At 34.2% G+C, this 60,349-nt stretch overlaps 4 protein-coding genes across 4 annotated transcripts; 1 reads left to right on the top strand and 3 right to left on the bottom strand.

Moving 5' to 3' along the window:
- Positions 1-25,756: 25,756 nt before the first annotated feature.
- Positions 25,757-28,839, top strand: LOC115709880 (putative pentatricopeptide repeat-containing protein At1g68930). Its single transcript, XM_030638123.2, has one exon. It carries the CDS (start codon positions 26,070-26,072, stop codon positions 28,131-28,133), a length of 2,064 nt encoding a protein of 687 aa, XP_030493983.2. The 5' UTR covers positions 25,757-26,069; the 3' UTR covers positions 28,134-28,839.
- LOC115709367 (cell division protein FtsZ homolog 2-2, chloroplastic) lies at positions 28,205-32,223 on the bottom strand. Its single transcript, XM_030637454.2, has 8 exons — positions 31,883-32,223; positions 30,758-31,510; positions 30,338-30,637; positions 29,763-29,853; positions 29,253-29,377; positions 29,081-29,173; positions 28,925-28,990; positions 28,205-28,835 (listed from the first exon to the last, which is right to left on the bottom strand). Exons 2-8 carry the CDS (start codon positions 31,403-31,405, stop codon positions 28,716-28,718), a joined length of 1,443 nt encoding a protein of 480 aa, XP_030493314.2. The 5' UTR covers positions 31,406-31,510; positions 31,883-32,223; the 3' UTR covers positions 28,205-28,715.
- Positions 32,224-32,990: 767 nt separating this feature from the next.
- LOC115710997 (transmembrane 9 superfamily member 5-like) lies at positions 32,991-36,107 on the bottom strand. Its single transcript, XM_030639344.2, has 6 exons — positions 35,588-36,107; positions 35,149-35,192; positions 34,268-35,024; positions 34,019-34,175; positions 33,433-33,923; positions 32,991-33,348 (listed from the first exon to the last, which is right to left on the bottom strand). Exons 1-6 carry the CDS (start codon positions 35,806-35,808, stop codon positions 33,135-33,137), a joined length of 1,884 nt encoding a protein of 627 aa, XP_030495204.2. The 5' UTR covers positions 35,809-36,107; the 3' UTR covers positions 32,991-33,134.
- Positions 36,108-43,129: 7,022 nt separating this feature from the next.
- On the bottom strand, positions 43,130-43,738 carry LOC133035894 (NDR1/HIN1-like protein 10). The gene has a single exon (XM_061112334.1). The coding sequence runs from the start codon at positions 43,736-43,738 to the stop codon at positions 43,130-43,132; it is 609 nt and encodes a 202-aa protein (XP_060968317.1).
- Positions 43,739-60,349: the final 16,611 nt, after the last annotated feature.

Below are 60,349 nucleotides of genomic sequence, written 5' to 3'. Positions count from 1 at the left end.
ATTATTAAATAATATTGTCATTTAATTTAATTATTAACTAGACATATAAAGTCCATTAATAAATAAATAAACCTAGAATCTCTTTTCTTTACAATTTCACCCCAACTTAGTGAAAATTCATAAAATTAGACATAGTCTAACTTTAGAATTATAATTGATCAATCACGAATCAATTAATGAGTCTTACAAGCAGAATGTTCTCAACTAGAATGGGGACTATGGATCTATATGCTGAGCTTCCAATAAGTGAACCAAATTTACCAAGTAAATTTCTACTTATTAATTCTTCGTTGAATCCACTCTTAGAACTTAGAATTGCACTCTCAGACTTATATAGAGCATATTATATGTTCCACGATATCAATATGCCATCTCATTTAACCATTGTTATAATCTTCTTGTGATTTAAAGATCCTCTATATAGATGATCTACATCAAGATGAGATTTCTTTACCGTTCTAACCCCTCAATGTATTTTGCCCTTAAAACACTTAGCTACCTGGAAATGGTGTTTAGTGATCTAATAATTAGTCAGTTAAACAAGAGCTCATCCATTTACTTCTATTTGCTAAGCTCGAAGGGAATCATCACTTGACTTCTATACACCAGTAGAAGCTATAGATTCCATATTTATGTTCAGCACTCCCACTCAATCATACTATCATGCTCCCAAAATATACGTATCACCCTCACTCAAAAGTAGGCTTAACTAATAAATCAAAGAACACGAATAGTACTTCTGAGTTGAGCCTAAGCATATCAGGATTTAGATTCTTTTAATCTTAAGATCAACTACTGATATTGACTTGGAAAGATATATATAACGGTAAGTTTGTAATATCTTAACTTAGTTGCAATATCGGTCCAGTCCAATGTATACTCCATACATTCGAAACTAGTATACTTTACTAATGTCCTAGAAAGAACATAACACTTACTCCAAGTGTAAGTACACATCATCGCTGATTATCACATTAGTGTAAATCCAAAACACTGATGAAACAGGGACTTAGTCTTTTGATTCATATGATCACAATCACATTCCACTGTGTTGGCGATACTGTAATTGTGAATAAACATATGATCTGGATTTAACTGATTTCGTGTATAAAAGTAATAAACATATTAAACCATTAGCATGTAAAATTCATGCAAACATTAATCACTTCAAATTTCTTATATTGACAACTAATCAAATTGTAAAGAGTTTTATTTAGGGCATAAAACCCAACAGTTACAAATGGTATCAGAGCCTAGACCCAGCCGGAAGTGTGGTCGACGAGGACGTCAGACCCCGTAAGGGGGAGTGATTGTGACAGTTAGTAGTCCCGTGATCCGTAAGGAGAAACACTGGGTAAGTTGTGCAATCCCACATCGCCTGAGGAAGGTCAAGTGTGATGATTCGGAGACTGTGTAGGTATGGGACTACACAATTGAAGAGAGCTTAAATGGATTGATTGGTACTACCTATATCAACAAGGTGCATCTTGTTTTTCGGTAGCTCATCTCTAAAGAACTCCACAGTTAAGCGTGTTTGACCTGGGGAAATTTCAGGATGGGTGACCTTCTGGGTAGTTTTCTCAGGAAGCGTGCGAGTGAGGACAAAGCACGCTGGAAACACTCGTGTTGGTTTGTAGGGTCAGTCATCAGTCTAGGTCACATTGTGAGAACAATGTGTTTTAGATAAAGAACTGATAAGATTCTATGAAGAATTAATGAAGGAAGAGAGGTTTAGAGTCTTGGAAGCCTTGATAACATATGAGACTTAAAGGGAGAGAGGTTTCACACTTGTGGGAGGCTTCATGGAGCATGAGAGAAGACTTGGAGAGACCTTTTAATGCTTGTGGAATGACTTAGCCCCCTAGAGTGATCTAATACCCTTTATATAGAGTAAGGCTTACAAAGATCCTAAACCAAATAGGTAAAGATATCCCTTCAAAATAGGGATTTTAACATCTTTTTATCTATTATTTAAATCACAAAAAATGATAACTAAATTCTTAGAATATAGGATTAATATCTTGAGGGAATATCTCTTTCTTCATGGGTTGTTGAACCTGTTGTGGACTTTATTCAGCCTATTCGGAGTTGTTTGCACAAATTGGCCAACCAAGAATGTTTCTGCCAGCCTAGGTATGTGCCTGCTAGCCTAGGTATATTCCTGCCAGCCTTGGTATGTGCCTGTCAGTCTTGGTATGTGCATGCCAGCCTTTTCCACATAGCTTTGTTGTTCAACTCTCCTTGTAAGGGCCAGGCTTCCGTGGTTGAACATGCCTCTTTGGTCTGACAAGCATTTTTGGTCAGCCAACTTGTTCTCAAGACATAGCCGCCCTACAAGCTTCCCTTGGCTGGCTAGACATGGTTGGCCAAAGTCTTGATGACCTGCTTAACTCTTTTTGCTTATTCTTGCTTGACAGTTTTGCTTGATCGCTTTGAAACCCTTGACAGTTGACATGCCGTACGTGTAAGGTGGCTTTGTCCTATTATTGACAAGTTGTATTCCACATGTCTTCAATTTCGACTATGTGGACATACCACGTTAAGTGGATAAAATTTAGAATAATTTGGTATTTTTATTTACTAATATTTGATTAGTTACAACTTACTTACAAAGGCTTAGCCTAGATATGAAGGGCTTGTTTGGAACGTCGTATTAGGTTGTATTGTATTGTATTATATTGAAGTAGATTATATATCATATCTTTTATATAATACTATGTTAAACTTTAATTTATACTAAAACATTATATAGTTAAGTGTCCATCAAAATTAATATCACATATAGTTTTATATAAAAATATTGTATAAAATATAATTCAATATATTACTATATAATACAGTACGGTATAATACGGCGTACCAAACGAACCCTAAGGGATTTATTAGATGCATGTTTTGAAAACAAAGGATATCTGTGCAAAAATAAATAAAATGCAGTTCACTAGACACTTTTTGAATTAACTAAATTTTAATAATAGAGCTTCAATTGATTTTTGGAGGACTGAGAGGTTGATATTGATTCTGGGTCATAATAGGATGACTTTGACTTGCCTTCCGGCCAATGAACTTGTAGAATTTTATATGCTGTGTATAAATATATATAATTTCATATATCTTTCTTAAGAAAGCCACTTTAAAGTGAGAGAAAAATATTATCAATATATTAATATAAAGGAAAGCACAAAGAGTGTCTATGTGTCCTCTTATAATTTTTTCTTTCCATTTTTTCTATTTTTTAACACATTTTCCTATTTTGTTTGAAAACTAAATCATATGTGCAAACTAAAAGTCCCACATTGTTTAAAGATTGTTTAGGTTTAATATCTGTAGGTTATTAATAATATTCTTACTACGTTACTTTCTTTTGTCTAAATTTTTTTTATGGGTGATTGATGAACTTAATGTTGCCCAATAAGTTGCAATTTTTTTTAAAGTGAATGCAAAATACATTTTTGTATTTTTCAATCTTTTTCAAGTTTAAAATGATTATAAAAAATTAATTTAATTATTTTTTATATTAAAAATTATTTTCTTATAATTCTTTATTTTAATTTTATTTCAATAATTAAAACTATATTGATTTATTAATATATAATGTTGCCCAATAAGTTGCATTTTTTTTTTAAGTGAATGCAAAATACATTTTTGTATTTTTCAATCTTTTTCAAGTTTAAAATGATTATAAAAAAATTAATATAATTATTTTTTATATTAAAAATTATTTTCTTATAATTCTTTATTTTTATTTCAATAATTAAAACTATATTGATTTATTAATATATAATATTTATTAGAATAATAAGACACTTTAAATATATATTTTTTATATATACCTCCATATGAGACTATTATAAATGTTAAATTTTTAAGTTATACATATTTTTCATCAAATATGTGAGTGATAGATATTATTTATTTACACATATTTTTACATTTTTCAATTTTTGTAAAATATTTAAAATAAAAAAAGTTAGTTTTTAACAAATAAATCAATATCTATATCTATATATATCATCAATATATTAATATAAAGGAAAGCACAAAGAGTGTCTATGTGTCCTCTTATAATTTTTTCTTTCCATTTTTCCTATTTTTTAACACATTTTCCTATTTTGTTTGAAAACTAAATCATATGTGCAAACTAAAAGTCCCACATTGTTTAAATATTGTTTAGGTTTAATATCTGTAGGTTATAAATAATATTCTTACTACGTTACTTTCCTTTGTCTAAATTTTTTTTTTATGGGTGATTGATGAACTTAATGTAGCCCAATAAGTTGCAATTTTTTTTAAAGTGAATGCAAAATACATTTTTGTATTTTTCAATCTTTTTCAAGTTTAAAATGATTATAAAAAATTAATTTAATTATTTTTTATATTAAAAATTATTTTCTTATAATTCTTTATTTTAATTTTATTTCAATAATTAAAACTATATTGATTTATTAATATATAATGTTGCCCAATAAGTTGCATTTTTTTTTAAGTAAATGCAAAATACATTTTTGTATTTTTTAATCTTTTTCAAGTTTAAAATGATTATAAAAAAATTAATCTAACTATTTTTTATATTAAAAATTATTTTCTTATAATTCTTTATTTTTATTTCAATAATTAAAACTATATTGATTTATTAATATATAATATTTATTAGAATAATAAGACACTTTAAATATATATTTTTTATATATACCTCCATATGAGACTATTATAAATGTTAAATTTTTAAGTTATACATATTTTTCATCAAATATGTGAGTGATAGATATTATTTATTTACACATATTTTTATATTTTTCAATTTTTGCAAAATATTTAAAATAAAAAAAATTAGTTTTTAACAAATAAATCAATATCTATATCTATATATATCATCAATATCAATATATTAATATAAAGGAAAGCACAAAGAGTGTCTATGTGTCCTCTTATAATTTTTTCTTTCCATTTTTCCTATTTTTTAACACATTTTCCTATTTTGTTTGAAAACTAAATCATATGTGCAAATTAAAAGTTTAATATCTGTAGGTTATAAATAATATTCTTACTACGTTACTTTCCTTTGTCTAAATTTTTTTTTTATGGGTGATTGATGAACTTAATGTTGCCCAATAAGTTGCAATTTTTTTAAAGTGAATGCAAAATACATTTTTGTATTTTTCAATCTTTTTCAAGTTTAAAATGATTATAAAAAATTAATTTAATTATTTTTTATATTAAAAATTATTTTCTTATAATTCTTTATTTTAATTTTATTTCAATAATTAAAACTATATTGATTTATTAATATATAATATTTATTAGAATAATAAGACACTTTAAATATATATTTTTTATATATACCTCCATATGAGACTATTGTAAATGTTAAACTTTTAAGTTATATATATTTTTCATCAAATATATGTGAGTGATAGATATTATTTATTTACACATATTTTTATATTTTTCAATTTTTGCAAAATATTTAAAATAAAAAAAAAATTAGTTTTTAACAAATAAATCAATATCTATATCTATATATATAAATATAAAAGAAAGCACTAAAGAAAATGAGGTAACATTTGTCACAAAATAAATCGATAATATTTGTCACAAATTTTTTACTTTTCTATATATTTTAAAATAGTAAACTATATTTTTAGTTTCAACACTATATTAGTTTGTTTATAATATACACGTTAAAATGTTATATTTTAAATTATATCACTTAATATAAATACAATATTTATATATAAAAATTATAAAAGTTAGGCAACACCGCGCGAAGCGCGGCTTACTTCCCTAGTTAAATATATATTATATTCTATAATTAATGTGATGGAGTCTTGTTTGGTTTTTATTGAATAGATGAATATTGAATAGTAGATATTTATAATAATATAGTTATACCTAAGTACCCCACTTCCTCTCTTATTTTGAAAATCTTTAGTTGTCATCTTCTTTCTTTCTTTCTCCTTCACATAATTATATATATATATTTTTATGTATATGCATGTGTGAAGCAAATTATTTATATTTCCTTGGTTCAAGTCTGGCTCATATTAATATCTCTGTGGCTCTCATCTTCACTCTCTCTCAGTCACACATATATACATAAAAGATATATTCACATAGTTATGAACTTTAGTAGGCCGCCTAAGGTTTTTTTTTTTTTTTTTTTTTTTTTTTGCCTTTATTTAAAAAAAATGCAGTAAAAATAATGTGTATTTTTAAAAGAGAAAATAATTTTTTTGGAGTCAGGCTACGCGGACCCTAGGCGAGCCGAAGGCCTAACCCGCCTTAATTTAGGGCAAACTGTAAACATTAATTTTCTTTTAAGAATAATAATAATAATAATAATAATAATAATAATAATAATAATAATATTTCTTTTTCAAAATGTATACTATAAATAATAAACAAAATCAGGTTAATATTAAGTTATAAGTAATTTATTAATTATTTTTAGTAAAATTTTAAATTAATTACAATATTCTAATAATAATATCCAATGACTAAAAATAAATATAACTATTATGACTACATATTTGATGTAATCATTAAAACTTCTTCCATATGTATTTATTTTTCGGTTCTTTCATTTTGTTATTAGGAGAGAAAATAAATAATTGAAATAATGATGATATATATATATATAAGTGCACATATATGTATATAGTTATATGATGTTACATATTGTGCAAGTTGGCAACCAAACAAATATATAGATTTATAAGAAAAGAGAAAATGATTTTATTTGGTTTATTTAGCTTAAACTTTTGATTGAGAGAAATATATGAATATGAAGTTGATCCCACTCCTATCAAATAAATCACATGGACATGTTTTTGACTGAAGGCCACCCCTACACCAGCAAATGGAGTGGGGTCCTCTTTTAGATGTCACCTCAATCCACACCATAATACACTTCTAAATCACTACATATCTACTTTTTTTCATAACTAATTAGCAAATTAATTATGACAAACATGTAAATCTTGTCTTCTTAATGTGAGTTTAGTGCTAATTAAATTGATTATATATATTATAAGACTATATAATTGGTGATTTTATAACAAAAAAAAAATGTTGGGAATTTCTTATAGGGTGTTGAATTAAAGTTTCCAACAAGGTTTCGAGAATAGTATTTAAAGGCTTTTTTTTCAAAGAATTATCAAAAGGAAGTTAGGACAGAGCAAGTGGAAGAGAATTGAACTATTCTAAACAATTATAAGAAGAAAGTTTTGTACAATAACTATTAAAAGAAATTATCATAGGGTAAATGAAAAACAGAATTTTGAATGTATTTCCTAAAAACATTTGCAAGAATGATAGAGAATGTTTTAAGGAGTTGTATAAAGATAGGACGATGATAGGTATGTAGTATGGAATGTATAGAAAGTTGTTATATCTAGGACTTTTCTTTTAATATTGGTGATGTCATATGTAATAGATTAAAGTAAGGCTAATTAGGATTTTTGCTATTCGAACTTTGATATGTACCAAATTATGTTCTTTGAACTTTTAAGGTCGTTAAAAATATTTCTTGAACTATTGAAATTGTTGGATTTAAGGACTTTTGTCTAATTTTAATAATAAAAAAGTCTTAACATTGATAAAAGTTTAAGGGGCATGATTTGATACATGTCAAAATTTGAGGGACATGATTTGGTTGATATCAAAGTCTGAGGAGCATGGTTTAGTACATAAACAATTACTGAAATAGTAAAATTGAATTAAATTAGACAAAAGTTTTTAAATCTAACAATCTCAATAGTTCAGGGGGAATTTTTAATGACCAGAAAAATTGAACGGGCATGATTTGGTACATGTTAAAGTTTAAGGGGAAAAAATCCTAATTAGCCTTAAAGTAATACAAATTTTCTTGAGTTACTTAAAAAAACCTATACAAAGAAGAGTTTTGGTGGCTAAACTCTCTTAACTATTATTTTACTTGTATTTAATTCTTTAAGTTTGAATTTTGACTAGTAAAACCCTTTAAATTACTGAACTCTTAGCAAATTTAAGGTGCTATCTAATTAACTGCCTACATAGATTGTTTATTTGGACACTCTTATACACGCGATACGTTTATATTGGTATATAGCTAATATTATTATTCCAAAATTCATTTTAAAAGTACAAAAATTAAAAATAAAATATTTACAAAAAAATCCATAAATTTTGAAATAATTTTTATAATATTTGGATAATAATATTAGGTGTACTAATATAAACATTTTCATGTGTACACGAGTGTACTCATAAGCATTTTATGTTAACAGTTAACTATATGATAATAGATGATACTTTAAATTTGTTAATGATTTAGTAGTTTAGTGAGGTTTACCACCAAAATTTAAACTTTGAGGGTTAAGTGCAAATAGAATGATAGTTGAGAGGGTTTAGCCGCATAAAACTCAAAAAAATTAATTAACTGAACATTTTGGGAGTTTTGTTTGTAGCCCCACAAATTTCCACAATTGTGTACACCCTCAATATTAAAAAAATAAACTTAAATTAATTTTAAAAATCACTTTAGTATTCAGTTTTAAATATTTTTTTACATTATTTTGTGTTAGTTTTAATAAATATTTATTTTTTTCATAAATTTTTTATTAAATCACGTATAAATTCTTTTATTATTTTTATGATAATATTTTATATAAATTTTTTGTCTTAATATTTAAAATATATTTATTTTATTTTGTATGTTGATACACTATTTTTACTTCAAGCGTACATTGTTGTTATAACAAAGTTTTAATACTAAAAAGGTTGTCGAATCCACAAGGATTGATTATTAAATTTTACTAAATATTATACTTTAATTAGATAACACAAAGTAAATTATATTTAAGAAACAAATAATAAGATAAATAGAAAAATAAATAAACAAACATCGATTTTTAATCAAAAAGTAAAAACCTAGAACATTGATTTTCCTATTTCAAATTATGAATCTAAATTTACTGATTATCCCAATTTATCTTATAATTTATAGTTTCAAGAATCCTAATGTAACCTATTAACCTCTCTCGAGTGATGATAAATTTAACTCAAATTAACTAACACGATATCTCTATTCAATGTTAATCAAATAAGCACTCATAAAGCAATGTGATTCTCTTTAAATGAAACTCATGGAATTAGTGGAATATCTCAATCTCACACTTTTCCTATGTCATGCAATTCTAAGTCCGATTTTAGATTACCTCTCTCAAGTGTAAAACCTAAAATCTCTATACTAATTAATAGTGATCAAGCATTAAGAAGATGATAATTAGTACAAAATTGCATAAACAAATAACAAGAATAAATATGAAAATAATCTAAAAACTTAAATTCATAATCTAAAATAGTTCCATTAACACTCTAGAATGAGTGCTTAGTACATAATCACAAACATAATAACCACAATAATCATGTTCATTAGGGGTGTTCATTGGATCACATCAAATGGATTTAGATCCATCCGATCCAATCCAATTATTTATTGGATATTGAATTTTGCCATCCGATCCAATCCAATTGAATTGAGTCATCCGATCTGATTCGATCCAATGGATGTATTGGATTGGATCGGTTCCATCCATTGGATGCTTTAACTGGTTTTTTATTGGATTGGATTGGATCCATCCAATAGATCCAATGGATGAATCCAATCTATTTTAGCCACTATTTAGGCTGATTTCATTCAAAAGAAAAAAAAATATATGAAAAAACATAATTTAAAGCCTAATAATCTAATAATAAACAGTAGTTTAATCCAAATTCAACCTAATTTTCATAATCCCATAATAAAAATATAACAAAAATCTAACTTAATTATAAGCAAAAGTCTTAATAAACAAGTCCAATACATGAAATGCAAATATTATATAAAATATTAAATCAAGTGTAGGTGCACAGTAAAACCTATTAATAATTAATATATATTTTTAAAACAAAATAATTAAATATATAAAATTATAAATATTAAATATGATTGGATGGACATTGGATGATATTGGATTGGATCGGTTCGGTTATCCATTGGATCAGATGTCTCATCCAACATCCGATTCGATCCAATTGGATTTTTAAAATTTGCATCCGATCCGATCCAATTATGATTGGATATCCGATTTTATTGGATCGGTTGAGATTGGATTGGTCGGTTGGGATTGGATTGGATGACTTTCTGCACACCCCTAATATTGTTCATAATTAAAGAACTAAACAAAGAATAAAGAAGAAGAAGAAGAAAAGAACTCTAATGATAATAGTTGATGATGATTGCTTGAAGTCTCTTCTCTCTTGCTATTCAATGTGTTTTCTAATTTCAAAATTGCTTGTTTCTATCTCTCTAGTCGTCTCTTAATATGATTTACATGCTTCTTTATATAGGCCAACAAAGAGAGATCAATCATCTTAGAATTATGATTTTTTTTTAAAAAAAAATAAATGATAAGTGTTGCGCTATAGCGCATATACCCCGTGCTATAGCGTGTAAGAGAAAAAATTCTGAACCCGTACTGAAATTATCTTTTTTTTTTTCGTAAAAAATCACTTCTTTTTTTTTTTTTTCAGCTGGGCGCTATAGCGTAGACCCCCTGCGCTATAGCACACAATGCAAAAAATTTCTGCTTCGACCTTGCTCAGTAAATCATGTATAACTTTTGTGTCCGAACTCCAAATGAGATGATTTAACATGTTTTGGAAAGCTGGGAACGAGCTCTATCATTATGGATTTTATAAACTTTTCGAGAAAATGATGAAATCATTGTCAAAAATGAACTCAAAGATCTCAGTCCATCACAAAATATATTTTCAGCACAAACCTACACACTTAAAGAAAACACATCAAATCTATACAAAAATAAATACTAATCCATCTAATAATTGACTAAGAATAAGTGTACAAATGTGCACTCATCGCATCCCCAAACTTAAACTATTGCTTGTCCTCAAGCAATGAAAAAAATAAAACTAAAACTAAAAAATAAAAAGAAACAAAAACTAACAAGTCAATTATTGGATGACAAATCAAGAAACTTAGACCAAAGTAATTTATCTCAAAATATAAACTCTCTTTCCATTATTCAATATGTACTTCAAACAAAAGACTAGAATTTCAACCCATTTAAACTTGACTTCCATTATTGTATGTTTATTAAGAATGTGTATATGTCAATTCTACTAACTCTATATACATGTAATCTATGTGCATAAAGATTTCCCTAATTACCACAAAATATTTAAGATAACCATAGACTTGTATAACCAATTTATCTCCACTAATGTAAACCAAAGTCATGTAAATCAAAAGGACTTTATAGGCAAGTAATGTTAGACTTAAGTAAATGGTAGATAAGAATGTCATTTAGGCTAGTTTCACACCATTAACTTACCAATCTAACCAAAAATACAAAACCTTCATCATAAAGTTCTTTTTTCTCCCGGTAATATTTTTTTTTTCATTCGATACCCCTTTGTTCACATAATTAGAATTATAATCCTATCAAATTTATCTCTTGCTATTTTTTTTTTTTATATTATGGATTTTTTTTTACAAGAGAATTTTTCAACATAATATACTTGGATCATAACTCTCTATGCACATGCACCCTTTCCAACATAATTCTAAGAAAAAATTATCTCATCCCACTTACATCATATTTTTGATTCAATACACAACAACCTATGTTTATGGTGCAAAATAGGGTAAGAATAATTTATTGAAGTTAATGGCTCGTAATCAAGGATAAATTTGCATTTTATTTTTAACAAAGAATGAAAATCGAAAAAAATTATGCTCAAAATAGGACAACAAAGGATAATGTATTAAGGTTAGTTTTTTGGCTCAAACGATTCAAAGAAAATTACCTTAATCACCTCTACACAACAAAGATTTAGGATTTCGCCTCAATAAATTAATCACACAAGTTCTAGTTATCTCAATATCAACCAAATCAAAATCAAGTCTACATAAGCACATAAAATCACAATATATAGAACAAGTAGAACAACACATAACTCATATCACAATATCAAAATCAAGCATAACAAGTTAAGCACACAATCCAAAGTCTTTCACACATACTAAATAATGTCAAAGAGTTTAGCATAAGTTCATAAAACTTAGATCTACCCATAAAAACCAAAATAAATAAAAAAAATGAAAAATTAAAAATATGAAAATTGCATTCTCCTCCACAAACTTAAAATAAACAGTGTCCCCACTTACAATAAAATTAAATGAGAGAAAACAAACCAGAGCAGCTAGGACTACGGGTCCATAGTTGTATCACCGCCATCAGTAGCAAGTGGAACGTCATCATGACCCCTAAGTGGTTGATATGATTGTCGGAGCTCATCAGTGCATGCCTTCAGTTTACGCTTGTGAACCTTTAGAATTTCACCTTTCTCAATTTTAATACTCACAAGGCCACAAGGAAGTAACTCTTTAACTTTAAAAGGATTTTTCCATCTTGAAATAACGTTACTTGTCAAAGATTTGAATTTTGAATGAATCACCAACACTTGTTGCCCTATTGAAAACTCCTCCTTTAGTTTCTTTTTATCTCGAGGCTTTTTTGTCTTTTCTTTATGATTAGTCTCTCGATTATCTTCATTGAAGTTACAAGACTCAACCATATTGCATTTATTCTAATTATTGGCTTGATTAGAAGACTTATAAATATCAAACTTGATTTCTTCATCATTAGCACTCAAGGTTAAGTGGCATCTTCGAACATCTATAAGTGCATCACCAGTTGCTAAGAAAGGACGCCCAAGGATCAATGGCATATTCTTGTCTTCTTCCATGTCTAGTACTACAAAATTAGCTAGAAATACTAACTTACCCACTTTAATTAGAACATCTTCTATTATTCCCCTTGGATAAGTGAATGATCGATCCGCCAATTGTAACAAAATTGTTGTGGGCCAATACCCAACTTTTAGAATACCGAAAGTGACATTAAATTTATACTGGCCCCAAGATCACATAAAGACTTCTCAAATTTTAAACCGCAAATCTCACAAGGAATTGAAAAGCTACCTGGATCTTTAAGCTTTTGAGGCAGCTTCTTCTGAATTATTGCACTACATTCCTCAGTTAAGCTCACAGTTTAATAATCCGTAAATTTCTTTTTCTTTGTCATCACCTCCTTCATAAACTTAACATAATTCGGCATCTGCTCTAGTGCATCAATGAAAGAAATGTTGATGTTGATTTTTCTGAAAATTTCCAAGAACTTAGCAAACTCCTCATCAAGTTTCTTCTTCATAAATCCTTGAGGATAATGTCATACATAAGCATGTATTAAATAGTACATTCCCCAATTTAAAAAAAATAGTAATTATTAAGTCAATGACCAATACACGAAACTTAAGGGATGTTTGGCTTCATAACTTAAAAATTGTTTTCAGTTTTTAAAAACAAAAAACAACTTTTAAAAATTAATAGAAGTCATTTGGCCAATTTTTTAAAAACTAAGTTTTAAAATACTAGAAAATAGAAAACATCAAAATGTAATTTTTAATTTTCAAAAAAAAAAAATTATCTAACATATTATATTTTATCTTTTTTTGTTCACATACCTGGATCCTGGACCTTGGACCCCGACCCAGACCTCGGACTCGGACTCGGACTCGGCCACGGTCCCGGACCTAGACCTCGGACCACGACCCCGGACCCTGAACATGGACTCGGACCTCGAACCTGGACCCTAGACACGAACTCACACCCGAACCCTAAACACGGACTCCAACCCCGAACCTCGACTCAAACCTTGACCTAGACCCCAGACCCCTGACACGGACCCAAACCCCGACCCACACCCATGTTAGAAATTATTTTACCAGGATCTTAGATCTACTCACAAGTATGTTTATTAACACCCTAAATATGAACTTTCTAAAACGATGAAATAAACACGTATAAAGTTTAAGAAACCTTACATTGGGTGCAGCGGAATTAAATGACTCCTTCCGTTCAGATCTCTAACCCTTGTATCCTTTCTGTAGCAGAGTATTATCAAGATCTGAACCTGGATCTCTTTCTCTGAATCCTTGATGCTGAAACTCCTTTACTGATGATCTTTCTTCACGATCTTCCTCACTATGATTGATGTATTTCTTGCTGTGTGTGGACACTACTCTAATCACTAAGGTAATTTCGAAATTCTAAGGAAGAAGAGAGAGAGAGAGAGAGAGAGTGGCGGCCAAGGTAGAGAGAGAAAGGCTCAGGTTTTCTGATTCAGAAGTGTAATTTTCATGAAGCCTTCACTATCTATTTATAGCATTCCACTAGGGTTAGGTTTAAATTATTTGGCATTAAAATAATGAAAATATCAGTTTAAAATGCTTACAAAAGTGGTCGGCCATGGCTTGATGGATTTGGGCCTTACTTTTTGCAATTTTACAATTTTAACACTTGTGTATCTGATTTTCTCAAAAATGCCAATTTTCTAATTCAACCATTTAAATGCCAATTCTAACTATTTAATAACTATAAATAATTATTAAATAATATTGTCATTTATCATATTTATTAATTGAACCATACAAAGTATCATAATTAACAAATATGCCCCTAACAACTCTTTCTTTACAATTTCACTCTTACTTAGTGAAAATTTCACAAATAGACATAGTCTAATTTGTGAATTATAATTGATTAATCAAAACCAATTACACGAGTCTTACAAACAATATTATCTCAACTAGTGCGGGGACCATGGGTCTATATAACCGAGCTTCCAATAAGTAGATCAAGAATTTAGCACTAAAATTCACTAACTTATTAATTCTTCATTGAATCCACGCATAGAACTTAGAATTGCACTCTCAGTATATAGAATGCTCTATATGTTCCACCATATAGACGCATCATTAGTTATCCATTGTTATAATCCTAATGTGATCAATGATCCTCTATATGAATGATCTACACTGTAAAGGGATTAGATTACCGTAACACCCTACTATGTATTTTATCCTTAAAACACTTGACCCCGTATAAATGATATTTCAGCTTATGTGAAATGAGTACTCCACCATTTATGTTCGTTTGGTCAAGCTCGAAGGAGATCATCCTTTGCTTACTATTCGCCAGATAGAAGCTATAGATTCCATGTTTATGCTAGCGCTCCCACTCAATTGCACTACCGTGTTCCCAAAATGTACGTATCACCCTGACCTAAAAGTAGGCTTAACTAACAAATCAAAGAACACGAATAGCCTTTCAAGATTGAGCCTAATCATAACAGGATTAAGAACATTTGATCTAGGATCAACTAGGCGATATTGACTTGAATAGATATTACGGTAAGTTTAATAAATCTAAGTCAAAGTTCAATATCGGTCCCTTCCGATGCATACTCCATGCATCCAACCTGAGCTTTACTTTAACCAATGCTCTGGAAAGAACATAGCATTTCTCCAAATGCAAGTAAACTCTGTTGTAGATTATCATATCAGTAAAATCCTGTGTCTGATAAATCTAGGAAACTTTATTCACATAGTCATGTTTATTTTCCAACGTGTTGACGACACAATAAACAGCATCAAGTATGTGAAAAGGGTTTCAGACGAATTCATACATTATGTACATATAATCATGAAATAAATCATGTGAACCATGCAACATTAAATGTTATTTCTGATCTATATTAATAAGCAAATCTGATTATATTGAAATGAGTTTTATTTAGGGCATAAAACCCAACAAACTCCCACTTGCACTAATATAAAACAAAATGTGCATTTCAAATAATCTCAATACCTTGATATACAAATCAAGTGTAGTAGTAGTAAACTCCTCGTAATAGGATCTGAAAGGTTGAATTAAACACAACATTTTCTCCACCATTACTCTTCCTTAATCACAAAATCACTGATAATGTGAAATTCCTCTCTATATGTCTACTCTCTTGGGATACTGGATTCTATACCTTTGGCAACTACTTCTTGGTTAATCAGGAAATTAACACCAGTAGTTTAGGGAATTTGGAATGGTGCCAAAGATGTATAGAACTTTCCTTAGACTGAATAAGTACCTTTCCTGTAACTTTAACATTCAGTCTCTCTCTGGTAGACCTAGAGACTTCAGATAGGTTTTTACACTTCTCCAAAATCACTACTCCACCCACAGAGTAATCACCATCTTATCAGAAAGATTTTCTAGCACAAAGGCAAATTTTGAAATATGATATGGTGTAGTCTAAGAGTTTTAAACACACCCTTATAGACTAACATATAGTTCCTCTTCTTTATCTTAAGATTTACTTGATTGTCTTCCAATGTTCTTCTCCTGGATTAATCTGATACCTACTCATTACTCCCACTCAACAGCAGGTGTCTGGTCTAAGGCATACTAAAGCATATCTAAGACCTCTCACTATGTATTTAAGAAATTCTTTCATGGCTTTATCTTTTCTGGAATAGTTGAGACTTTTCCTTAGATAAATAAAATCTATGCCTAGAAGTCGAGAAGCTTCTATAGATTGCCATTAGAAAGAAAATGCTTCAGCATCTTACTAAAGTAAGTTGCTTGCATTAGAGTAAGTAATTACCAGGTATACCACAAGCCATAGGTTTAGATAAACTAAAACCTATAATACTAGAAACAGGAAGTTTGTTAAGTCCATAGAATAGACTTATTAACTAAAATTTCCTTTTATGTCCTTGTAATAGAAAACTTTAGGTTGTTCCATGTGAATGGATTAAACCATAGTTCTATTGGCTTTTCTTCTTAGTTTCTTATCTTGACAATCCATTACTTGTTTAAACTCACAATGGATTTTAATCACTAGTGTCTCCCAAGTCATAAGAAGGTGAGTTCCTAGAAACTCTCCCACTACGACAAGGTACCGTGAATAATGTCTAAGAAAACTAAATGGTATTAACCTCTTTGGTTGTGACAAGACAACAGAGGTAGTGGGATCATCATATGTCATATAAGATGATAGAACACTTTTGGAATCAAGAAAAAATATCTCCTTTATTTGCTACTTTATTTTCAGATTTAGTCATTTTCTTAGAAAAGTAGTATTTGTTTGAACAAACACTTTCTTATCCATTGACTATGGGATGGTCCACCCCTAATCACTTAGAATAGCTAACAAACCATGGTTAACAGTTCTAGCTTTTCTTAAGATTTTAATTAGGTCATCCATGAATCTAGTAATGATTTACATTAAGTATACAACCATTACATCATTCTGAAATTGTATTACCATAGAAGGAATTAGGCAACGACTAGTAACTAATCATCAATATGCAACTCGAAATTTCTGAGGAGGTAAGTTTGGATATAATTCAAAAATCAATTTAATGATCTTTGAACTGCATATCTACTAACTATTTCTCCACCCCTATCAGTTCGCAAGATCTTTAACCACTTACCTTAATGGTTTTAACCATTGCTAGAGATTAATGAAATTTTTCAAACATTTCAAATTTCTTTGCATAAAGTATAATCTAGAGTGATCGTTTTAAGAATACAATGAAAAACTCATATCCACCCCTGAATGTACATCCATCTGCGAATGAGATGAATTACTTTCAGTGGATATAGGCATATTAGCTCTTTGCAGAGATTGATCTTGTCAAATCCACTATGAACAAGATACAAATGCGATAGATTAATAAAAATGTGGTTGTGTCGTTTTGATGACTAAGGTTTAGTTACATTAAAGAGTTCTTAGAATAGTGCAAGTGGATCCTGGTCACAGAATACCAAACTCATATTCCATACAGTTTGAATCCATTAATAGAAGATGGATATTGAACACTTGGAAAGTGTAACTGTATTGCTTCCTGGAAATAGAAATATAAGAAAATTTCTTTTTGGATTCTAAAATTAAAGTCAAAGACTTAAATTCAACCAAATATAATGAGTAATTCTTTCTTGGACCACCACTACTAATTTAACTCTAAGTCAAATTTGCCCATAAAGTAGGAATTTCTAAGATTGAGGATTTATATCAATTGGGAATAGAATTTCGGGATTATAATCATATGCGTCATTTAATTTCTTAAGAGAAAATTTAGAATGACATGAAATGATTTATAGACCATTCATCCAATGATATGTTATTGAGCTAATTCGAAATGAATAAGCTAAGAGGAATTAGGATAATTTCGTTGTTTAAATAAGAATCCAACGATGCTTCGATTAGCGAAAGCCAAAGTAATCTTATTTATATAATCTTCTTGTTTCATATCGTAAAAATACTAGTCTAAGGTGTCATCAATTGATGAGCAGCTAGATGTCGCATATACAATATTTATCTTTCAAGATCTAACACTATTATGTATGTTTAATGGTGAAAATCTACTAGGGATTTATCTCATTAGAAAAACAAACATGTTAGACCAACAATGAAGATTCGAAATTAAACTTCAATTTAATAACAAAAAATAACATGGTTCAATATAAATTCATACACAATTCAGAAATTATTAAACATGTAGCAAGTAGGAATGACAAGTGAAAATACTAAAACATACAATCCTAAATAATTTCCAAGGTTTCCAACAAACTGATACAGTGTCCCGGTAAGCGAGAGTCAAAGTATCATTCATTGAATAGAGTTGTCAGCTCATCTAAAATAGAAACCATTCTAGCAACCTTTTATTCGATCAAAATAAGAATCCAACGTTGTCCCGGTAGGCGAGAGTCAAGGTTATTCTCATTTTATGAGCTTCCACCAGTGTTTCATGTTTTATAAGTTTATCTCTAAGTAGTCACCGTAGGGGAGAGTCTAATAGAGACGAAAACTTACAAAACACTTATCAAATGAGATCTTACGGTGTTAAATGCGTTCAACGAATAACCATCCATAGGGGAACGAAGTCTAGCGTCTCGAAGTTATGTTGAAAACATTTAACTGTTGTAAGACCAACAATGGAGATCGAGTATCTTAATAATAATAAAGCTCATTATTTATAAAGAGTTGTATTTTCATTGATACTTATTTTAATCTATTTATTTTAAATATATATTTATTAATTAAAATTTCTAATTTAGAATGAAAAATTCCAAATATAAATTTTAATTTAATATTTATAAATTTTACTTAGATGGATATGAAAATAACATGAATTTCTTCCATCTTAGTAATAATTTCCAATAAATATTTAGAAAAATATTCAATTTAAGTTGTTACAAAATTAATTTAAATTAATTTACAACTCAAATTTAATTTTCTATAAATATATATTGCATTTCGAAAAATTAAAGTATTTAAGAATACAATTTTCAAAAATGCATGTTAAAATAAAAAATAAATCCTGGACAAGTTATTCTAATTTAATGTTGGCCCAAAATTAATTAATAAAATTAATTTACAACAAAAAATATAATTTTCCTATTTAATTAAATATATAAGAAAAATTTCGAATATTTAAGTATGATGATGAAAATCAACTTAAATATTAATTTTCTATTTAATTAAATACACTAGAAAAATACTTAGCAAAAATATCACCTATCTAGATTTTCCTTTGACTAATTAATTAAATTTCTAATAAAATATATTTTACTTCATTTATTTTAATTAATCATTAAATGAAAAAATTATTGATTTAAGTTGGTCCAAAATTAAAATAAATAATTTACAACTTTAATCTATTTTTGAAATAAAATTCGAAATTCCAGCATTTAAGAAATGCAATTTCGAAATTTGATTAATAAAATAAAAAATATATATTTTGAAAATTATTTAAATTTAGTTGAAAAAATAAATTTCAACTAAAAATAATTTTCTTTTTAATTAAGTGTCATGAAAAAGAAATATTTAAGTATCATGATGAAAATCAACTTAGATATTTAATTTTCAAATTAATTAAATGTATTAAATTCAAGAAATAAATAATTAAGTGTAGAGAAGGCTTAATTATTAATCTCTAGTTTAATACTAGGAAAAAATATACTTAAAATAAATTGTACCAAAATTAATTATTTAAATAATTAATTTCACAATTTATAATATTTTCCTATTTAATATTAGAAATAATAAGTAGTCTAGAAATAACTATCTAGAAAATATCTTATTTGACTAAGTATCTTTTCCACAAAATTTGAACAAACATCTAATTTAAGTTGTATTAGAAAAGAATCTAGAACTTAAATATTTTCAAATTTAAATTTAATTAAATATCAAAAATTAAGTTGTAACTACTTAATTTAAAAATATTCCATTTTAAGTCAATATTCGAAAAGATATTAACTTAAAAAATATCTAAAGAATCTTAATAACCAATGCCTAAAATTCCTCAACTTAATTTTGAAATTTTAAATCCAAAAGATATTCAGATTTAAGTTGGTTAGTTGTAGATAACTAAATATCAACTTAAATAGGAATATCTAATGAAAAATTTAAATTAAGCTTCAGAAAGAATCTAGATGGTTATAATTCTATATTTAATTAAATACAAGAAAATACATATAGTTTAGCTTAGAATAAAAAATTCTTTAAACTATAATTTTCTTAAATTAATTTTAAAATAAATGAAATTAATTATGTTGCTAATCAATTTTATTAGGTTAAACTAGTTTAATTAACCTAGTACCGTTATTCAAATCAGGCAAATAGGCCTTCACAATTGGGGTGGTTCATGTGAGGGGGTGCTGAGTTCAGTATGTCGTACCCACTACTATGGCTCCCAACTCTCACACAAGGCCCAAAAGAGAGGAATTTAACCTTAAAATGAACAACTGTTATTAATTGACTAAGCCCAAAAACTAAATGGGCCTAAATAAAATCTATCAAGAACTATGACATTTTATTTAGCAACAGCAACCTATATGCATCTATAATGAAATTAAACACATAGGCTCACACAGGCACACTTTGAATGGGTCCTATCATGTTGCTAGGTCATACACAGATGAAAAAAGATTGTAAATATACCTATTACAAATTATTAACTTGACCAAGGGAGCCATGAGTTAAAATCAGATCATTGGATCTGTCAACAAGTTAACCATGACTATTTGCAATCAAGCAATAATAGGTTTTAAAAACTTACACACAAGCTAAAACACATACTCCTGCAACAAGGTTAGCTGGATAGTTGGATGTAGGATTTATTTAATTTTAAATTAAATAATTAATTTCAAAATAATTAAATAAATAAATAAAATATTTATTTTCAAAAAATTAAAATAAAATAAAAAAAAATCAAAAATTTAAAATTAAACCTACAATTTTGAAAAATTAGGTTTCAACCAACCTAAATATCATTTCAAAATTTGCTAACTACTTTTAAAATTTAAATGTTATTTTATAAATAAAAATTAAATAAAAAATTAAAAAAAGATAAATGAATATCTTTTTCATATTTTAAATGTAATTTAAATAAATAAAATAACAAAATTTAAAAGTTAGCAAAATATCTTACATCTATTTAAATCACATGATTATAGTTATCTTATTTTAAATTTAAATAAGGTCAAATTATTTAAAAAAAAAAGATTTAATTTAAAAATTTAAAATCTGATCTTAAATTTAAAAATAAGATAAGATATAATCAAATTTAAAAATAAGATAGATAATTAAGCAAAAAAGATAGATATTTACTATTTTCAAATTCAAATTACACTAATATCATGAATTAAATTTAAAAAATATTAAATAAATTAATTATGATAATTAGAATTGAATTAGGAATAGTAAATGTATAAATACAGAACTACACAAAAAAATTGAAAGTTAATTCCATGAAAAAGCATGAAAAAACGAAGAAAAACGAAAAAATTGCGAGCTGTAGGCATACTGTCCATGGGCGCGCAAGGGCTGGCTTGGGCATGAAACCTAGGCACAGGGGACTGCTAGCAGCCTCTCCGCGCGCGCAGGTGGGATTCAGCTCAACCCCGATTTTTTCGAAACTTCAAAAAATCATAACTAATTCAAATTAAATCGAAATTGAGTTCTGTAAAAAAGTAACTTGCTTAATTTTTTCCATACTATCCAATAAAAATAATTCCAGAAATAGATATTCAATTATTTTTCACGAAAATTCACAAACATCAATCAATCATCAAATAACACTCAATACAACATGATACCATCCAAAAACAAACAAATAATCGTTTTAAAGTCCAAATTTCTTGCAAGTAAATCAATTACCATGGCTCTGAGGCCAGTTGTTGGAAATTATTTTACCAGGATCTTAGATCTACTCACAAGTATGTTTATTAACACCCTAAATATGAACTTTCTAAAACGATGAAATAAACACGTATAAAGTTTAAGAAACCTTACATTGGGTGCAGCGGAATTAAATGACTCCTTCCGTTCAGATCTCTAACCCTTGTATCCTTTCTGTAGCAGAGTATTATCAAGATCTGAACCTGGATCTCTTTCTCTGAATCCTTGATGCTGAAACTCCTTTACTGATGATCTTTCTTCACGGTCTTCCTCACTATAATTGAGGTATTGCTTGTTGTGTGTGGGCACTACTCTAATCACTAAGGTAATTTCGAAATTCTAAGGAAGAAGAGAGAGAGAGTGGCGGCCAAGGTAGAGAGAGAAAGGCTCAGGTTTTCTGATTCAGAAGTGTAATTTTCCTGAAGCCTTCACTATCTATTTATAGCATTCCACTAGGGTTTGGTTTGAATTATTTGGCATTAAAATAATGAAAATATCAGTTTAAAATGCCTACAAAAGTGGCCGGCCATGGCTTGATGGATTTGGGCCTTGCTTTTTGCAATTTTGCAATTTTAACACTTTTGTATCTGATTTTCTCAAAAATACCAATTTTCTAATTCAACCATTTAAATGCCAATTCTAACTATTTAATAACTATAAATAATTATTAAATAATATTGTCATTTATCATATTTATTAATTGAACCATACAAAGTATCATAATTAACAAATATGCCCCTAACAACTCTTTCTTTACAATTTCGCCCTTACTTAGTGAAAATTTCACAAATAGACATAGTGTAATTTGTGAATTATAATTGATTAATCAAAACCAATTACATGAGTCTTACAAACAATATTATCTCAACTAGTGCGGGGACCATGAGTCTATATAACCGAGCTTCCAATAAGTAGATCAAGAATTTAGCACTAAAATTCACTAACTTATTAATTCTTCGTTGAATCCACGTAGAATTGCACTCTCAGTATATAGAATGCTCTATATGTTCCACCATATAGACGCATCATTAGTTATCCATTGTTATAATCCTAATGTGATCAATGATCCTCTATATGAATGATCTACACTGTAAAGGGATTAGATTACCGTAACACCCTACTATGTATTTTATCCTTAAAACACTTGACCCCGTATAAATGATATTTCAGCTTATGTGAAATGAGTACTCCACTATTTATGTTCGTTTGGTCAAGCTCAAAGGAGATCATCCTTTGCTTACTATTCGCCAGATAGAAGCTATAGATTCCATGTTTATGCTAGCGCTCCCACTCAATTGCACTACCGTGTTCCCAAAATGTACGTATCACCCTGACCTAAAAGTAGGCTTAACTAACAAATCAAAGAACACGAATAACCTTTCAAGATTGAGCCGAATCATAACAGGATTAAGAACATTTGATCTAGGATAAACTAGGCGATATTGACTTGAATAGATATTACGGTAAGTTTAATAAATCTAAGTCAAAGTTCAATATCGGTCCCTTCCGATGCATACTCCATGCATCCAACCTGAGATTTACTTTAACCAATGCTCTGGAAAGAACATAGCATTTCTCCAAACGCCGAACTCTGGACCCAGACCCCAAACCCGAACTCAGACCCCAAACCCAAACCCGAACTCGAATCCGAACTCAAACCCCAATCTGACCTGACCCAGACCCCGGACCTGACCCGAACCCTAGACCTCGGATTTTGTACCTGAACCCGGACCCCGATTCCGAACCCGACCCAGACCCAAACCCGGACCCCAACCCCGACATAGTATAGTGTAGAATATTAATTTTTTTTAGTAAAAAAATCTACAAATAGTTTTAAAAAACGTGAACCAAACACCATTAAATTTTGGGCTTTTTTCATAAATGTACAACAAAAATGAAATAATTACAAAAAATATGCAAAAAAAAAAAATATTTGAAAAACTTATACATTTTTAAAATTTATTACATAAAATCATACATTTTAATCATTAAATAATATAAATCATTAATAATTAAACTAATATTACCATAAATAGAAAACTGTAATTAATGCTTCTAGTATTATTTTGTAATATTTTATCATTATGTTTATTATATTAATGTTTTAAAAATTATTAATAATAAACATGTTTATTAAAATTCAAAACAAAGAATTCTGTAAAATTAATTAAATAAATAATAAACAGTTTTATAAAAATAAACAAATTAAATATTTTTTTATTAAAGAAAAAATGTTTATTATCAATTTTAGTATGAATTATTATAATTTAATAAGTTTTTTTTTCAATAAAATACAATATCAAAATTATAGACATTAATGTATATAAATATAAATCAATGCTTAAAATTACTAAAAATAAACATGACACACATAGTGATATAATAAACATATGTGAATATTATTATTTTGTTTATTAAATTAGTAGGTTTAATAAATAGAAAACAATATAAACATATATACACAAAATATTTTATATTATTAGTATGTTTATTATAATTGTAAATATAAAAATAAACATAGCCAATTTATACTATACTAAAATAAATATATTTTCTTTTTATTGTTTCTATGTATTCATTATTTTCTAATGAGTAAGTAAACGAATTAAATACAATTCTTACATCAAAAAATAAATAAACAAATATAACTTTATAAACTCCAAATATTATTTAATTAAAAAAAATAAACAGGATACAATAAACAAAAACAAAAGAAAAAACTAAACAATTTTTTTATATATATTATTTATTTTATAAAAAATTACTAAAAAATAAACATGACACACATAGATTAATATAATAAACATATGTGAATATTATTATTTTGTTTATTAAATTAGTATACTTAACTAATAGAAAATAAAATAAACACATATATACATACAAAATATTTTATATTATTGATATGTTCATTATAATTGTAAACATAAAAATAGACATATCTAATATTTATACTATACTAAAATAAATATATTTTATTTCTATTGTTTTTATATGTTGATTATTTTGTAATGAATTAGTGAGCGAATTTATCTATTGAAAAACAATTCTTACATTAAAAAATAAATAAACAAACATAACTTTATAAATTTCAAATATTATTTAATTAGAAAAAATAAAATATAAATTGTAGATAAGTAGAAATTAAGATTTTTAAAAATCAGCTAATAATGATATTGGACATAGTTAATCAAAAAAATTATGATTATATATGTTTTGAATTTTAAAAATATATCATTTATGTTGTTGACGTGATTTGTATGATAAATACAAATTTTATTGTTTATTATTAGCATCTTATTATGTTTTGTAATTATTAATTTACAATTTTATGTAATTAGTAGGCTTACTCATTAATACTATATAAATTAGTCATAAAAATAGTTATACAAATCTAAATATAGTAAGTTGACTCATTAATATATCTATTATAATTTAATTAAGAATTTGTATGAATGTTTGTAAATATGTTTTCAAATGTGTACATTTTTAAAATTGTATTTTTTTGCACATTTTTTATAATTATTTAAGAAAATATATACATTTATGTAAAATGTTCTTAAATTTTTAAAATTATAAGAAACTATTTTTTGTTCTTACTTTTAAAAACACAATACTAAAAACTAAAAACACAACCAAAGCATTTCTTAATTAGTCTAATTTTATTGTAACTTTATCACTGAACTGACAAAAAAAAAGATATTCAGATACGTTTGCATTGGAGGATTTTGAGTGTATATATTGTTTTTTCTTCCTCAAGTTTTTCAAATGTTTAATCAACATTGCAAGAAGAAATTTTTGTGGCACATACACAAACACAAACACAATCAATATCAATTGAATTGTTAATCTGTTGGACTTGGTCTTCTTCCTTGGTTATATGCCATTACTAATTTTTCTGAAACTTTTCTTATAGAAGAAGAAGAAGAACCCATTATTGTAATGAGAAGCCACGCTTTGTTGTGCAGTTTGGACACCACAAGCTTGGCGCAGATTATTCAAACATGCGCCGAAACGAAGCAGCTAATCAAAGGCAAAGAGCTTCATGCTCAGCTTCTTCTTACATGGTATCCTATATGTACATTTCTCACCAACCATCTAATTACCATGTACTCAAAATGTGGAGCTATTCACTACGCTCACAACCTGTTCGACAAAATGTCTCAAAGAAACATTGTTTCCTGGACAGCTATGATCACTGGGTTTTCTCAAAACTTGTGGTTACCAGAAGCATTAAAAGCCTTTTCCCAAATGAGAATTTCTGGTATGAACCCAACCCAGTTTGCATTAGCAAGTATCATCAAAGTTTGCTTGTCTCTCAGGTCGATTACACTCGGGAAGCAAATGCATTGTCTTGCTTTAAAATCCGGGCTTGATTCGAATCTCTATGTGGGGAGTAATTTGGCTGATATGTACTCCAAGTGTGGAATGATGATTGATGCCTGCAAGTTCTTTGAGGTTATTCCATGTAAAGATGCTGTGTTGTGGACTGCAATGGTTGATGGATATGCAAAGAATGGTGAGTCTGAAAAAGCTTTGGTAGCTTTTAAGAGGATGATTAAGGATGGGATTCTTATGGATCCTCATATTCTTAGTGCGACATTAAGTGCTTGTGCCGCTAATAAAGCTTATAAGTTTGGAATGTGTCTTCATTCCAGTGTTGTAAAGTTAGGATTTGAGTCAAAGGTTGTTGTGGGTAATGCTCTCCTAGATATGTACTCTAAAGTAGGAGACATGGAAAGTGCTTCTAATGTGTTTGTGATTGTTTCAGAACACAAAAATATTGTGTCTTTCACATCCTTGATTGATGGGTATGGCGAAATGGATAGAATTGACGATGCTTTAGACATGTTTGTTGAGTTGAGGAGGCAGGGAATTGAACCCAATGAGTACACTTTCTCAAGCTTGATCAAGGCTTGTGCCAACCAAGCTGCACTAGAACAAGGAGCTCAGCTTCAGGCCCAAGTGATTAAGCTTAATTTTGATTCAGAACCCTACATTTCAGCCAGTCTTGTTAATATGTATGGGAAATGTGGGTTGGTTGATCATTCATTTCAAGTATTCAATGAGATAAGAAACCCAACTGAGATTGCATGGGATGCCTTACTTAATGTGTTTTCACAGCATGGTTTAGGAAAAGAAATGATGGGAACATTTGACAAAATGGTTCTTGAAGTAAAACCAAATGCAATGACATTCACCAGTCTTTTATCTGGGTGCAGCCATGCTGGTTTAGTGGAAGAAGGGCTAAGTTATTTCCATTTCATGGAGAAGAAATATGGAGTAGTACCTAGAGAAGAACATTACAACTGTGTTATCAATTTACTTGGCAGGGCAGGGAGGCTTAAAGAGGCTGAAGACTTTATAAACAGTATGCCATTTGAGGCAAATGCTTTCGGATGGTGTTCTTTTCTTGGAGCTTGCAGGGTCCACGGTGATGCCGAGAGGGGCAAACTTGCAGCTGAAAGGCTGATCAAGCTTGAACCCGAAAACAGTGGAGCTCTTGTTCTGCTTTCGAATCTTTATGCGAAGGAGGGAAAATGGGAAGAAGTGAGAGCTTTGAGAACAATGATGAAAGAAGGAAACATCAAGAAGTTGCCGGGTTATAGTTGGGTTGATATTAGAGAAAAAACTCATATCTTTGGATCCGAAGATTGGTCTCATCCTCAGAGGAAGGAAATCTATGAAAAGCTTGACTGTCTTCTTGATCAGATAAAGGAAGCTGGATATGTTCCTTGCACTGCTTCAGTCCCACTTGACATAAATGACAATGAAAAGCTGCAGTTTCTTCACCATCACAGTGAGAGAATAGCTATTGCATTTGCTTTACTAAATATGCCATTTGGGAAACCAATTATAGTTAAGAAAAATTTAAGGGTGTGTTTGGATTGCCATTCTGCGATCAAGTTCATCTCTAAGGTGACTGGGAGAAAGATTATTGTTAGGGATAGTAGCAGATTTCACCATTTTGCAGATGGGTGGTGCTCTTGTGGAGATTACTGGTAACAGTTTAGATTTTACAGGGTCTGAGATTCAATGGCCAAAGATATAGTTTATAGAATCTGATCAGCCATAAATTTATTCAACAAATAAACTCTGGTAGCTAAAAAAATCTACAGTGTTTTCAGCCTAGTCTTTTCAACTTTCAATTTTCAATGACTCGGAAGATAATTTAGATAGCTTAAAATCAGAAAGTGATGTAAGGCATTATGAGAGCCTCAGAAATTGGTTGGTAATCAATGCAAACCAATTTTTTTGAACCATTGGTGGCTCTACATAACTCTCAATGGAAAATTCTGTACAAGCCAATATCTATTCAAATTTGATAAGAAAAAGAAAAGAACAAGCTCCGAGCACTTGAGCATGGTTCTTAGGCACACAAACAAACACCTGAGAACATATTATTACCCTCTACTTGATACTGGTATATATGCTATATATCAGGGAAAAACAACTAACAAAGGGCACGACACGTATCTAAATACCTAGCAAGGAGTATATTAAAATCCTAAGAAGGGATGCTAAACTCAAAGAACGAATTTGGATTAGATCAAGCATGAAGTTTTATTGGGAGATATCCAACACACGTCAGACTCTTGGAAAACGTGAGCGCCCTTTCTTCTTCAAGAAATCGGGAATTTCGACTGCACTACCATCGGTGTAAGAGGATGGCCGCCGATTGATTCCAAGGCTGATGTCTCCTTGTGCCTGCATCCAGTATGATTTTGGAAAATAAGAGATTCTGCATTAATTATGAGAAGATGGGAAAGGAGAGGAGAGGCAGGGCTCACTCATACCTGGACTGGCCTTCCTTCGGTTTCTTCTTGGCGTTTGAATCCAGTTGCAATAAGAGTTATGCTAACCTGAATAGAAACATGTGATAGCAACATCATCAACCATATTGCTTATGCTAATTTCTTTATTTGTCAACTTAAGAATGAGGGTGAACTTACTTGACCACTGAGTGATGGATCTATTACAGCTCCGAATATCAAATTTGCAGTTGGATCCACAAGGTCGTATATAACCTCTGCTGCAGCATTCACCTACCAGGATACCAAGTCCAAAAATATTAGAGAGAGAGAGAGATAAAGGGGTGGGGAGGTTGGGGGCAGGTATTAGCACCTCAAATAGGGTCAAATCGCTTCCTCCGGTTATGTTCCACACAATTCCGGTTGCCCTCTCAATCCCAATGTCTAGTAAAGGAGATTGAATGGCATTTAATGCAGCATCTCTGGCCCTAGTCTTCCCTACTCAAAAATAAGCACCACAGGATTAATATCTCTTCATATGAGCATTTTGAAAAACTTAAATAAGGTAAGCAAAGACATTACACAACTTATTCTTATATTTCTGTAAACAAAGGTCCAGGGTCCAAGTGACATTTGGCATACATTATGGAATTGTGTAACCAATTTAGTTTTCATCCTGTCCAGTGTCCACTCATACATGATATTTCAACTATATAACTTTCGAGAAGTTCAAATCATTTCTAAATACTACCCAAGAGAAAGTGTACAATGAAGTTGCTATAATGCTAACTCAAGATAATTTTGTTTAATAAATTTGGTTCTAGAAAAGAAAATCATAAAATCAAGTAAACTCGTCATAATATTAGAATTGTAACATTTTCACCTGTTGCAGTTCCTATTCCCATCAGTGAAGAGCCAGCACTAGCCATTATAGCCCGCACATCAGCAAAATCCACATTTACAAGCCCAGGTATCTGCCATTAAAATAGCTCAGCACCAGTTAAAGTGTAAGGTCTATGTGAATTCGAGATATAGATTCAAAGATATTAGTGCAGGCAGACTTAATAATAGCACCGCCATCTTACACATACAACCTAGAAGAGGTGAAAACTTGTAAACAGAATTCAAAGCTTCAATTACCATTTGTAGTTAGTTTACTCATAGGGAAACAAAATCCCCTAACTACAGTCCTAACCTATTTACACGATTGAAAAGCGTCAAACACATAGGAATGATCAGTGAATGGCCTTAATAAAGACAGCACCACGAAAAAACCTACATCACCAATTTCCCCAAAATTTTGTTTGCTTCTACTCAATTCATAATAACCACATTAATAACTAGATAAGGTACAAAAATCCCAAATCAGACCTATTTCTAAAATCAAATCAAACATTGGCTGGACATCATAGAGGATCCAAAAGAGAGGAAAAAGCTCAAACAAATACAGTTTCATACCGTGATTATATCAGAGATACCACGAACACCTTGTCGAAGAATATCATCTGCCAGGTTAAATGCTTCTGTTACTGGGGTAGACTGAGAAACTGCTGTCAATAACTTGTCATTTGGAATGACTATCAGCGTATCGACATTCTCTCTTAAAGCAGCAATTCCTTCTTGTGCTTGAACTGCCCTCCTCCGCCCCTCAAAAGAAAAAGGAGTTGTAACAATACCCACAGTCAATATTCCCATCGACTTTGCGACCCCAGCAATTACAGGAGCACCACCTGTGCCGGTACCTCCACCCATTCCAGCCTGCAGAGCACACAAACAAGGTGACTTACTGACAAAACAAACTCAGAAATTCATTCCTACAGCATAATCACCAAACGCAGTCTAAACTGAGAACTTAGAACGTATTAGAACTGAACTTACTGTAACAAAGACCATGTCTGATCCATGAAGTGCTTCCTCTATTGATGTTTTGCTTTCTTTGGCAGCATTCATGCCTATCTCCGGGTTTCCACCAGCACCAAGACCCCTAGTAAGCTCCTGACCAATTTGTAGACGGTTCTCAGGATAGACAGGAGACATTCTCATCGCTTGAATATCTGTGTTAACAATCCAGAACTCCACACCCTTCATTGCACTCTCTATCATGCGATTTACAGCATTCGACCCGCCACCACCAACACCAATAACCTTGATCTTTGCTTCATTGTAACTAGTCGTACTCGATGTGTCTGCTAAACTCTCAGTAACACTTCCACTGGAACTATCTTTTCTTGGATTGTTGGAAGTGTTGTTACCTTCCCTAAGCATTGAAATTTCAGGGTGTAGATTCAGAAAAGGGTCTTTATTCTGATATGAATTAACATTGTGAGACTTGGAAGAACACTTGATTTGAGGCAAATGTGATTTTTGGCCTAAACCCAAATATCCATTCTTGTCATCATACAGTTTCCCACTGAAACTTCTTCCAAAATGGTTCTCTGCTTGAACTCTCCCTCTAAGTACAGTAAGAACCCCTGCTGGGTTTCGAGCATCCGAAAGGGTAACATAGGCTGAAGTATATGTCGCCATCTTAAAGTGGCAAAATTCGGATCTAAGAGAGAAAAGGGAAGATAATAAATGCAGCAAATTTAAACCCAAAAGTGTATATTCTACCACAAATCTATCCTCCAAAACCTGTTAATCAAAGCCAGCCAGCAAACGACAATTAGTAAAAACGACGTATTAAGGAAAAGAAAAAGCCTAATTCAACTACCCTAACCAAGACTCAAGAGCAAACAATAACCTGAGCCAAGTAAATGTACTATAAACTATAACTGAAAATCAAGCCAAAAATTTGCTAGAGTATGAATACTCCATCAAAATCAACTAACCCCTAAAACCCCAGAAAGCTACGACCCAACTAATTATCCCAAATGCATTAAAAAAAAAACAATAAAAGTCGCAGCAACCATAAACCCCAGTGATAAAAATAAGCAAGAAACAACAATTAATAAAAAAAATCCTGAGAATTGCATCAAAAGTATAGATGGGAGTAGAAAATGTCACCTGGGGTTTAGAGAAACAGAACAGTGGTGAGAAATTTGGAGAGGCTTATCTATATCTACCAAATGGGAGCAAGAAAGAGTGGCGCAAGCATTTGGGTAGTGAGCCAGGGAAGAGGATCGAAATGGTGTTGAGTTGCGCCGGCCTTGGACACTGAATTAGGTAGTGTACAGCATTTTTGAGGAAGCTCACTGGGTTTATTGTGATAATGATGTCGAAAGCATCAAATAATCCTGTGAAAGGGAGCAAATGGTAGCAATTTTGCTTTTTTAGCGCAACGGTTCTCATTTGTTCACAACTATACAAAACGACAATTTTATTTGCATTATAACCCCACTATACCTTACCATACCAATTCTATATCATTAAGCCCCTTATTTTATTATTTTCCACCTTCATAAGCTTTTTTTTTTTTTTAAAGAAACTTTCATCAACTGCAATGTGTTAATTTGTATTGAATTGTATCTTTTTATATGATAATAAATTGGATTATTCATTATATTGGGATGTGTTAATGTTGTATTGTGTAGTTAATTTTATAATGTAAATTGTCTCCAAAAATTAAAATTTAAAAGAACTATTGAATTAGACATCAATTTTTCATTGAAATTATTTTCCAAAATCAAGGTTTTATCATGGACTCGGATCGATACATAATAAAATTTATCTAAAATTTGTAGACTTCATATTTCCATATCTGAAAACAAAAAATGAAAACGGAAAAGAGTTTAACATGTTTACATTACTGTTTTATAATTATTTTTGTTATTTTTATTTATTTATTTATTTTTGAATTATATTTTTTTTTTTTAACAATATCTTTAAAAGTTAGGTTCATAGTTAATGGCATTAACAGCCAAAGTAGGTGTTTTACTAGAAACCAGCAGTGGTAATTATGTAAGAGGAAGTATGGTCCAATTTTACATATTTTTGTTGTAGTCTTTTTTTTTTTTTTTTTTTTTTTTTTTTTTTTTTTTGTGAAAATTAGATATTTTGAAGCATATAAATAAACTCAAGTTTCATATTAAAAAGAGAAAGAAAAAAGAAGTTATCTATCAAAGGTTATATAAGCAAACAATGACAATGAGTGTAGAAGTCTTAACAAAAATGATTGACTAAAAAGTACACCTGCCATTTTATATGCATATTTTCAATTATCTACATTACAACGTATTGACTTATAGAAACAATATTGAGAAAAAAAAAACTACATTTCAGTGTCAATTATTATAGAACAATATTGTATTTGAGGAGACTACTCATGCTTCTGTTGGTGGAAGGTGCAATAAAAGCCAAAAGCTGAAGCATAGTAGCTTATGGTTCCCAGTATAAGGAACAAAGCATAGGACATACAAACATGGTATCCCAAAATACGTAGCATCAATGATTCATCCATGTTTATCCTTGAGAAGAAGTAGATGCCATAACAGAACATGAAAATGGCTGGTGCTCCCCCACGTAATACAGATCTGTTATACACACATAAAAAACACAAAATCACATTTGTTAACACAAGCATTAATAATTTAAATATGATTGAGGAATAATATTACCTCCACCACCAGTGATGATCATTCCAGGATATCTGCCTAGCAGTGAAACCAATTGCCAGGAACACATTGGTTATGACAAGCGTAATGAATGAAGTAATCAAAGGTTGAAACGTGTTGCAAATCTTGAAATTCCACAAGCTTGCAAAGATGTTGTCCATCTTTGGTAAAATTACAATGAATGGCACTAGGCCACCAAACAGGAACTGAAACTCTGTCTTGGTGTACCAAGGCTGCTGACGAGTCTCTCTTTGTAAATTTCTCGTGGGACATATTGGTTGAGATTCTGGCTGGAAATAATGCCGAGCAATGATACCAGTTAGAATAACCACAACGCTTGTGACAAGTCCCCAATCGACTATGTTTTGAAAGATACCACCCAATTCTGCTACTTCGGATATCCCAAACTCCATTATCACTAAGCCGTATGCAATCAAAACTGTTGAGATTGCTGGAATAAAGAATAGAGTTCCAGCTTGCAAAATACATTCATTCTGTATATATGAGATTAAGATATCAGTTGCATGCATGAAAAACATAAGATGGAAATGATATTACAGTGGTTGAAATTAGGCAGAGGAATTATTACCCAACCAATTGATGTGAATCTAGAATGAAATGAAGTAGCCTTATACCCCAGAATGAAAGAGGTAAAACAATATGTTCTCATTATTTGAGAAGAAAGTGATTTGAAATTGCAAAAATTCAAGGAACCCCTGTATGCCAAAATGAAGAAGATACAGACCCTGCAGATTGAAGCATATTAGCAATATTGAATAACTGTGTGGTAAAGAGAAATTATTCCTAGGAAACTTTATATACAAATATGGTGAATTACATAGCAAGCAGGTGAATTCCATTCCCAAGAACAGCACCGAGTAGTGATGTGTAAGGAGGACATTTGCAGTTATCACCATGGACGGGATGCTGATTATTAACTCGGCAATCTGAATGGTCTTGATCTCTGGAACAGAACCTGCAGTACAAGTGATCATACCGATCCAAGTAATTGATCAAGTATGGCACAGTCACTGTGAGGATTAGCCCAACCCAAACAAGAGTGACAATTCCCCAATACAACACTTTCGAATTCCACAGACCACCAGCTTCTCTAACCCTCATAAGCTCCTCATCAAATAAAGTGTCACCCGAGGACTGACCAAGATTTTCGGGTTCTTCAACCCAGCGGACAGAATAGGTAAACTTGACTTTATTTGCAGCAAGTTCAGCTATGTCCACAGAAGAGCTATAATTGCTCAAAACACTAATGTCTTTAACATGGGTCCTCCAGTACTTAACATAGAAATGAATGTGTGTAACAAGAAAATACTTTGGGGTTGTGAGTTTTTTCCCATTTTCCTCATACACAATCTTTCCCACCATACCCCGGAAAAGATGTTTGTTGTAGCTCATCTCGTACATAAGATTTCTTTCGATAGCACTCCTAAATTTCATTGCTTCATCCTCTGTCAAAGTCTTCTCACATAGTGTTTTTGTATCAATGTTCTTTCGAAATTGCAACTCATACTGCGTAAGAATGAAGCAATCCCCGGCTAAAAGCTCTTCGAATGAACTTATCTTCTCGATTTGTGATTCTATAATTCATACAAACAAGTACATTTTAGACAGAATCAAGTATATTATCATCAGATCATACATAATTAGAAAAAGAGTATCAACCTATTTGATTATTAACAAATTAACAAGGTGATTTCATACCTGCTGGGGGACAAAATGGAAAGTCAAAGTAAGGGTACTTGTCACTGCAATTGGTAAATCATTACAACGAGTTAAAAAAAAGCAAGAATCACAAAAACTAGGCGATTAGTTCTAAGTATTCAGATTTCGGTGATGAACTTTTTCTCAGCAACAAAACATCTAATTTAACAATTTCTTTGAGCTATGTTTGACAACCAAGAAAATGAAGGAAAAATCTCAAACAGTTAATAAGCTAAAGATACTCGAAATCTTTTACAATGATGAAGTAAAATTAATCATTCCTTATTTCAACCGAGTACTTTTGTTTTTCTTTTATTTCTTGTCTCTCTCTTTTCCTTTCATTTTCTCAGGAACCAAACAAATTAAAGAACCACAAAACTCAAGTACTAAACTCAAATTAATAAAGAATTTAAACAAGAGAGTGATGATTAAACTGTACCAACGATTTTCAAGAGAACGAAGTCTGTTGGCGAAAATGGGAATCTTATATCCTTGGTAGATCTTTCCACGCGGTGGACGAACGGGATGAAGTGTTGAGAATTTTCTTGAAGAAATTACGAGAGGTAGTAACATCGCCATTAAAACCAGCAGACTCACCAATACCATAGTCCTTTTTTTTCTAAAACTCAATACCATAGTCATTACTCGCTCCAACGCCATGGATTCTAGAAAGAAAGAGAGAGAACAAGAGTTTGTATCGTTTGAATGAAGGCATGAAAAGGTGTTACTGTGTTCAAAGAATTAAGAAAATCGCTATTTATATTGTTTGGTTTCTTGAAAGGTTGTTTGTTATTTTCCAAGATGGCGGGAAAATCAGTTAGAGACTGTTAAGAGTGACAGTTGAAGGTTACAGTATTTTAGGAAAACAGAATCAACTCACATTATTCCAATACAAAATTTTATCACACCAGTATTCTGTTTATGTTGGTCCACGTCCAAAGAAAAGTCCCTTACTGACCAATAAACCATGCCAAATATAGCTTAGAAGGATCAACCTCACCATATGGCAAGGCTATCAATAGGAATGGCAATTTGAGCGTTTTTTTGCAGGCCCGGGCCCGGCCCGGCGGAACAACGATAGCCAGATTGATTTGAGTTTTTATCGGACCGGGCCAAAATGCTATCGGGTCGTGTCGGTCCGGGTCTGTGACGGGTCGGGTCGGCCCGATTGACACTCTTAGCTATCAACCTACTCATATTAAGAAGAAATTACATTTTTTATAAATTTTCATGCCTTTACATAAATAGGATTTTTATTCTAAAATATAGAAAAATGAAGTAAGAGTAACCGTTAGAGGGTTTATGCTGTTTTTTTTTTAAAAAAAAATTCTCATAATTGTTTTTTTTTTTTTTTAAAAAGACATATTTTTACAAACTCATAATTTAGAAACCATAAAAATAAAAATTCCCTCATTATTAAACTACGCGAATTATTGTTTATTGCTGACTACTTTTGAAAACTATAATAATAGTTGTCTTGCAGTATCACTCTCTTAGAGTTTTGTTGGATCTTTATTAAAATACGGAATTTTCACACCACATGAAATTTTTCATTTTTTCCTTTGAGGTTCTGTTTTGTTTTCTACGACAATATATTTTCAAAAAAAAATTCTTGTGGTAGTACTTTTATAAAAGTTAATTCAAATTCTAATATTTTTATGAGTTTTCCTTAAAATAATAAATAGTATTTTTAAAAATCACTAAAAAGTATGTGTATTTTAAAAAGATTTTTTAAGACACTTGTGTTGGGTGGGCTGGCCCTGACTCCAAGTTAGCTAATGTAACTTGCATTGTTGTGAGATCTCTTGAAATTATGCTTTGGGTTTAGACACCACATATTGATATTGTAGCTAGTAGTTGTTGTTATTGTTATGGTTGTGTTATGATTCATGAATCTCTAACCATGCATTTTTTTCTTTCATAATCTGTATGGTTGTGACATTTCAATATGAACCATCTTGAAATAGTATATGCAACTTGCACCTTCTATTATAGTATAGAACTTAAATAGCGAGTGCATTATTTTTGTTTCAAAGCATCTATAGATATTACAATTTATATATATAGTATATTTATTGTACTTATAGTAATTATTTGGGTAAATATTATTTTAAAAAGTTATTAATTGGACTATTTGTTTTGTTAAATAACAAAATGGATCGTATTTTTTACAATTATACAAATAAAACCTGAGCTTAATTTTTAACAATTTTATTGTTTAATTTAACAAACTTTAAGATAATTTTTAACACGAACAGATACAGAAAATGTAACTAGTTTTTTCATAACATCTCTAAATCGGATAATTATGAAGTTTTATTTTGAGAAAAAATCAATTTAGGGTCTTATTTTTAATTTTAAAAAATACAAAGTCCATTTTATTATTTAACAAAATAGATGGTCAAATTAATAACTTTGCAAAATACAAAGTGCAAAATAGTATTTTTTTTTTTTTTGAAACAATTCTTACATTAACAAACATCATTACAGAGAATTCGGCACATCAAACAACACATATAAAAGCAAAAATTTTGAATAGTATTTACCCTAACTATTTTTACAAAATTTTGAATGATTTATAAGCATTTAAAATAGTGCTCACATATAAAAGCCAAAACTAAGTACATAATAACTTCATTATAAAATCAATTGTTAGTGTATTATAATTCTTTCTTAAAAACAGACATAAAACCGAATTTAAAATAAAATAAATTTAATTATATAACCCATCACCCATTTTACACTTGGTACCTTCAAAAGCATAAGAACCTTTCCCTTTTATTACAATATTACAAGACTACCCTTACAACCGACTCTGATATAACCAATTCTTGGTCTGTTTTACTTTGTATCAGCTGAGTTAGTTATTCCCAACTAACTCAGCTCACTATAAATAAGAGTCTCCTTCTTGTAATTGTATTCATACTGTTTGGAAAATAATAACAGATCTAACAGAGCAATTTACTCTGTTCTCTTCATCTTTTCTCTGCATTTTCTCTCATATGGTATCAGCAGACAATCAAGATCCTTCTTCAATGGCTAGACCCACAACCCGTTCTCAGGATGGCATTCCCCCATCTACTTCTGAGAATCAACACCCGGAGTCTAACCCTGACACTACTTCCGCACCTCCATTAATGGATACCTCGATCGCTACTCGACGGAACAACAATCCAAGATCTCGGATCCAGCACGAACCAGAACCGATCGCACCAGCAAACTCCTCTCCTGCACCTATTGCTACTGATCCTCCTGTTCAGGCTCGACGTTCTTTAGCCGATCGATTGGCTCATGAAGATGTATCTAGCCCGTTCTTCCTCAGCAATGCAGATCACCCAGGATTGGTCTTAGTTTCCACCGTGCTCAATGGCACCAATTACCAATCTTGGAAACGAGGAATTATGATGGCTCTCACGGCAAAGAACAAATCTGCCTTCATTGATGGCTCTCTTCCTCGCCCAGTCGCTGGTAACACCCTTCTCCCTTCTTGGATTCGTTGCAATAACATGGTCATGTCTTGGCTTGTTAATTCTGTTTCCCCCGAGATAGCACAAAGTATCATGTACTTTGATCTTGCTACCGATATGTGGCATGATTTGCAAGAAAGATTCAATGAGGGAAATGGCCCTCGAATCTTTCAACTTCAAACCCAATTAACACATCTTCAACAAGGTGATCACTCCGTCACCTCTTACTTTACAAAGCTCAAAATCCTTTGGGATGAGCTAAAAGAATTTCAACCCAACACTTCTTGCACTTGTGGTGCAATGAAAGTTTTTTTGGAATATTACAACCGAAACCAGGTCCTACAGTTTCTTACTGGTTTAAATGAGTCCTACGCTTCGGTTCGAGCTCAAATTCTCCTCAATGAACCCCTACCCAATCTCTCAAGGGTATTTGCCATGATTGTTCAAGAAGAGAGACAACGCACTCTTGGCTCTTCCACAGTTCCTTCAGCTGCCTCTGCCCGTGCGCCTTCAAACAATCCTCCCCCAAAATCCAAGAAGCCAAGACCCTCTTGCACTAATTGTGGCAAGCCAGGTCACTATGTTGATAAATGTTACTTCCTTCATGGCTTTCCTCCCGGCTATGGTGATAAAAAGAAGCAAGAAAAGGCCAAACCCGCTGCCAATCACACCAGCGCTAACTCAGATGCTATTCCCACTTCAACATCCAACTCAGATCTGAATACACAATGCCAACAACTCATTTCCCTCCTCAGCCAACAATTGACTCAAAATGCTACCCGTGAGGACATCAATACTCTCCCAGCTGCTTCCAACATGGCTGGTAAGTCAAATCTTTTTCCTATATATTCATGGATCATTGATAGTGGGGCAACTCATCATATGTGTGCCACAAGAAGCCTCTTTCAAACTTTTTCCAGCAACGTTTTTCCCACACATGTGGTGCTTCCTACTGGTGCAAACATACCAGTAAAAGGGATCGGTACAGTCCATTTAAACAAGCATATTACACTTCAAAATGTGCTCTTTGTTCCCACCTTTAATATCAACTTATTTTCTCTTACTGCCTTCATTGATAATACCCTTACTAAGGTTATCTTCTCTAATGATTCTTGCTCTATACAGGCTCCTTCTCCGAGCATGGTGATTGGGACAGCTAAACGGCTTGGGAAACTCTATGCAATTCAACAAGAGCACAACCCCATACTTCAGCCCAATTGTTGTCTTTCCTTACATAATAATGTAGATCAATGGCATTCACGCCTTGGTCACCCTTCAATGTATATTTCCAATACATTCAATAAAAGAATTAACTCTAGTTTTCCCATTTCAGCAAATCAATTTTGTCATATTTGCCATCTTGCAAAACAAAAGAAATTACCATTTATCTCCAACCATAACTTTGCTGAAAATGCCTTTGATTTACTTCATTTGGACATTTGGGGTCCATTCCACATAATTAGTATAGAAGGCTATCGATATTTCCTCACAATTGTTGATGATGCATCTCGATTTACTTGGACTTTTATGCTTAAAACTAAAGCTGAAGCGCAAACTATCTTTCCCACATTTTATAACATGATCTGCACACAATACAATTCCACAATTAAAGCAATTCGATCCGATAATGCTAAAGAACTTGCAATGTCCGCTTTTTATGCCTCCAAAGGCATAATTCATTACCACTCATGTGTTGAACGTCCTCAACAAAACTCTGTTGTTGAACGCAAACACCAACATCTCCTTAACATTGCACGCGCTTTATGTTTTCAATCTCATTTGCCCCTTGCTTATTGGGGATATTTAATTGCTACTGCAACTTACCTCATGAACCGAACTCCTTCGGTCCTCCTAAAAGGCAGTACCTCCTTTGAAAAACTTCACTTAAAACCACCAAATTATGACCATCTCCGAGTATTTGGATGCTTAGCATATGCCTCCACACTCACCTCCACTAGGCATAAATTTTCGCCAAGAAGCCGTGCATCCGTGTTCATTGGATACCCACATGGCATGAAGGCTTACACCCTTCTTGACATCCAAACGAAACAAATCTACCATTCAAGAGATGTCATCTTTCATGAAAACGCATTTCCTTTTCTTGGTCAAGGTTCCAACAATTCCATCGATATATTTTTTCAATCTCACTGTATACCTGCCAATCGTTCAATAAATCTCACCAATCCACTTACAAATAATATGCATACTCAACATCCAACTACTACTGCTACGGGTTCTCACACTAAGGAAGACAATGTTACTGGTGTTGTTCCCACACCAGCAACAAACAACACATATGACCCTGCTGCAGAACCGATTCCTAGTGTTGTCCCCAAACCAGCAATAAACAACAATCACAAGCCTTCTGGTGTCGACAAACCTCTCACACCATCAGCACCTACTGGTGTTACTCTCACACCAGTAACCCCTGCTAATACTCACCCAACAACACCTTCCATTGGTGTCAATAACCCTTCAGTTCATGTTGAACCTACTGGTGTCATTCCCACACCAGATGCTTCAACACATAATAACATTCCCACTACACAAAAATCAATTCAACCAGCTCCAGCAATTAAATCAAAAGCTGGCCGTCAGATTACCAAACCACCTCATCTCAATGATTATGTATGCCACACTCATTCAACGGCTTACCCCGTTGAGGAGTTCATATCTTATGCCAAACTTAGCCCCCACTTCCGAGCGGCTGTTTTAGCTGCCTATTCTCACATTGAGCCTACCTCGTATAGTAAAGCCTCCCAATTCAAACATTGGCTCCTCGCTATGGACAATGAAACTCAGGCCCTTGAAAAAAACCATACTTGGACTATCACCAAATTACCTCCCGGCCACAAAGCCATTGGATGTAAATGGGTATACAAAGTCAAGTATAATGAGCAGGGTGAGGTTGTACGATTTAAAGCTCGTCTCGTCGCCAAAGGATTCAATCAAAAACTGGGAATCGATTACCTTCAAACCTATGCTCCTGTAGCAAAATTCAACACACTCAAAATTTTGCTAGCTCTTGCAGCAATGAACAACTGGAACGTTCATCAACTTGACATTAACAATGCCTTTTTGCATGGCGATCTCCATGAAGAAGTGTACATGAAATTACCTCCAGGTTACAAAGCACCACCCGATTCGGTTTGCAAACTCAATAAGAGTATCTATGGGTTAAAACAAGCTTCCCGACAGTGGTATGAAAAGCTTAGCACTACTCTCACCACTGTCGGCTTCATTAGATCCCTATCCGACAACTCACTTTTTATCAAAAACACCAATACTTTCTTTCTCGCCATCTTAATCTATGTCGATGACATTATCGTAGCTAGCAACAATGACATGGCAATTACTCATTTCAAAATCTTTCTCGATAAACAATTCAAACTTAAAGACATAGGCACTCTAAAATTTTTTCTTGGACTCGAAATTGGTCGCACAAAGAATGGAATTTCCATTTCTCAACGGCCCTTTACTCTCCAATTACTCACGGATACGGGTTATCTTGGCACTAAGCCTGCCTCAACACCTATGGAAACCAATCTCAAGCTTAGCAAAGATAAAGGCAAGCCATTGTCCGACCCTACAATCTATAGAAGCCTTATAGGCAAATTGATCTATCTCACCATAACACGGCCTGACATAACTTACGCCGTCAATCACCTAAGTCAATTTCTATCTTCTCCTCGAGCACCTCATCTCCACGCTGCTCATAGAATACTTCAATACCTCAAAAGGACTCCTGGACAGGGCATTTTTTTCCCTGCCACCTCCACTCCCCAACTATCTGCCTATGCTGAGACCAATCTGTCCCCCACCAACGTTCAGTTATCTTTCTTTGCCGATGCAGATTGGGGAGCTTGTCAAGACACACGGCGCTCCATTTCCGGGTATTGCGTCTTCCTTGGACAAGCCTTAGTCTCTTGGAAATCCAAAAAACAACAGGTTGTTTCTCGCTCTTCAGCCGAAGCCGAATATAGAGCCATGGCTAATGCCACATCCGAAGTCACATGGATCCTTGCACTCCTCAAAGATTTTGGCATCTCACTCAACAAACCTGCCTCTCTCTACTGCGACAACACAGCAGCTATCCACATTAGTGAAAATCCAGTCTACCATGAGCGCACCAAACATGTTGAGATCGATTGCCACTTCATTCGAGAAAAAGTTCAACAAGGCGTCCTCAAGTTACTTCATGTTTCATCAAACAACAACCTGGCTGACATCTTTACCAAAGCTCTGCTACCAACACCCTTCAACAACATTGTCTCCAAGCTGAACACTTCGAATATCTACACTACAGCTTGAGGGGGGCTATTACAATATTACAAGACTACCCTTACAACCGACTCTGATATAACCAATTCTTGGTCTGTTTTACTTTGTATCAGCTGAGTTAGTTATTCCCAACTAACTCAGCTCAATATAAATAAGAGTCTCCTTCTTGTAATTGTATTCATACTGTTTGGAAAATAATAACAGATCTAACAGAGCAATTTACTCTGTTCTCTTCATCTTTTCTCTGCATTTTCTCTCATACCTTTTCCATCCATGGAGTTTAAAGGAACTCGTAAATCACAATAGATGTACGGTTGACTGTAAGGAACGTTAATCCTCAACTTACCAAGCTTTGTCCGTACAAAAACAGAAAACCCTACAACAATATTGTAAGTCCCATCTCTCATCTCATCACCGAAACGACAAAGGAAGTTCTCACAATTGGAGCCAAACGACAACATGTGGCTCCCTTGAAAAACTACACCCAAGGTGGTTGTCGTTTTGTGTTTTAGGTAGAACGGCGTTAAGACCACTTTGGTCAACTGATATTGGCCCTGAACAAAGGCCGTGGCTTCAATGTCGTCGCAATAAATGTCCACAAAGGCGTTGGGGTTTGTAACTGCAATGTTGAGTGACATGTCGTATGAGATGAAAAAGGTGTCGTTTGTGTTGTTTTTGAGAGATAAGTTGGTGAGGAAAGCGTCGTTTATGTAAACTTCCAGTTTGGGGGTATTTAGCCATAGGACAAAGCCAACTATGAGGATAATACATAGTAGAGAAGTAAGTGTGTTGTAGAAAAATTCAGAGAGCCGAAAGAATAAGAATTTTATTTGCAGAGCCATTGATAAGGGATTGAGAGAGATAAATGTTTTTGTATTGAATGGTAATAATTAATGACAGTTATGATTAAATCCCAATAAGATATGTCAATTAGAATTGTCTCTAATATAAAGGAACTAGATTTGGGAAACAAATCTTAATATATCAAGTAATGATTATTACATACTAAATTAAATTAAAATATTTACATTTTATACTAATTTTGAAAATTTTACATTTATACTTTTTTTTTTATATATCTTTTTCTGTTTTTCTCATTAATTTCTTTTTTTTTTCTTACATGACTTCTTTTTTTCTTATATAAGTTTGGGTTAACGATTTGCGAATCGTGTAACTCATCAATTTGTAAGAGCTTCCAGTTCTTTAGCTGATTGTACGTACAGGGAATCTACAGCCCCTATTACGCTTATGGATGTAATTCAACGTGATATTCAATAAAGTTTACAAATTTTATTCAAAAAAATGTAAGTTTAGGTTATTTATTTATTTTTTCTTCTCTCTCTATTTATTTTTTTTTCTTTTCCAATTCTCTACCTCTTTCTCTATTTTTTTTCACACTAATTTTTTTTATCTTTATGGATGATTTCTCAATAGGTAATAAAAAGATTGATAAGGTGACAATTTGGTGACTTGGTATAACAGGTCACCAACAAGATTTTTTTTTTTTGAAAACAAAGCTATATTTATTTTCTTAATTATGGTAATTCTAACCAATTAGAAATTATTTTTAGAAATAAATTTACTTTGCTTAAATTACTATATTATCTTTACACTAAATATAAAAATATATTAAATATGAAAGATTTATTTGTTGGGAGGAACAACACATTCGTTTTTTTTTTTTAATGTTCATTTTTCTTGATGGGCTATAATGTTCATTAAAAAATGTTTATAAAAAGAGAAATTCATTCTTACAATCTTTTATTTATTCTTTAATACAATTTTACTTTTGTTTAAATTAATATCAATTTTGCTATTATTATATAACGTGGATCATTAATATAATATCGCCTTTTTCATATTAAAACAACAATATCACGTCATTTACTTAGGTGAGAGTGTGCAGCTTAGAATATAAGCCCACGCACTAGCTACTGTTTGAACTCTTTTTTTTTTTTTTGAAAAATAATATTTTATCTCTTTAATTATTAACGATGTAGTTTTTTAATATTTTTTATTTAGGGTATTAAATTTGATATACATTCATATTAATAATACATGAAATTTTGAATTTGGTATACTAAAATAGTGGTGTCATTTCATAGTACTCCACTTTAGTACTTTTATTACTTTTCTTATCTAATGGATCAAATGGTATGCGAGTTAAATTGTTAAATTTCAAATGAAAAGTTACTACTTAGTTTCTTATTTAGTTGCTATTTTTTTTAAAAAAATTAAAAGTTACTAATGAATTTCTTATTTCCTTGAGTTAATTTTAAAATGAAAAAATACTCATGAGTTTCTTATTTACTTCGCATAAGAGATAACTTTAAATTAAAAAATTAATCAGGATAATTGGTGTAATTGAAACATGTCTATATGTATAATTTACTTTTTGTGCTAGTGTTTGATTTTTTTTTTCTTTGTTGTGTTAGAGTTGCAATATGTGAGCTCTTGTTAGTTACTTTTTTTTTTCTTTTTATGTTTTTGTTTTATTTAATTTGATGACCTTTTTTTTTATTGTGGAATTCATTGGAAACAAACAGCAACGACCTAAACAGCCAGAGGAACCCTGAAAGGCAGGGCAAAAAACAACCAACAATACCAACTTCCAACTACAACAGGGAAAAAACTAAAATCTGCAAAAGCATGCAACAAGCTACAAACTAAGAAAAAAACCAGAACTACTACACCTACAGAAAAAACAGAAGCAGGCAGTCTAGGACCGAGTATGACCATCTGCAGCAATCGACTGCAGGAAATCATCAAAATTGGCCAAATCCAAAACTCCAAACATGTTGTTTTGGTTTGCCCATCGAGCCACAGAGTGGACCACACCATTACACGAACGAGGGGTCCAGATGACCTCATGAAGGTTGAATTTCGCCGAGAGATCAATGAACTTCTTTACCTTGTCTTGAATGTTGAAATGCAGCTTTTGGACATCGGAATCCCTGCTTTTCATAGCGCTGACTGCACTCAGCGAATCACTCTGGAAGATGACATTTCTGAAGCCGAAATTTATGGCTGCTGTCGCACCTTCGCAGCTAGCATCGACCTCCCCTGGCAGCGGGTCACTGAAGTGCGATTTGAACGTTGAGATGCCGAGGATAGTTCCATACGCATCTCTAAATACAGCTGCCCCCGTAGACTGAGATTGACCAATGGCCACATCAGAGTTACAAGCAATCCACCCTTCAGGAGGGGGATTCCACTCAGTATTAAGAGGATCGTTGCACTCCTGAATAGAGTCCAACTCACACAGCCTACTATTTATATAGTCAATTCGCACCTTCAAAGGGATAGGTTGTTTTCCATGGAGGATTGAATTTCTCTCCTTCCAAATACTTTTAAAGATAAGTGCAGCCCCTCCTAGGAAACGATTGAGATTCATAGCATATGGTCTGTTGTCTGTCTCAATAAACCATTGCATCCACTCCTCCCATTTTGATAGGAAAGGAACAGATGTTCTAACGTTCCAGGAACAACCAAACCATATAGCTCTAGCCAGAGTACATTCCCAAAATAAGTGGTAACTACTTTCCTCAGAGGATGAACAATTCGCACAAGTTATATCAGTAATTGGAAAAAGGGATCCGATCTTGCCTTTGGTGGGGAGGCAATTGGATAGGATTCTCCACCACAGAAATTTCAATCGGTTGTGAATTTTTGCGCCCCATATAATTCTCCATTTCCTGTCCAAGTTTGCATTCGGATCATGATTCGATAGCAGTCTACAGGCGGACTTAATGGAAAACTGACCATTCTGTTCCGGAAGCCAAAGCCAGGAATCATTTATCGAGCTTTCAGGTAGGGATATGTTGAGTATTCTTTTAGCATCATCCCTTGTGAACCAGTTCCGAACTAGCTCCTCATTACATTGTTGGTTCGAGATAAAGTTACTTACCAAACTCACTCCTTCAGAGGCATCAAGACGAGGCATTGGTTGTCTATTCTCGCCGGGACCCCAAGGATCGAACCATATGGAAGTTGCGTTCCCATTTCAAATTTTCCGACAAATTCCTTTTTGCAAGTCACTACGGATGCGAAGAATGGCCTTCCAAAGTGTTGTATCGGAGGCCTTAGCCTCCATGTCAAATAAGCCCACGTTCTTCATGTATTTATCGTTCATAAGTTGGCTCCACAAGGATCGGTCTGTGGTTAGAATTTTCCAAGCCCACTTCATAAGGAACGCCTTGTTCATATTCTCCGTTGTTCGAAACCCCAATCCCCCGTTAGTTTTTGGTTTGCAAAGACGCTCCCAGGCTATCGTGTGAAGTTTACGCTTGTCTTCTGTGTCGCCCCACCAAAAGTCTCTCAATAATTTGTCGATCTTATTGGCAGTAGTTGCAGGAATAACATCAGATGAGGCCACATAATTTGCCAAACTCGAACCTACTGCCTTGATCAAACAACTCTTGCCAACATTTGATAGAAGCTTTACTTTCCACCCTTGTATTATTTGCATCACTCGGTCGACCAAATGTTTTGTATCCTCTGTCCTCTTGGTTGACCGGAATAGAGGCAATCCCAAGTAGGTGGCCGATCGGTTCATTCTCCTCATACCCAGAATCGTTGCAATTGACTAAGCTTTTCTGGCCGAGACACCTTTGGAGAAGCAAACAGAGGACTTTAATAAGTTGATTTTCTGACCTGAGCTACGACAATAGGATTCAAGGCAATCTAGGAGGGATCTAGCTTCACGGGCAGTCGCCTCACCAAAAAGTATGATGTCGTCAGCAAACATTAAATGTGTTATTGGAGTTCCATTTCTAGCTAGTTTGAAGCCTTTGAGCCCACCTTCATTTTCCCTTTTGATGAGAAGGCGAGAAAGGGCTTCAGCTGCCATTATGTAAAGGGATGGCGATAACGGGTCCCCTTGCCGGAGACCTCTCTCCGGACTAAATTTCCCAACAACTGAGCCATTTAACAGAAGTTTAATTTCAGCTACGGAGATGCAAGCTTTGATCCAATCTATGAAAGGACTTCCGAAACCAATTTGATGAAGCACGGAAATGAGAAAATCCCGATCCAGTTTGTCGTAGGCCTTTTCCAAGTCTAGTTTCAGGAGCATGTATCCTCGTTTGCCTCGTCTTTTGTTCATAGAATGAACCACTTCCCTTGTGATCATTGTATTTTCAGCAATGTGCCTTCCTCGAACAAAAGCCGCTTGGTTTGGAGATATGATCCTTGGGAGTATGTATCTCAATCTTGTAGCAATAATCTTGAAGATTATTTTGTACGCCACATTGCATAGCGCGATGGGTCGGTAGTCGTTGACTGTGGATGGAGAGTCCTTTTTTGGTACTAGGACTAGTGAAGTGTCATTAATAAAGCGTGGGAGTTCAAGATGGGTGAAAAAATGAACCACCATCTCAGTGAGATCTTCATTTACTATTTCCCAGTGGTGGATGTAGAAGCTTGGGGGATAGCCATCGGGGCCAGGGGCTTTGTCCTTTCCCATATCATTAATGACTCTCTTCACTTCATCTTCACTCGGAATTTCATTCAAGAAGGTGTTGTCTTGATCTGTCAAGACTTTCTGAAACAGGCCTGGACTCAACAGAACGGGGCTTGGGTGATCTTTTGTGAAGGTCTCCTTAAATCGGTTAAGAAAGCAACGAGCAATTTTATCCTGATCTCGTATCCAGTCGCCATCCGAAGTTTCTTTGATACAATGGATATAGTTCCTTCTACGCCTTATAACAGTCGAAGCCATAAAAAACTTAGAGCACATGTCCCCTTCCTTTAGCCATTGAACTCTAGATTTTTGCCTCCAATGGATTTCTTCCCTAAGGAGAGCTTCTGAGAGTTGTTGTTTTGCATTGTTGAGGTCAGCCACATTGGTTATGTTCTTTTCTGCCTCTTCGAGTTGGGACTTTGCCTTGTGAACTTGCTGAGATAAGTGTTTGAATTGCGTCTTATTCCAACTCATGAGCTTTCGACTAGTGGCTTTCCCTTTCTTGTGAAAGTTAATCATGGGATTGGGGTGCCTTCTATGTTTCCAAGCTTCCTTCACCACCCAAAAACTTTGAGGGTCGCGCGCCCACATATTTTCATACTTGAACTGCCGTCCCTTGCAATTGGCACCTCCCATTGTATCGAGCAGCAAGGGCCTGTGGTCCGACTCAGAGGCAGCGAGGTGGTTGATGATCGCTTGAGGGAATAGGATTCTCCATTCCGAAGAAGCAAGCCCACGATCAAGTCTAGCTCTTTTCATGGCTACCCCTACTCTCGGGTTTGTACTCCCTTTAACCCAAGTGAAAGTCGGGCCTAGGAAACCCAAGTCAATCAATCCCGCTCTATCCACCATACGCCTGAAGTCGAACGAGTATCTAGAGACACTCCCGTGGTAATGAAAGCATTCACTATCCTTCAAGGTTCCATTCATGTCTCCTAAGAAGAGGATCGGATGAGTAGTTTTGAGGGCATAGTCACCCATCTTATGCCAAAAGAGCTCTTTATCCATACTATTGGGAGGCCCGTAGGTGCCCACTAAGATCCAAGGAATTCCCGGAGGGTCCGAGGAAATTTCTCCAATGATCGAGTATCTAGAAGAGACTTGAATATTGCAGCTAACCCCTTTCATCCAACACATGCCTAATCCTCCCGAGAGACCCACCGAAGGCACATAGTGCGAGTCAATGAAATGAAGCTTAGAGCAAACTCTATTGAACTTCTCAGTTGGCAACCGAATTTCAGAAAGGACCAATAAGTCGGGTTGATGATGGCGCACAAGATGCGCCAATTGCCGAACTGTCGCGGTATTCCCGAGCCCACGACAGTTCCATGCTAGGATTCTCATGGCGTCCTCGGAGACTTTTCTGGGCAAGTCTCCATAGCCCCAAAGTGAAAATCCTGATGGTGAATCCCCTTAGTCTCTTGTCGGTCTTCATCAACCTCCGTAATTGTGACACCGCTGTTCGGTTTTTCCTTTTGCTTCTTTTCAATAATAACAAAATGATTATCCAAATTTACCTTGAGGTCAAATGTTCGATCATGCCATTGAGTACCAGATGTTGTTTTCCTTCCCGTTGAGCCCTTTGCCTTTCTTCCACCTTTGAACGACTTTGGTGTGACAGCTAGAGGGGGTTGAGTTTTGGGGGGTCTTCCTCTTCGCTTGCGTGGTCCCATGGCAGCAGGGACTGTCTGTAATACTTCTTTCCCCTTCCTTTGCCACAGATTAACCTTCGGATTGTCATTAGATCCAGGCGAGAAGGTTGCGATATTGAGTTCTTCAGGGATCAAGTTCTTGGAGATATTCGACTGAAAGTCAGGAGCATCTTGGACTTCTTCAGGAGAAGGGGCACCAGTGCTGTCGACATTATGCATTCGGGTAGAAGTTTTTTGGGTTGGATTAGGATTGGGATTTGGACTGAATATAATACCATCCAAGGCTTTTCTCTTCCTTGGCCCATCAAGGTGTTCATGGACCCTAAAGTCTTCTATGTCACAAATGGGATTAAAAAGTGTAGGCTCCCTATGATATTTGTCAATAGTTAGGGCCCCCATTAGTAGTTCATGGGCTTTAGGATCGGCCCAACACTCTTTGGATGGCCATTTAACTAATTGGGCTTGTGAACCCAAAAGTTCATTGGCTTGATTACTGGAGTCCCCTAAAGAGACATCTGAGTTGATAGGGACCACAGGAAGGCTTTTCTCCCCACCCGGCTTCTTAATTGAGGTAGTAGGGTTATTGTATACAATGTGATGCATATTGGTCTCTCCCAAAGAAGAAATATTCTCAGTTGTCGCCATCGCCTCCTCCTGAGCAAGTGTAGTTGGTGAAACCTCACCCCCACTGTTGCAGGCCTTAGCATCTGCATACTTCTTAGCCGCCTCTTGCAGGTCTAGGATGGATACACTTTTTGTATTGTTTCCAAATGGGGCAATCTCCCCAATACCTGGAAGATAGACCAACGACATCTGGGTAATAACCAGGTCAGAATTTGGCTCGCCGGAGCCCTCATCGTCGTTGGATACTATCCTTTTCTTCCCTGGAAGTTGACGCCTGCACTCCCTGATTTCAGTCGCCTCGCCGTTCTGTATCGCCTTGTGGATTTTGACCTGGTTTCTAAGGGTGGAGTCATGAAATAGCTTCTTTTGTAGAACCCAATCCTGAAACCACTTTGCTAGGGGAGATGAGAAGGTAGATCTTTCATGTGAGTCACTTTTCAACCAAACTCCAAACATTGGGTAAACATTGCCATTAGCATCTTTGATCATGGTGGGGGACTTGAAGCATATACTTTGGTCATGTGTGAGAACTCCGCATTTGAAGCATAATTTAGGGAGCCGTTCATACTTATATTGTATCCATAAATCTTTGAGGCGTTGGCGCCTTAAGAAGAAACCCGAGAAAATCGGTTTGTTGATGTCTATCGTTGCCCGGAATCTAAGATTACTCATGCCAACCGCATCTTCTATGCCCGGTGGGAGTTCGTATACAGGGGAGGCTTTTGAAGCCAACTCCTTGAGGTTGGAAAGATTCCAGTAGAAAGGGGGTATACTCTCAATGCGCACCCATATCGGGGTTTTGTCGAACCGCACCTCAGCTGGGGATAGCCATACCGGCCAAGGCATTATAACCAATAACGCACCACAAACAAACCAAGGATGACGAGCAAGAACGTTTAGCGCATCTGCCCTGTTTGCAAAAGTAAATTGGATGATGCCACTCTCTATTTCTTTCCATTTCCATCCTTTTATGGCATTCCAGGAGAGTTTGAGGGAACCTTGAATGGCTGCTTTTCCGAGTCTATGCCGACTAATGATTTTTCCTAGCAATACTTGGTTAGCCTCCTGTGGTTCATCGACTTCCCCCGGATTAAGGGCGAACGTGATGTCATTTTGTGAAATCTGGACTGATTCTTCAAATAAGTCGTATACACTGGCTGGATCCATTGAACAAACAAATAGGCTAAAACAGAGGAACTATGGAATGAGTTAAGAGCAAATCTCTATCACTTCAGTGAAGTAAGCTCCTGAAGAGCATTGAAACAGCTTTCTTAGCTAGTATACTTGCTGAGTACTGCTTAGCTCCATATGCTTGTCCAATCATGCTTATTATCAATCATGCTTTAGACTTTAGGTTGCCGGATTGAGTTCCTAGTAGGAATCTACGATGATTGTTGGAATCTATATTGATCAATATTATAGGTGGTAGAAACTTAATAGAGGTTATGTTGTAGTGTGATAATGGTTTCCTATTTGTTTTTCGATTGCAATAGTTGATCTTTACTTGGTGGTGGATTTTGTTGAAGCTTTCGCAATGTTGATATTGGTATTTTTTTTGTCAAGAGCGTTGTGCAGTGTTGACAATAAAATTGAATGTAACCACTCACGCGAAATTTACAAGAAAGATTGTTACCAATTTTAATATGTAACATCTTTAATATGAAAATAAAGAAATTAAATACTTTAACAGAATTATCTATAATATATATCTTTTGAAAAAAATTATATTTTCTTTTCAAAAAACAAAAAAAAATTATTAAAAAACATGTTCTTCGTAAAAACAATATAATCAAAATTAAAATAGTTACTTAAGAAAAATATAAGACTATTACATTAATATAAATAAATGTGGGAACAAATTTAAATAAAAATTGACTAACTTTAAATAATTACCTAATTTATCTCTCATAATTATTACTAGAACTTTTGAAAATGGGATAATAGTAAATTTGTAATATATGGTAAGAATTGTTGGGTTTTATGCCCTAAATAAAACTCATTTCAATATAATCAGATTTACTTATTAATATAGATCAGAAATAACATTTAATGTTACATGGTTCACATGATTTATTTCATGATTATATGTACATAATGTATAAATTCATCTGAAACCCTTTTCACATACTTGATCATGTTTATTGTGCCGTCAACACATTGGAAAGTAACACATGGCTATGTGAATAAAGTTTCCTAGATTTATCAGACACAGGGTTTTACTGATATGATAATCTACAACAAGAGTTTACTTGTATTTGGAGAAATACTATGTTCTTTCCAGAACATTGGTTAAAGTAAAGCTCAGGTTGGATGCATGGAGTATGCATCGGAAGGGACCGATATTGAACTTTGACTTAGATTTAATTAAACTTACCGTAAAATCTATTCAAGTCAATATCGCCTAGTTGATCCTAGATCAAATGATCTTAATCCTGTTATGATTAGGCTCAATCTTGAAAGGCTATTCGTGTTCCTTGAATTGTTAGTTAAGCCTACCTTTTGGTCAGGGTGATACGTACTTTTTGGGAACACGGTAGTGCAATTGAGTGGGAGCGCTATCATAAACATGGAATCTATAGCTTCTATCTGGCGAATAGTAAGCAAAGGATGATCTCCTTCGAGCTTGACCAAACGAACATAAATGGTGGAGTACTCATTTCACATAAGCTGAAATATCATTTATACGGGGTCAAGTGTTTTAAGGAATAAATACATTGTAGGGTGTAACGGTAATTTAATCCCTTTACAGTGTAGATCATTCATATAGAGGATCATTGATCACATTAGGATTATAACAATGGATAACTAATGATGTGTCTATATGGTGGAACATATAGAGCATTCTATATAACTGAGAGTGCAATTCTAAGTTCTATGCGTGGATTCAACGAAGAATTAATAAGTTAGTGAATTTTAGTGCTAAATTCTTGATCTACTTATTGGAAGCTCGGTTATATAGACCCATGGTCCCCCCACTAGTTGAGATAATATTGCTTGTAAGACTCATGTAATTGGTTTTGATTAATCAATTATAATTCACGAATTAGACTATGTCTATTTGTGAATTTTTCACTAAGTAAGGGCGAAATTGTAAAGAAAGAGTTTATAGGGGCATATTTGTTAATTATGATACTTTGTATGGTTCAATTAATAAATATGATAAATGACAATATTATTTAATAATTATTTATAGTTATTAAATAGTTAGAATTGGCATTTAAATGTTTGAATTAGGAAATTGGTATTTTTGAGAAAATCAGATACAAAAGGTGTTAAAATTGCAAAATTGCAAAGCCCAAGGCCCAATCCATTAAAGGCATGGCCGGCCACCTATTGTAGCATTTTAAATTGATTTTTTCATTATTTTAATGCCATATAATTCAAATCTAACCCTAGTGGAATGCTATAAATAGATAGTGAAGGCTTCAGAAAAATTACACTTTTTCCTGACTTTTTCTATTCAGAAAAACTGAGCCTTCTCTCTCCCTATCTTTAGCTGACCACTCTCTCTCTTCTTCCTTGATAATTTCGAAATCCTTAGTGTATGAGTAGTGCCCACACACATCAAGTGATACCTCAATCATAGTGAGGAAGATCGTGAAGAAAGACCATCAGCAAAGGAGATTCAGCATCAAAGATTCAGAGAAAGAGATCCAGGTTCAGATATTGATAATGCTCTGCTACAGAAAGGAATCAAGGGCTAGATATCTGAACGGAAGGAGTCATATTATTCCGCTGCACCCAATGTAAGGTTTCTTAAACTTTATATGTGTTTAATTTATCGTTTTAGAAAGTTCTTATTTAGGATGTTAATAAACATACTTGTGAGTAGATCTAAGATCCTGGTAAAATAATTTCCAACAAGAATATAGTGTCAATTAATTAATTATATGTGATTATAAAATAACTAATAAAAGATTGAAAAATTAAAAAGAGAAATTTTTTTCCTTACCATACCACACATGAAACAATAAATCACCATTCCAGCCTCCAATAACATTATTCTTCATTTATTATTTATTGTATTTTATAATATATATTTAAGCATTAAATGAAAAGCCTATATTTATTGTATTCTATAATGTATATTTAAGTATTAAATAAAAATTTTATTTGTTACTATTATTAAATATATTAAATATCAAAACTGTTGTCCACAACGCTTGTTGTTACGTGCAGTCTATGATGGCACGTTACAAGTTAAGTGATGCCCACAAGTTGGCCAAGTGGTGGCGCATGTTGTGGTGCATGCAGGTGGCATGCTGATGCTTAGTTTGTATGCAGTGGCATTTTCGTAAATATCTTCAATATTGTCCGGATCGGGACGGGACTTGGTATTCACCATTTATTTGGGTCTACAAATAGAATGGTGCAATCGGTTTGGCGAAACTAGGTGATTTGGTATATGGTGCTTCCCATATGTCTACAGAGCAAAAATCATCTATGTTCCTGGTAGAAGGCTAAAAGCTCAGAATGCTCTTTAAGGGGGTACACTGGTGTCAGCTCTCCACCACCCCTTGCACCTTGGTGCTAAGTGAGCTACTACTAGCCCGTGGGGACTAGTAGGGCGGGCATATGAAGACCACGAGGGGACTCATATGTCTCCATGAGTTGGAGTACTCATGGACATTATCGGGCCGACCCGGTAGTGCGTCGAAGAATGCCGCCAGAGGTTCAATGGTACGTTTCCCCTGGCTTGCCGGTATGCCGCTTGCACGAGACGTGGCCTAGATCCTCCAAGAGACGTCGTGGTGTGCCTAGGCCACGAGTCTCAACACGAGATGACACGGGTAGTCATTCGTGGACTAGTTTGCATACGCGCATGGGACGGATGCACCATGTTTGAAAGGGACAGAGGTCTAATGTATGCAACTGGTTTGGTGGCTCGTCTTGAGGACCTGCCAACATGCGTGGAGGCATGGTGCCTTGAGGATTGGTCCATGGACGTATGGGAGTCCTTGGGCGACGAGAGAGACTATTCGGACAGTATCGAATGGGGCATGATAGAGGCGTTGGCACGTTGGCTTGGTGTTGGCATCTCGCCACACATGCTACCTTGGTCACGAGTGACAAGGTGAGCGTCGGTGTTGGGATTTGTCTGACCATGGTGGGAACCTATGGACAGTGCGAGTATCTTGGCTAGAGAGTCTCGGTACATGAATGCACTCATGGATGCTTGCGAGCATGACTCGGCGGGAGTTGTTCGAGAGACGGGAGTGTGCCCGAGGCACACGGTCGCGCGAAAAATGAGCCCATTGTTACTCAGATGGTTGGAAGGCTGACCTTGGCTTAGAGAAGTCAAGGTGCCGCACGGGTGTTCCGCTGCCTAAAAAGGTGAGCCCGTGACAGTTGGTATCAGAGCCAAGTTCATCTCAGTGGGATGTGAACTTGGTTGGCCTATCCTAAAGAGGATGTAGGCGGGTGGACGGATCGAGATGGTTCGAATGTTGGAACAAGACGTCGTTGAGCCAGTTAGTCTTTTAAAGAGGATCAGTAGGCTGAGATGGAATTAAGACTGGGTTGCTTTACTTCATGGGAATACTGGACATCCTAGAGAGGAGACGTTGATGGTTGCTTCGAGTCAAGTTCAGAGATGCTAGAAAGACAACTACCATGTGAGACTGTAGAGAGGCGCAACAGAATGTTTGAAACTCGTTGGCATAGGACAGGATTGAGGGGATAGTCCAAGCTGTATGCTTGGTACACTAGGCCATGTTTGCCTGAGTGACATTGTAAGCCGCAGGAGGCGCTTTTGTTGAAAAGGAAGCTTGCTGGCAGGAGTGTGGAAGTAGTGCAGGGACCGTCAAATCCTTGTTAGTCACGACAGAGGTCGAGAGTTGATAACTGAGATGGGTCTAATTGGGATAGACATGGAATGCTTCAGTTGCTACATTGTGTGTCGAGAGGGACGCACATGGAGACCAAGGCAGGCAGAGGCCGCAATCGTCAGAAGATGGTTGTACTTGGAGGTGTTCGCATGCGAGTTTTATTTGATCCATATGGAAGCGCCGAGGCAGTTGAGTGGAATGTGTTGGCTTGTTAAATCGCCATAGGGCGTAAGCCACACAAAGACATCGATAGAGTTGCGGAGTTGTGGAATAAAGGCATCAAGGAAGCCAGCAGGGCTGAGAAGACCGAGCGCAAGCATTGAGATGGCGCTAGAGTTTGTGTGGAGGGCAGAGGGCCGTGCCAGTGAGACTTAGTAGTCATGTTGGCCTGCGAAGGTCGAGAAGGGTGTTAGAGTTTGCATGAAGGCCAGAGGGCTGCGTCATTGGAACTTAGTACACCGTGGGAGCCAAAAGGGCCTGATGCAAGTGTGAATCAGTTGGATGGTTGAGTGGAAAGTTAGTGCATGCATGTGGAAATCGACAGGGGTGCTAATGAGATAGTTGACTTGAGAGTCACATCCTGCGGGATGCACTTTTAGATGACATGGTGTGCATGAAGAGTTGGGGCGGTCAGGCATTTGCGTGTGGGCATGTTGTCGAGGACGCCAACAGTTGAAGTGGGGCAGAGACCTTCACGGTTCACTCAACAAGACTAGTTATTCATTACAAGCATCGAGATGAGTATCATGGGGATTGATTGTTGTTCAGGATGTAAAGTCAAGAAGACTCAGGACACAGGCAGAGCCAGTTATTTAGGGTGAAAGTCCGCAGGACTCAGGTACTAAGATAACACCATGGCAATGTTGGCCGAAGGCAAAAGTCAGCAGGACTAGGGTACTAAGGCAACAGTGAAATGTCGAGGGGCGAAGAGTCAGAATGATCGAGGCATTAGTTCAACATCTTCATCAAAGTGAAATGTGGAGTGGAGGAACCGTATGCGAGTATGCGGTTAGCTTGCGAGCTATATCTTGAGGGATATTCCTCTAAGAGAGAAGTTGTTTCCCAAGTTGAAGTGGGGGAGCCCACTAATTCATGTGTTTGAAGAATCAGGGTACTTGTTCAGTTTTGGTGTGTGAATCCAGAGGGAAACGCTACAACAGATTGGTTGTTCAGGGTGAAGACTTGCATGATTGCTGCAAGCTGCAGATAGACAATATGCAAGGGCGTAGACTGAGATCAAGACTGAGCTAGTTTGCGGCATGTTATGGGCATGTTTTGTGTTTATGGGACACTGGTGTTGTATGGGACACTGTAAGCCGAATGGTTCAGAGAATATATGCCGATGGGAGATAGCGGATTGGGATGACTTCAAGTTTTAAGAGTAAGACTGGGTGTCAGCAAGTTTGTCGAAAGTTAGCGAGTCATCAGAGGATGCAGGGTTGATTTTGGGGATACAAACTTGTGACACAGTTTTGGGAGCCGACACAAGCAGGAGCTCAGAGGAGCCAGTATGCAGTGGGTCAGTGGGACCTTTGCATGAAGCCGTGGGTATGCGGTTGGGCTGGAGGGCCAATGTTGTCAACTTCGCGAAGAAATTGGGTGCAAGAGTGCACTTGGTGCTGCATTGGGTGCAGTTGGCTTGCGAGCCTCGTCCAGGTGGGACGCACCAAACTTTATCCTGCGATGAGAGTGTCTTGCTCGATTGCCATCAGGAGGATGGTGCGCCATGGAGTTGGCGTGTGTAGTTTCCGAAGGGACTTGTCCAGAGGGACTTGGCTTCAGTGGAAGCGCGTTTTGTAGGTGCCGTTGGGAACGGTTGGTTTGCGAACCTCACCCCGAGGGGTGCACCATACTTTGTCCTTGTCGAAAGGAGTATGCATTGGACGATTGGCGAGTGAGCTGCAATCAGAGGATGTGGTAGCTTCAGGGTCAGTGTTGCAAGGGCTACTTGGTTGACTGGAGGGACGTCGTGATGGACTCAGAGGAGTTCATGTTGGGAGAAGCGTGGGGTAAGCTTAGGAGTCGAGATCAGGGAGATTTGCCTGCGGTCCGTCGATGAGGGCATCGACATGTTGAAGTGGGGGAGAATGTTACGTGCAGTCTATGATGGCACGTTACAAGTTAAGTGATGCCCACAAGTTGGCCAAGTGGTGGCGCATGTTGTGGTGCATGCAGGTGGCATGCTGATGCTTAGTTTGTATGCAGTGGCATTTTCGTAAATATCTTCAATATTGTCCGGATCGGGACGGGACTTGGTATTCACCATTTATTTGGGTCTACAAATAGAATGGTGCAATCGGTTTGGCGAAACTAGGTGATTTGGTATATGGTGCTTCCCATATGTCTACAGAGCAAAAATCATCTATGTTCCTGGTAGAAGGCTAAAAGCTCAGAATGCTCTTTAAGGGGGTACACTGGTGTCAGCTCTCCACCACCCCTTGCACCTTGGTGCTAAGTGAGCTACTACTAGCCCGTGGGGACTAGTAGGGCGGGCATATGAAGACCACGAGGGGACTCATATGTCTCCATGAGTTGGAGTACTCATGGACATTATCGGGCCGACCCGGTAGTGCGTCGAAGAATGCCGCCAGAGGTTCAATGGTACGTTTCCCCTGGCTTGCCGGTATGCCGCTTGCACGAGACGTGGCCTAGATCCTCCAAGAGACGTCGTGGTGTGCCTAGGCCACGAGTCTCAACACGAGATGACACAGGTAGTCATTCGTGGACTAGTTTGCATACGCGCATGGGACGGATGCACCATGTTTGAAAGGGACAGAGGTCTAATGTATGCAACTGGTTTGGTGGCTCGTCTTGAGGACCTGCCAACATGCGTGGAGGCATGGTGCCTTGAGGATTGGTCCATGGACGTATGGGAGTCCTTGGGCGACGAGAGAGACTATTCGGACAGTATCGAATGGGGCATGATAGAGGCGTTGGCACGTTGGCTTGGTGTTGGCATCTCGCCACACATGCTACCTTGGTCACGAGTGACAAGGTGAGCGTCGGTGTTGGGATTTGTCTGACCATGGTGGGAACCTATGGACAGTGCGAGTATCTTGGCTAGAGAGTCTCGGTACATGAATGCACTCATGGATGCTTGCGAGCATGACTCGGCGGGAGTTGTTCGAGAGACGGGAGTGTGCCCGAGGCACACGGTCGCGCGAAAAATGAGCCCATTGTTACTCAGATGGTTGGAAGGCTGACCTTGGCTTAGAGAAGTCAAGGTGCCGCACGGGTGTTCCGCTGCCTAAAAAGGTGAGCCAGTGACACTTGTAGTTGATCATGGTTTTAGCTTGAAATCCATTGTTGTTGATGGAGGAGAATACAACATCGATCAATGAGGGAGTTTCATTTTTGACGAATCGAAAGGGTTAGGTGATTGGGGATTCATGAAAAATGAAAAGGAAAAGGAAAATAAAATCACATAAACCTAAATTTTAGTATTTCTTAAAAATATTTAGCAAAAAATAAGTAAAATAAACTTTTAGAAAACCTCTATATTTTCGCGCCTTTTAATTAATGCGAAATGTGTCTAGAAAAGTATTGATTCATTCTTGTAGTATGAACAAATGGACCAATCTAGTGCTCATGTTGTGAAAAAGAAAGAACAAGAAGATTGAATATGTTGATGTTGTGAAAAAAATACACTTGACATGGTCAAGAACGATGAAGATGAAAATTCTCGTGCCCCTTTCAAGATCAGAGAAATGGTATTAGTAAAACATTACAAATTAATTTAGAAATTAATTTTTTTAGTTATTTTATTCATTTAGGAATACAAAGAATGAGGTTCACACATAAAAAAATGGGTTTGAAAAATAAAATAAACTGCCATGTCATCAGGTAATAGGTCAAAATAAATAATATTAATTTTTGAAAAATAATTAA

This window comes from Cannabis sativa, chromosome 3 (assembly GCF_029168945.1).
Source record: "Cannabis sativa cultivar Pink pepper isolate KNU-18-1 chromosome 3, ASM2916894v1, whole genome shotgun sequence".
Taxonomy (NCBI): Eukaryota; Viridiplantae; Streptophyta; class Magnoliopsida; order Rosales; family Cannabaceae; genus Cannabis; species Cannabis sativa.
This window is presented reverse-complemented; position numbering and strand designations above follow the sequence as displayed.

Coding starts and splice junctions, on each gene's coding strand:
- LOC115709880 (XM_030638123.2), top strand. CDS start 26,070: ATGAGAAGCCACGCTTTGTTGTGCAGTTTGGACACCACAAGCTTGGCG.
- LOC133035894 (XM_061112334.1), bottom strand. CDS start 43,738: ATGGCTCTGCAAATAAAATTCTTATTCTTTCGGCTCTCTGAATTTTTC.
- LOC115709367 (XM_030637454.2), bottom strand. CDS start 31,405: ATGGCGACATATACTTCAGCCTATGTTACCCTTTCGGATGCTCGAAAC. Junction 29,854..30,337: donor GTATCTCTGATATAATCACG/GTATGAAACTGT, acceptor TTTTAATGGCAG/ATACCTGGGCTTGTAAATGT. Junction 28,991..29,080: donor ATCCATCACTCAGTGGTCAA/GTAAGTTCACCC, acceptor GTTTCTATTCAG/GTTAGCATAACTCTTATTGC.
- LOC115710997 (XM_030639344.2), bottom strand. CDS start 35,808: ATGGCGTTGGAGCGAGTAATGACTATGGTATTGAGTTTTAGAAAAAAA. Junction 35,025..35,148: donor TCCATTTTGTCCCCCAGCAG/GTATGAAATCAC, acceptor TATGAATTATAG/AATCACAAATCGAGAAGATA. Junction 33,349..33,432: donor GATCATCACTGGTGGTGGAG/GTAATATTATTC, acceptor TGTGTATAACAG/ATCTGTATTACGTGGGGGAG.